Below are 72,089 nucleotides of genomic sequence, written 5' to 3' on the forward strand. Positions count from 1 at the left end.
ACTTCTGCAATTGTGAAAGGATTTGCTTTGCAATAGGTGAATTTATCACTTGTTGATTTAACGACTAATAGACTTAATCACTTGCTGGTAATTATTGAACTCCACTTGGTTCAAGAAATCTTTCTTTATTCCACTGACAGGAATATACTAAAATGGAATACTATAAATGTTAGAAATGCTTTTGAAATTCACTGATCCTCTGTGTTTCTAAATTTTGCAGGGTTATTAAACTATACTTATTTTATTCCATATGAATACAAAAGGGAGAAATGGTATTCCTAAGTTTTAAAAAGATCAGGAAAGAATTCATTCATGACATATTGTAAAATATAATAAATTGGGACAAGCCCAGGAGTGGGATTAGGACTGCTAGCTTTGGTCCTAGTATACTCAGTAACTAGCTGGACAATCTGAAGAAGACACCTAGTCTCAGGGTCTTCCATAAGGCATTGTACCTTCCCCTCCTGTAGTCCAGCATTCCAGCAAAGGTAACATGAATGAATGTTTAAAAGTAGCCTAGAGCTCACATAGATATAAGTTCCTTTTGTGATAGTTACTTGAATGGCTGAGACAGTCTTCCTGAGTTCACCAATATATCCTAATTCTCACATCCAAAGCACAACTTTGTTCTTAAATTACTTTTTTGATAACTGACATTATAGATCATTAATTCCTCTTGAAAAGTTTTTCTTCATTCTCTATTTCACCTTTTCCTGGTTTGTTTTGTATTTGTCTGATTCCTCCTATTAATGGTTTTCCTTTCACTGCCCATTTCTTAAACACAGTCTGCGACATTCCATACTGAGTTAGCGAACTCATTTCTTCCCAGAGCTCTAGGCAGGACTCTATCCTGAACTCCAGATCACATTTTCAAGTGCCAGGAAGAAAATTACATTGATATTTAACATATCTGGTTTCTTAACAATATGTCAAAAGCTAAGTTTATTTTCACTATGTTCTCTCACCTTATCACTATTATACTCATACACAATTGTTGTATTAGCAACTTTAGATCTCAGAGAGCCAGCTACATCATGTTCAGTTCAGTTCCATAAGTCATAAGATTAGGAAATATCTCTTTCATTCTCATATCTAGTAGATTTCCAAGTCTTCTTAACGATTTCTCAAGTCAATCTCTACCTTTTCTTCTACATTGTTTACCTTAGTTCAGTCCATCAAAATCTCTGATGTCTTTTTTTTTAATTGAGAAATGCTATCATTTCAGTGACTTCCTAAGTAGTCTTTCTGCCTTTATCCTCATTTTTCCCTTTAATTTTCCCAAACTCCCCACAGTTTTCTTCATGGTATAGAATTATGAGTACCTTGTACCTTTGCTTAAAATTCTTTAATAGTTCGACTTCTGTAAGACAGTCATTGAACATGAATAGAGGTTTTTAATTTTAAGAACCCCATTTGCCTTTCCAGTCTCCCGTGTCTCTAATCCATACACTATGCTTTATTTAAATAACTTACATAGGAATCTCTAAAAGTTTACACTTGCCTATTTCATTACAACATTTTACATATTGTTTTTTGCCTGAAATATCCTTTTCCATCTTGTAATCAAGTGAAATCTTATACATGTTTAAAAATCCTGTCATACTTCCTCTTTGAAATTGGCCCTGCCCCAAAATAAGGCATACCCATCTCTAGGTTTCTACTGTGCTTTATCCAAATCTCTATTAGCACATATTACAGTGCCCTGGGAAAGCATCCTTGAGATCCTTGATGGAAAATACTACAGCCCATTTGTCTTGAAATCTCTGTGCAATGGCAAAGAACCTAGAACATGGAAGGATCCTATTGAGCATTTCCTGAATGAATAATATGGAAGGAAATACTCTAGATTCTGAATTAGCATATTTGTACCTGTGCTATTCATAATGATCTGTGTGACCTTGATGTGCTTTGAGGTTTCAGTTTCTTTAATATGTGAAATTAAGAAGTAAACCTAGATTTTCCATTAGGGACTCTCCACCTTTAATTCCTATTATAGAGGTTCAAATATATATAGTGTCTAATCACAGAATTTTTTAAAAATACAAGAATGTAAAAAAAGAAACTTCACACAAAAATCTGACTTCTTGTATGTCTTGAAAAAGCAGTAAATTTAACTGTATTGGGCCAATATTTCTATTAAGTCACCAACAGGGACTGGGATATAGCTCAACTATACAGCACTTACCCATCAGGCCCTAGGTTTGGTCCCCAGCACTGGAAACAAAAAAAAAAAAAACAAACAAACTAAAACAAAAACAAAAATCCACAATGTTTTTAGTTGAATCAACTGCCTTTAAGGGTGTATGAGCTCTGAATAACCCACATGCCCACTTCTCTCTAGAAGAGGAGCATTTACAAGAGCCAGAGAGTAATTTAGAAGAGCCAGAGAGTAACCCTGACCTTATTAATTTAATTATATGTGTATGCTTAAAAGCAAACAATCTATAATTTGCTCATGTAGTACTAAAATATTCTGGTTTTGTTTTTTGTCTGAGTGCATCCGGACTTTTGATATCACATATCATGGTGTTCTTTCAGAAAATGTTACCTTAATATAGGCAAAGGCTAAGCCAATACATCTTCTAATTGATTTGTTGGAGTATTTTGTTTCCTTGAAGCAATTGATGCTTTTCAATTAACAATTACATTATGTTTGAATAATTATCAGTGGAACATTTCTGATGGCTTTCAAACTCCGTGAAAACTATACCCTGCGTTTCAAAGATGACTTGTAATGTACTGCGATGACTTGCATGCACTACGAAAATCTGTCTACCAAGTGAGCACTCGGAGGGGACTCCTCATTCATTCCTTCATAGTTCTTGCTTGGATTCCATATTTGTGTTAGCATTTTAAAATGGAGCTGTGAATACAGCCTACTGAGAGTTAAAGGTTAGCAAACAGGATAGGAATGAACTTAAGGGGAGGGGGGTGAAGACACGAGTCCAGGGGTTAGCTTCACCGAATAAAGAACGCCACCGCCCTCCATTTCCTCCGCTTCCGTTCTGCACGCAGGCCTTCATCATCTGTACTTCAGGCTTCAAAGAACAGCTCTCTTGGAATTTTGCTGGTACCTCCATTCCTTAGCTTGAAAAGAAGGGGTGGGAAGGGCCGCTGTCACTCAGCCCCACAGGCCAATGGGAGAGAAGTGAGCCCCGCCTCCTTTCCTGGGCTGGACTCGGAGCCTGCGCGCAGGGCGCTGTCTCGCCACCGCCCATCAGCTGAGAATTGCTGCTGGGGGCTCTGGGACTCGGCGGATGACAGTCGCCGCAGGTGGAGGAGGAAGCGGAGGAGGTCGGGGTAAGCCTGGAGAGCGGGCAGAGGTTTTTCATGGCTAGGTTTCCGGGGCATGCAGTGTTCCTGCAGCTGTCGCGCGTTTGTGAGCGTTGCCTGGTGGCCGCCGCCCTGCGGCAGGCTCCCGAGAGGCGAAGGGCCGCGCTGCGGGGGCCCTGGGAGCGCCCGCAGCTGTCCACGCCCCCCACTCGGCGCGGCTGCGCGGCGCGTTCTGTTTTCCCCCACACGCTCCGTGGGGCTAAGCAGGGCCAGGCTGGGCGGGTCAGCACGACTGACCGGGTCAGCTCCTCCAGCCCCACAGGCTTCCCCAGTCTGGTCCGCCCCGCCTTCCTCATCGGTCCAGCCGTCACCTTCCCGCCGACACCCTGGTCGCGCAGCAGAGGCCTCTAGATCCAACCAGTTGCCCTGTTCCTCATTTTAACTCAGGAATTGAAAAAAAAAAAAACCACTTATGTTACAGAGGAACTGAAACTCTTATGTAGCAAACGAGCTATTTGCATTTTTTCCGAGGCTCATGTGTGTTTGATTTTGTTTGGCTTGATGAATGACAAGCTAACTTTTATTATTATTATTACCTTCTCAGTACATGTCTTTAATAGGTATATAGGTAAAAATCTTTAAAACAAATTCTTTCAAGGATTCCCACCTTCCCACCTTGTTTTCAAGATTACATAAATTCAGACAAAAAGGAAACAAAAAGAATACCCTTCTGGTCAAATGCTGTCATTTTTTATTTCCTCTCAAATTTCTTATATTTGTTTGGAGACATTTTATGTGTGTGTGTGTGTGTGTGTGTGTGTAAATATGTATATATGTAAATATATACATATATGAAAATATATACATGTATGTAAATATATGTATCATTTTGATCACTTCAGATCCTTGTATTCTGATTATGATTTACAACTTGTCCAGAATTTGAAGGAAAGGAAGTAATCATGAAATGCTGTGCTGTTTGGTAATGTTGGAGGTGGATGTTTCTTTTGCTCATGTGTGCTCAGTGCCAAATCTGGCAAAGATAGATGCGAATGTTAAATTGTGTCTTGTGATGTGAATGAGCCTTTGGTTTGCAGGCACCTTTGAGAAGTTGGGCTCAGACTTGTGACCAGTTAAGAATTAGGCTGTAGTTCAAAATTTCTGTGGAAATTAATGTGACACTATATTAGTTCATTAAAGTCTGCCTCATTTTTCTTTAGATATTTTATTTGTGCTGCTCTTAATTTTGGTTATGATCCCTTACTTAATCTTAGTGCTGGTGACTGAGAAATGAATTATATAAGGATCTGCAGTAAATATGGGTAAAATTGGCTGTAGTCCCATATAATTTGAAACTTTAATATGTAAAAGAGTGGAAAAAAAATTCTTGGTGCAGTGAACTAAAATCAAATACTGTAGTATGATAGTTCAACCAATTAAAGAACTGAGCTAAAGAATGTACTTCATGTAGTTTGTGTAGAGAATACTCAGTTTGGAGACTGAGCACCCTCATATTCACTGAGCATCTACTATTTACTGGGCTATGGGCCATCTCTCCCCTGTTTGTATTCTAAAGGTAAGAATAGATAATGAACAACATATTAATTGGATCATTTCAAATAGCAATGAGTGTTTTGAGGCAGTAAGTTAGATTGGTGGAGAGTGTGAGGAGTGGTGACTTCTTATTTCATATCAGGCATCTCTAGCATGTGATTCCACCTTGCTGGGAAAAGGAGCCAGTCACATGGAGATCATGGGATTCGAGCCTTCTAGAGAGAGAATGGTACTCAGAAAGGTCCAGGGCTGCAATAAACCTTTATCATTCAGGTCTAAAAGAAAGCAGTTGATTTCATTGTTTTAGAAATGATATTATTTACCATCAGACTGGGTGTGTGCTTTGAGGAAGTAAGTACATTTGTTTATTCATTCTACAAACATTTATTCAGCATGTACTATGTAGCTAAATACTGAGAATAGAGCAGGTCCACAAACATAAAAACAAAACAAAACAACAACAAAAAAAACCCTACTTACAAACACACACACACACACACACACACACACACACATTTGGGGGCACTGGTGGAGGAAAGTACAGTATTTTATGTCAGTGCTCTTATTGACAAAGTGAAACTGACCACTTCTTTGCCTAGGCCAGATTTAAAAAAAAACATGAAGCTTGTGCTTAATGGAAATCTTAAGGATGTTGCAATATGTCCAGTACTAACTGAGGATAGTGTTTGACATTCAAGATTCTGTATTAAAGTTCCCTTTGTTCATTATTGTTCCTTAGAAGCAGTCTTGAGAAACCTCTCTTTATGAGTATTGTACTTTGATCTTCCCTTCCCCTTTTTCTCTTTATAGTGCTTTTATATCTTTATAGAAAGATAATTATTGAGATGATGAGTTGACCACTGTCCAGCAAAATTTTCTGCAGAAATGGAAATGAAGAATAAATGAGCTATCCAAGCTGCTGGTCACTAGCCACATGAAATTTTTGAACATTTGGAAGGTGGCTGATATGACTTGCATTTGTCTCTTAATTTTCATTTTAACAGTCCACTGACACCAGGAATTCTTAATGGGCTTTCAAAGAGTGCTGTAGTGCATAGCATCTTGGACTGGGACTGGAGATAGTAATGACATTTGAAAACTAGCATTGATTTAGCCTACATGCAAAGATCGTAAACTTTTACAGTTATTTCTATATCCATTTGTGTGTATTTTTTCACAGTAAAGTTAGTTATTTGGTCTTTTTTATTTCTCTTGTCTCATATCTCACATCTCAACAGAGGAGCCTTTTAGGTATCACTTATTAGTAGAAAAGGAATGTGTTGTTCAATTGTTACCTTGATCAACTCATGTTGTCCTAATTTTAGGAGTGAAGATAGCAAAAGTTCATATGGGGCCTACAGAAAGGTGGTAAATTGGCTAATTCGAATTTAATGGGTGCAACTGTCCTTAATTTTGTTATACAGAAAAGTTTATTGTTTTAAGAAAATGAGCTCTAAGATTTAGTTCAAATTTTAGCTTTCTTGTTTATCCTCAACAAGTTACTTCCTCTCATTATGCTTCAGTTTCTTCATGTGAAAAACCACAATAATTATATATCCTTCATAGACTTGCTGTAGGAATTAATGGAAAATGTTAAAAGTACAATGGGTAAGAAATAGGCCTCTTGCAAATTGCTTTTTATTCTTCATTCAAGACTTATCTGGGGTGGTCACGTCTGTGTTCTTTGTCTAAGAAGTTCTGGACAATGTAAGAGTAGCAGCTCTCTTTCAAGAATTTTAAATGTCTATATGTGGTATGTTATTGCATGAGTTGTCTCCAATTTCTAGGAAACACAAGCAACTTTGCAATGAATATCCTTGGAAATGTCACATGGTGGACTTTGAGAGATTTTTCTCTAGATTCACACCCACAAGCAGGACTGATGGGTCCTGGGCTTTATTATGCAGTGAGTTTCTTTAGGTACGGTAGTACTGTGAGACTGTTCTTCAGATTGTTCTCCAATCTTTTCCTTTCATCAGTAGTTCATGAGGCTTCCAGTTTAATCACATTCTCATCAGTGTAGGGCAATATTCAGCTTTTAAAAAATTTAATTAATGGTATCTTTCTGACATTCTGTTGTCTCTTTGTTAACTTTGTATATAATAGTATTTGTAAAAGAGAAATCTCTAGGGCTGGGGTTGTGGCTCAGCTGTAGAGTGCTCACCTTGCACATGTGAGGCCCTGGGTATGATCCTCAGCACCACATAAACATAAATAAATAAAATAAAAAGATGTTGTGTTCAACTACAACTAAAAAATAAATATTTTTTAAAAAGAGAAATCTCTAATTCTGATATAATCACATCTGTCCCTTTGTCTGTCTTGTTTAAATACTTCTTTTTTTCCACTACAAGGTTATAAAGATATTCCCCCACACTTACCATATTGACTTCAGGATTTTAAATTTATATCTTTAATTTGGTGTTCATCTTGTCATATAAAGCAAGGATCCCATTTTCTTTTTTTGCTCCACCTTCTGGAAGAGATTTTCCAATAAAATTTACTAAATGTCAAAAAAAAAAAAAAAAAAGAGTAGCAGCTCTTTGGATAAATGAGCCCAGCTTGCTCACTAACAGGAACTTTTTAAAATTTAGTTGCAAATTTATTTAGCATTTCAGTTGGGATGATGACAACTGGTTGTTTTGTGTCTAATTGATTCTTTGGAAAGAAGATAGCTACTCTTGAAACACTGAGAAGACTTAGGCTAGATGTGCATGAGTTTTGACGGTTGAGGAAAATACTACATGAATTAACAGGACTCTGATAATACTCTGTCTGTGGAGAGAGGTAGGTCACAGTTGACTGTGTGGTTGAAGAGTTAAGAGGCAGGCCCTGCACATACATAAGCACATCACACCTTTCCTCTGTGTAGGCTTTAAGGGCATTTCGTTCCTGGACATGCATTATCTCATTTTGGTCCTGGCAGAAGACCCAGATGATAAGTATCTTGCCCAAGGTCAAATTTCCCATTGCCAATTGCATTGGCAGCGGTACAGGCAATAGGTGAGTTCACTTAGTTTCAAAGACATGTCAACTCTAAACTAAGACAAAGTTAAGAGTATGACTTGGAGATGTGGATGTGATACTCATTCTGTCCATGGTTAAAGTGGGTGGAGGACCTCCCCAAAAGAACACATTAATAACAAATAGAACATTTTCTTATTCACAATGTATTTGTGTTAGCTATAAGCCAGTTTTTCTAGAGATTTAGTTGATAAAAGGCAAGGAAGAAAGATGTAATTGAGCGAAAAGAAAATTGTCTTTATCCATATAGTAGAATATTATTTGTCAATTAAAAAAATGAAGTATTGAAACATTTCTGCAACATAAATAGCCCTTGAAAACATTGAGAGAAAAAATCCAGTCACAAGGAACACATATTGTACTATTCCATTTATATGAAATCTCCAGTATAAGCAAAAGACAGAAAATAAATTAGCAATTGCCACTGGTGGGGGCTGTTGGGTAAAATGAGAATAACTACTAGTGGGTGTGAGCTTTCTTTTTAGATTAATGGAAATATTTGAAAAGTAATATGGTGATGGTTATACAACTTTATATTTTTAAAAAATTAGGTTGTATACTTTAAATGAGTGAATTGTGTGTGAATTATATCTTAATAAAGCTCTTATTTTTAAAAAAATGCAGAATCGAGATCCATTTGGTAGGATGCTCAGAATAATGTTGGTCTGATTGAATCTGCACATCTGGTCTGTTCTGTAATGGCCCCCACTCCCCAGGAGGCTACAGGCACAAGTCCTGGAAGGAAGTTTAATTCTTCTCACCCTGCTGCAGTGGCTCAGGTGTCTGAGTTGAGATTTGAATTCGCCCTTTAATGAAATTGGTTTCAGTTCTGCATGTAGGACTTGGTTCAGAAGAGACAAACTGAACCTGTGTACCAAGGAGAATATAAAGCATCTAGAAGCCCCCAGAACCTCAGGTGGCCCAGCACATTCCACAATGCAACAGAAATGCAGGCATGTTCTGCCATGCCATGGGTTGGGCAGATCCCTGCTGTTCTACCAGCTTATTCAGTGTTCAGCGCTGTCCCTCAAGACAAAGGCACATGCAGTGGGTCCTCTGTACCCTTGAGCTCCACATCTGTAGATTGAACCAACTGTGTGTAAAAATTATATTGTTTGAATCACATCTGTATAGAACATTTACAGACCTTTCCCCCACCCCATTATTCCTTACACAATGCAGTATAGCAACTATCTACAGTGCATTTACATTGCATTGGGCATTATAAGTAATCTAGAGATGATTTAAAGTCCAAGAGAAGGTATATGTGAGTAATTGCAAATAAACTTTTTTCATAGAAGGGACTTCAGCATCCTCAAAATTTGGCTATCTTTGTAACCTCTTCTCCTTTATTCAAAATCTCCAGTGGTCTTTTTATTGCAATGTATTTTGACCAAGCCTGGCATCCAGGGCCCTTCCTATTCTGTGGCATTTGTTCTGTGTCGTAACTTTTAATATGAATCCTGGATTGAATTCCCTCTCCACGAGTGGAAGGGTTTTGTTACCTTGGACCAACTGGTGAATCTTTAAAAGCCACAGATTGCTTACCAATCATTAGACAATCTCTGTGAAAGTCTTCTCATTTTAGATATGTGGTAGATGTTAGGTGGTTCTTCTCTTTTCCTTTCTATCCTGCCTCCCTTTTGTCCAGCCATGAATCATCAGATCCGGGACTGGGCAAGAGCCTCCCCTTCCTTTGGCAAATACTTGAGTCCTTTTCACATGTTGTGGGTCTATCAGCCCTGGTCTTCATGTTCTCACCTTTGTTCTCCATACTAGTAATACCCAAGTCTCCGGATCTCATGTTTCTCTTTCATGGATGCTTTCGGAACAAGGGCAATAGTAATTTTTCCTTTCTGTGACCTTTGTCACTTTTGCCGAGCACATGACTTTTTATTGAATTGCATTGTTTTTTGTTGGTTTACCTTATTAATTTTATCCTTTCTCCTAATTGACAAGCTCGATTTGAGTTTTGTATCTGCTAAGTGCTTCATTTAGTGGTAGACTTGGAGCAGGCTCTTTTTTTTTTTTTTTTTTTTTTTTAGTTTAACTCTTCCTTTGAGAGGAAGGCCTAAAAGGCTTGTATACTTTAATGATTTTAAGTACTCAAATACAGCTGATTTGGATTTAGTATATTATGGTGAAAATATATTCCTAAAGTAGTAATTTCTTGCAACATCAATTAGAAATTCAAATATAATTTACATTTTAAGTATATACAACACATAAACATATGGGTATTAATTTTGGGGGAGTACACAAAGCTTAAATAAAAATAGATAATACATTGGCCTACTAGTATCTGATGACTTTGCAGTGTTCTGAGGCACACGTAGTGGGGAGATGGATGTAGTAGTTGAAATTCTTTGTTTTCACAGTGCTGTGCTCTGTGAATACCCCTTTGCCACTTCCTTTCTAAACCCAGAATGGCATGGTGTGGATTGAAGACAAAAAAGAAGTTCATCTTCCTTTCCTGCTGTAGCAACCTCTTGCTTTGCCTCATATTTTGAGATGCTGGCTGCTGGAAGAGAAGAGGAATTCATTCTCCTTGCTGTCAAGAACATGATGAGAAAATTATAGGATATCTTTTCTCTTCTCAGTTGTGTCTCTGCCCTTTCAAAATTTAATCTTTCCCATGAAAATTAGAAACCCATTAATTATGTGTCCCTGAGCTGCCCCTGTGTATGTTACATTAGATACAATGAAGTTTCTGGGAATAGCCCAAAGTCTTGTTTTCTGTTAATAATTACATGCCTAATCCATGCTGAGAGTTGTTTTGAATGTTGGAGAAAGATTAATAGCATGTGGGTCCTGCTTTAGAGTTGCTTGCATTTTCTTTAAGAAGGAATTATACCCAGAAAATACACTTAATCTTTCTTAGAGCAAAGAAATTTTCAAAGAGTATGTCCAGTTAGAACCTATTTTAATTGTTAAGCATGTTGAATACAACTTTGTCCCTAAAAGTCCAGCCTTGTTTTTTGTTTGTTTGTTCTATAGGCATGAGAGTTTTGCTAATGATGTATCGTGTTGCCAGATTTCAACCCTAAAATCTCCCAGATTGATGACTTGGAAAATGTAAACAAATCACTTTTAAAATACAATTATGTGACTGTGTCTTTCTAGATGACCGCTTAGAAAACTGAACAACCAATCAACATCTGATGAATTTAGTTGAGTCAACAAATCAGCCATGTCTTACACTCCAGGAATTGGTGGAGACCCTGCCCAGCTGGCTCAGCGAATCTCTTCCAACATCCAGAAGATCACACAGTGTTGTGAGTTGAGCTTCAAATTGACTTCACTATTTGTTTTCAATTCTTAACTTAGTGGAGGTTCTTAAAAGGATAATTTCAGCAGTTGTTGGAAGGTGGAGCATTCTTCTAAGGACAGAGTTTAAAGTAATAGAACTCTTTAGAATGAATATGAGTTAAGTATAATAGAAGAGATGATACTGCATTTTTCTGAAGAATGCCAGAGCATTCATGATACATTATTTCATTAATGAAATAAAGACTTAAAAGAATGAGAGATACTTGTATTTGTTCTAAAACCATTGGTTCTGTATTAGATTTGAGACTTGCTGACTCAGTTCCATAGATTTGGAATTGAAGAACACTACCAAGAACTCAAGGGACACATATTTCTTAAGAATAAGATCTGACTAGCTATTGATTAGGTTAGTTTTATAAAGGCAAATACATGGTGTATGATTAAGAAACAAGGAAGAACTAAGCAGAGTAATCCTTTTTGTGTTGCTATAACAAAATACTGGGAGTGGTAGGTTATTAAGCAAAAATTTTTTTTTTGTCTTTTGGTACTGGGTATTGAACCTAGGAATGCTTGACCGCTGAGCCACATCCCTAGCCCCCCCCCCTTTTTTTTTTGTCTTTTTTGTATCTTGAACAGTGTCTCACTATGTTACTTAGGGCTTCACTAAACGGCTGAGGCTGGCCTTGAACTTGCAATCCTCTTGTTCTCAATACCCTGGAGCTGCTGCGCCTAGCACACATTAATTATTTAACTCACAGTTTTGTACTTCTAAGAGCATAATATCCACATCTGCTCAGCTTCTGATGAGATCCATATGGCAGAAGGCATCACATGGCAAGAGAGCAAGCTGAGGAAGCCAGTCTTGCTTTAGGAAAGCCGACTGTCATGATGACTACTTTAGTTCCAAGAGAGAAAATAATTAATTCCTCCTAGCAACATAATCACTTCTCAAAGGCACCTCCCAACATTTTGGGGACCAAGCCTCAGCATGCATTTTAGTAGGGACGGACCATGTTCAATCCATAGTACAATGGACGTTTTAATCTGTTGAGACAGATATTATAGAAGATTCCCCCCAAATTATCCCTTGCTACACTGCTCAGACACTGATTCAGTGTGATGTTTTATTAGAAATTATTACTTCTCAGAGTATATGTACAAATTAAAGGAAATCATCTAGTTTGATCCAACAAGATTTTATTTTGTTTTTTCTTTTTCCTAAATCACAGCTAAATCATACATTGTGAGTTATTCTAGTCATCTTGCTATCATTGATTTTCCATCAGGGCATTGCCAGAATTCTTTGAGAGTAGGTATTCTTCAGCCTACATCCTTAAGACTACTTCTTATTATCAGAATTTTAACACACTGCTGAAAATAAATGTTTGTAAGTGACTGCATTGTTACTTTATCTAATCATTAACTTCCCAACAGTTAACACTTTACCTGTATGGTTTAAATGAGATGCCAGTATTTTGGAGGCAAAAGGTGTAATTAGATTATGGATGGTTCTACAAAAGTGCCACTGTGTACAGCCATGTAAAATAACCCTTATTCTGACTGGGATTTTTCTTTGCTCTTCTTAGAGGAACAAGGAAGTGAATATCCCTGAGTATCCAGAACAGAACAGAACAGGCAGTGTAGAAAGGGTCCATTGAGGACTGTTCAGTTTTTCCCAGGGCGCCATCACTGATTCTGCCTTCCTCTTCCAGCCTCAGATCTGTTCTGATGGTGGCTACGGAGCCACTCCTTTTTGTGACTCCTCCTGCTGGTTAGAAATGTTGCTGATCTACATCCAGTGAATCTAGGTACCTGTGTGAAAATTAAGAAAGTTCATAATTTTAATTTATACATGTGGAAAATCAAGACATTTGTGAAGAAAGGAGACCAAAGGCCTCCTTCCAAAAAAATAGGGTATGTCTCCTCTGCTGGCAACCCTAAATGTTGTGAGGAATTTGAGGAAGATAATGAGGAGTGACTACAGTGTTCTCAGATTGTAGAAGTAATAAGCACTAGGTGGTGTGAAAGTACATGGATTGGAGACTGTGTGTGAACTGGAACTGGAAGGAGATAAGGGAATCAGGCCACAGTCACTAAGAGCTCAGTTAATCTAGTCAGAAGTGATAAATTGGGCTAGAGTTGAACATTCATGGCCGGGTTGCTAGCTCTGTGTAGGGTTTTACTGTGACCCCCCTCCCCCACCAACTATCCCATGTTTAGAACTGTTAAGAAGACTGGGACCATTAAGTCAAGAGAAAGTACAGTCACCATCCTCGATAAGCAAAGCAATGTCCTGTGTGGAAGCTGCGTGTTCTGTAGGAACATGGGCCTCCACACCTGTTCAGAAGCTGCAGGTAGCCAGGATTCAACTGAGAAGGGCTTTCATATAATACATGTTGTTAAGGGATGGGATCACCTCCCTCAGGAAGAGTGAAAGCACTGTTGCTAAGTGAACAGAAACGGTGACCAGATGCTTCTCAGGTCTGTTAATCAGAGTTTTAAATGCTGGAATAATGGTTCAAACTACATGATTTTTAATTTTGATATTGTCCCCATTTGTTCAGCAAATAATTCTTTTGACACCTCATACTTGCTAGAAAACTATTTCATACCATTGCAATTTAACAATAAGTAAAATCTATAAGGTCCGATTCTCATGTCGTTTACAGTGGAGTAGATAGGAACAGGTGATATAAAAAAAATAATGAACAGTTCAATTTCCTATGAAGAAAATATAGTAAAGTAAAAGTGATGTGAGAGCAAGTACCTGGCAGAAACTGCCTTCACTTAGGTAGTCCCTAAATAAGGACAAGGAAGGGCTTGCAGAGAAATGATATAGGGAAAGAACATTGCAGATGGAGGGAATGGCTAGTATTAAAAACAATAGTGTATTACTCAAATGTTAAGAGTGACTTTATGATGCTTTCCAGTAAATGGATGGATCATGCCAAATTAAATAAGCCAGCCCCCCCAAAACCAAAGGTTGAATGTTTTCACTGATATGTGGAAATTAACTCTCAATAAGTGGGGAGAGGAGAGGAATAGATAAGAAATGGGGATGTAGCTCCATGGTAGGATCAAGAGAAGGAAGGGGGAATAGGAAAAGGAAAGACAGTGAAATGAATCTGAAATAATTTCCCTGTATACTATATGAATACACCATAGTGAATCCCACCATTGTGGACATCCACAAGAATGGAGACCTAATCAGAATAAAATACATTCCGTGCTTATATAATTATATCAAAATGAATCCTACTGTCATGTATAACTAAAAATAACCAATTTTTTTAAAAAAGAAAATGACCTTTTAATGCTTTTAAAAAAATTCTAAAGCAGTCCAGAGCCTGAGATAGTCAGAACAATGGAGCAAGGGGCAGGGGTAAGAGGAAGAACCAAGCCATTATGTCTAAAGCACAGCACCGGAAGCAAGAGTGGCTGGCTTAGTGGCATACAGCTGAAAATTCTAGTGACTTAGGAGGCCAAGGCAGGAGGATCACAAGTTGGGCAAGTCAGCAAGGTCCTGTCTCAAAATAAAAAGGACTGGGGATGTAGCTCCATGGTAAAGTGCCCTTGGGTTCAATCCCCAGTACCACAGAAACAGAGTAGCTGGAGAGGAATCAGAGAGGAGGCTATGTGACTCATGTAGGGCTTTGTAGGCTGTGTGGGGAGTTTAGATTTCATTCTACGAGGGAGTAGAAATTAATTGAAAACTTTTTTTGTTTCAAAACAATCTGTGTTTTGAAACTATTACTTTGACTGCTACTTAGGGAGAATAGCCAGGGGATATAGTGGTCATTGTAGAGGTCTGTAGAGAGAGAGATGCTGGCTTGTACCAGGGTGATAAAAAGGATGGAAAGAAGCAATGGGTGTATTTTGGAAGCAGAGCCAGTAGGACTTGCTTATGAAAGTGAGTGGTGCTGAGAGAGAGGAGTCAGAGGTGACTCGGTAAGTTCTGCATTGAGCAACTGAGTGAATGGTAGTAAGAATATGTGAAATGGAATGGACTCGTCAAGGAGAGTTCTATTCTGACCTAGCAAATTTTGAGATGTCTTATGGATATCTAAGTGATTTATTAGATGTAGCTGAGTGGTAGAGTGCTTGCCTAACATGTGAAAAAAAAAAGTCAGTAGGGGAGATAACAAATGGTTTAGGTATATGCCTTTGGAAATCAGAGTGTCATCAGGCATAAGTGGTTATTAAAACCATGAATCTGAAATAATCCTTAAAGTATGAGTTAAGAGTAAAGGGCTAGAGAACTAACAACTAACAACTGTTAAAGAAGGAGGACAGGGAAAAGCAACATGGGGAATCTGAGAAGACATAACCAGGGAATTAAGAACAAAAAAGAGCATACGGTAGATTACTAGAAATTAAGGAATGTTCAAGAGTGAAGCATCATCTGTGGCTAATGCTACTGAGAAACTAAGATAAAAGCAGAGAATTGGATTCAGCAAACTGCTAACTTTGAAAAGAGTATTCTCATGTCTATTTTCTAAGTGTAGATTTGCAGAGTTCTGCACACCTCAGCTTTATTGATCTCAAGGTTACACATAGCCACTAGGGAGGCTACAAACCTCTTTGAGCTGTTGTTCACCAAAATTGGGGATTGCTTTCATTAAAGAGAAAAGGGATGGCTCAGTATTTAGTAGCTAGCAGACTCTGCCATGGGAGTAGAATGAGGGTCAGGGAAGGTGTTACATTTTTCCACCAGAAAAGGAAGATTCTAATGAGAATATAAGTGTAAAACAAATGTATTTGAAGGCCAGAGGGGATTGGGAATGTACTGCTAGTGAGAATTTGTTTTTATCCACTGTACAAGGCATGGCTGATCTGGATGGAAACGGTTGAGCAAAGATGGGAGAACTCTCCGGCTGGCCTGTTTTTAAGTGAAATATGAGGGAAAGTCATCAGAAAATTAGAAGGAAAATAGAATTTTATGCAATGGAATGAAAGTTTATAAAATGGAATGTTTTGGAAAAAAAAGAGAGTGCACTGCTTATGGTTGGGAAAGTTGAGACATTGAACATACCAGAGGGAGTGGGAGAGGAGGATTTGACAGATTGAGTACACGTTTGAGATTTTGGGGTCATGAATTTAGTGAAACCAGTCACCACTGTGTAATTGTTCTAATTTCTGAGATTCAAAAATATCTAAATGAAGAGAGGTTTAGATTTAGACAGAGCAAACCACTGTTAAAAATCTAGCCCATCATCCAGTACACCTTCCTGGTGAGGACTATGCAAAAACCATGTGGAAGTGAGAAGCAGAAGTGAGAAACTTTAGTTCATTCCCCCCACCCCCCCCAATCTGGTGATGCTAATAATACTGGATGGATGTGATGAATAAAAAGTACTCAGCACCCTGTTTAGGCTCTTTTCTTCAGGCTAGCATTTGCATCTTCTGAATTCATGTTAGTGCAAATTATTTATTTTGTAGGAGAATCTAAAGATAGGGCATTGTAAGTACAGTAGTTAGTGTGTCAGCATCTGCTCAGCCAAAGCTAAAGGTTTCCTGAGGGCTATAATGAGGAAGTTCACTTTCATCTTGGACTAAATCAGATATATGACAGCTTGTAAAACATCTGAGTTGTATCGTTTAGTTCATACCAGAAAACAAAACAGCAGTCAAAAGATTTTTGGTTCTTAGAGAAACCCCCCAAAAACAGTAAGATTGGAATTTTGTTTTCTTTTACCAGTATTGTAATCTGGCAATTCTGTTTGTTCAAGAACAGGATAGAAGAAACAAAGTGTTTTAAAACATAAAAGGTTTTTTGTTGTTGTTGTTGTTGTTTTTTGCTATACCAGTCTTTGTTAAAGATATTCTAAAGTGCTATGTTTGCATCATTAGTACAGCAATTAAACCATATTACAGTGATATAACTGAATATATTTAAATTTTATAATTGTTTACATACATATGTAATAGGTGTATTTTACATATTGTAGATATATGATTGTATTAAAATTATGTAATTACAGAAATTAAAATCATAATTATTATAGACATACACTTATTAAGATAATGCCAGTTTTAAAGAATAAGTTAAAGAACTGTAATGAGCTAGAAGTTTATTGTAGAATTTCTCTGTGGAACATTAAAATGGTTAAGCAAATTCTTTTATCCTATGGAAGCACTGACTCTACAGCAGAGTCAGTCAGTTGTTTTTGACGTTGTCCTCTCACTGCATAGACATTTTTCTTTATTGCAGGCCTCCCTGGCATGTAGTCATTTTTTAAAAAAAAATTATTTTTAGTTGTAGATGGACACAATACCTTTGCTTTATTTATTTATTTTTATGTGGTGCTGAGTTTCGGACCCAGTGCCTTAAGTGTGATAGGCAAGCACTCTACCCCAGCCTGCATCTCATCACCCTTCACCCAGTATTCCAGGCAGTCATTCCCAGTAGACTGAAACTGACATGTAAATAAAACTGTTATTCTGGATTTAGAAGATCATCATGCATGTAAGGAATACTTACATTTCATTCCCAAACTCCAGATTGAGATTTTCAAAAGTAACATTTTTGTTAGCAATCTGGAAATAGAATATATGGCTTTCTCTGTCATCTCTCTGAATTTTCTTTGAGACAAACTCCTACCTGTGATATGTAGCATAAAAGTAAGCAAGCGTTTCTGGGTTGAAATGTCTGAGCCTATCATGTGAGTAAACCTCAGAAGAATGTTTTCCCCTGGACCATTCATCCTTGCTCAAACACCAGCAATATAGAAAAATGTCTCTAGAACACACAGAGAGAACTCACATTTTTAAAAGAAGCAGAAGATATGTATTGAAATATGTAACATGTATAAAGTTGGGATTTAAAAAAAAACTTTTAAAAATAGAAGCATGCTCATATTATGTGGTACACGGATTATTAATGTATAGTTCAATGAATTATCCATCATAACACCACATGTCAAGAAATAGAATATTATGCACCCCAGAAGTTCATTTCATGCTTATATGCCATCCATGCCTTCCAGAATATCCCGACTTTTAACATCATTGATTAATTTCCCTGGTTTTTGAACGTTAATCGTTCAAAAGTGGTATGTTTTATTTTGTATTGGGCTTCATTCTCTCATCGTGTTTGTGGAAATCATCCATTTAGCTGTAGGCCATTAGTTCTCATTTATAGTATTCCACATTCAAATGTACCACAAGCTGTTCTTTCCAATATTTGTGGACATTTGTTGTATTTCTGCTCTTTGATTTATTTTGGTTTTGTTTTTTGCTATTATAAACAGTGCTTCTCTGAACATTCTGTATTTTTCTGTTGCATGTGTGCACTTCAGATTTGCATTGTTGGGGCATAGGATATATGTTTGATCAGCTTCAGTAGATACAGCAAAAATAGTTTCCTAAAATAGTTGTACCAGGTTGTACTCCCACCAGTCAGTGTATTAGAGTTAAATTGCTCAAAATCCTTGCCAGCTTTTACAGACTAAAATTTTACCCATTTTAGCTATATTTTTATCGCATTGTGGCTTATATTGTAATTCCTGATTAATCAGAGTTTTGAGAAAGTAAACAAGTTGGGAAATTCAGTGGATAATAGGAAAATTTCTATGTGTGTGTGTGCACGTTCATTTCCTTAATTGGATCCAAGTAGAATGAGCTTGAATAAGTTGTTCAACTCTCTAGGATATGGTTTTCTTACATATTTTTTCTGTGGGCTGAATTTTGGTCTCTCCAACTTTAACAGAATAGAATTCTAAACAAAATTTTAGAGTCCTGAAAACTCAATTTTAACATATGCAGGATTATTACTAAAAGGCCAGATGTCATATCTGGGTCCATGATACATATTTATAAAATTCCACAGTGAAAACAGCCATTTACTAGACCAACTAGAGTTTTCCACCAAGATTTGTGAACTTTTTCTAAGCATTAGGAGATGGGATTGTTGTGAGTACAAAAGTTTCTGGTGCAAATCCTATCAGAGTTAATAAAACTATGAATTATAGAAATTGATGAATAAAAATGAGAATAACTGACTCTAAAATGCAGTCCTTGAGATAAAATTTTCACATACTTACATGTTATAGTAAGTCTTACTGCTAATGCTCATGAGAATTCCTGCATTTGAGAATTTTTTAAACAAATAATTTGAAAAAGGAGTGACTAAAAGTTAACAGCTAAAAAAAAAATTAAGCAGATCCATCGGTGACATAAAATCTATGCTTCATTCAGAATTTATGACCATAGAAGTTTCTGCTTAAATATGTATAATGTATCACATGTTCATCTCTGCATGTTTTCCCTAAAATTTGGGATGTCAGAACTTTCTAGGGAGGCATGAAGTGTAAACTTCAGCCCATGTTATGAATGTTAAGAGAGGTGATTGAAAAACATTTTTGTTAAATGATTTATTTCACTTTTTATTATTTGCCTCCTTCAGAATACAATTACTACTTCAACGCAGTCGTGTTTAGAACTAAAAAAAAAAAACACTGTGTTGTTAAGTAGCTTTTCACACTGTGAAAATGCTTTCCTTGTTTTAAGAAAGATCACTTCATGACTTTTGTCTGCTCAAGGTTCTTAGGACTTTGAGATAAAATTAAAAGTCTGTATAAATGTATACGGAGTTCTTCACTTCAGGGTCTGGTGAAGCAGACACTTGTTTTTGCATGTTAACACATGACTGTGCCAAAGGGAAGCTAGCATCATTGACTTCTCTTTTTGGTGAGCTTTTCATTAGTAAGAGTTCCAGTCCTGAGAAGTTAGTGAGCTTACTCATATTTTTAAAACATATGAGTGAACATAAGTGCTGTGTCTGACGGAACTGTGTATTTATTCTGGAATAGGGGAGGGGATGTATATCAACGTTTCTTTTTCTTTTTCCTTTCTGTGTTAGTAAAATAAGTAAAATAAGAATGCAGCTTATACAGGAAATGTCGGGGGAGAGTAAAAATTGCCCCTCCCCTCCTGCAGAATGCTGTCTGTCTACTTCTAATGTCGTATATCTGAAAATATTTGGTTGAGTTTATTTTCCCTTTAGGAGAAAAACTCAGTAGCTTTGATTTCATTATTGAAATTTTCCCAAGCTTAAGGTATGAAAATTAAGAAATGATCCAAGGCAGTTTGTTTGCTTGGTACTGGGGATAGAACTCAGGGGCACTCAAACACTGAGCCACATCCCCAGCTCTAATCTGTACTATTATATATTTTATTTAGAGACAAGGTCTCACTGAGATGCTTAGTGCCTTGCTGTTGCTGAGGCTGGCTTTGAACTCAGGATCTTCCTGCCTCAGCCTCCTGTGCCACTGGGATTATAGGCATGCAACAACGAGGAGCCCAACTCCCAGGGGAGCTGAAGAGTGAAAGTCGTCTTCTTTCCAGTGACTTTTTTTAAAAAAAAAAATATGAGTGAACATAAATGTTGTGTCTGACTGAACTTGAGCAAAACTCTTTGTTTTTTGAATTAAATCTTTTACAATGTGACTCATTGGTGCTGCAGGGAACCTTTTCTGACTGCTCCTGTCCGTGAACCATCTTCGTGCCTCTGCCCAGAGCATGAACTTTCATATCCTTGGTCCTAACCCCGAACTCTGACAGTGAGAGTCTTCCCTCCCTACATTTAATGTAAATGTAGATCTCATTTGTCTATGACCCATTTGCCCATCTCTCCATCTCTGCTGTCACCACCCAGAAGGAAGCTGCTGTTATTTCTCTGGAAGCCTACAGCCTCCAAACTGTTCTCCCTCCTTCCATTCTTGCCTGTCTGTAGTCTTTTCTACTTAGTAGCCAAGACATACTTTTAAACCTATCAATCAGATCATGTCATTCCACAACTTAAAACTCAGCAACAGTGCTTGAAATTTACTATCACCTGTGAATCCCAATGTGCCCCAGCGCGCCGGAGCATCCTCCATATCTAATCCCTTCCTCACTCATCATCTCCTACCTCTATCTTCCTTGCCACTGCCACAGTCTAGCACGTAGGCCTTCTTCTTGCTTCTTGAACAAGTGGACGCATTGCACCCCAGGTCCTTTGCACTTACTGTTCCTCTGCTTCACACTTCTCAGATTGTTATGTAACTGGCTCCTTCTTGGCATTCAGGCCTCTGAGCAAAAGTCACTTCTTTAGAGATGTCTTCCCTGACCATTATTTTGTTTCCTCCAGTCATTCCTTTTCTCACTAACTTGTTTTGTTTTTATCAGTAAATTAAAATACTATTATTGTTTGGTTTTTTTCTGTGGTCCTTACTAAAATGTCAGTGCTTAAAAGAAAGGTTTTAACATGTCTTGCCTACAGAAGTATTTACATATTTTTTAGTGAAAAGGAGGTCATACTGTACTTATTTTTGGCTGTTTTTCCCCCCTCCATGTCGACTGCATGTTTTTCATTATGTAGATACATCAGATATCATGCAACCAGTCCTTCGTTAATGGACATTTTATGCTAAGACTGCGTGTTTAAAAGTTGAGCTTTCCCCACAAATGAACCTCTTAGTTCTACATAGATAAAGTGTAATGCTCATTGTATGACAGAAATCTTTGTATGTATATTTTTCGTTACATTTATTTTTAAGTTATTACAATAATTATTAGTTTTTATCACCTTAAATATAATCTATACTCAGTATTTGTATTATGGGACTGCTTTTTGTTTATTAAAATACATTTTGTGGTCAGTTGTGTAATGGCAATTCAGCTGCCCTGTGAGCTTACCCCCTTGTATTTGTGGTTGGCTTGGCACTGTTGCAAGAGTCGGACTGCAGAAGTTAGGCATAGCTAGTTAGTTTTGATTTCCTGAAATGACAATTTTTGTCCTCATTTCCTTAATTCTCTTATGTTTTTACTAATCCCTAAGCAATATTTTTATTAAGGAATAATTAATTGCCTTTTATACTATTGCAAACAGGGTTTTTCTTAAGGCAATTGGTTAATTGTTCTGCTTATGAATTGCTTTGGAAGAACCCAGATGTGCTACAAAATACTGTCCTGTGAGTCCAGGTGCATTTATTTCCCGAGTCTTCCTTCTTGTTCTGGTGACATACCATTATCATTATTTGAAGGAATCATCAGTGGAATAACATATTAATCATACTGAGTATTGGTCATCGGCACATATGAAGTCAAAGATAATGTGCACAGTCATTGCTGAGATCCACTTCTAGTTCACAGTCTAGAAGCCTTTAGCAAAGTCGAGTTTATACCTGTTTAATGTAAGCGCTTGGAGCACTGCCCTCCTGCAGGTGTGGGTAGAAAGTCAGACAGGAGGTCCAGATACATTGGTGAACTTAGTTGTATTGTAATACCTGTACTCCCTGCTTTATTTAAGTCTCTTTCTAGAAGGCATCTAAACTAGTATTTTTTAATGCTTATTTATTTGTGTCCCAGGGATTGAACCCAGGGGCACTTAACTACTGAGCCACATCCCCAGCCCTTTTATATTTTATTTACAGACACCATCTCACTAGGTTGCCTAGGGCCTCGATAAGTTACTGAGGCTGGCTTTGAGCTACCAATCCTCCTGCCTCAGCCTCCTGAGCCTCTGGGATTATAGGTGTGTGCCACTACACCCAGCCTGCTCTTTTATTAACTATTCACTCTATTCCTTATATCAGGTATTATGTGTTTTTTTTTTTTTGGTACATTGTTATCTTCCAGTATCTGGTAAGATTTAAAAAAACAATATATTAGGTTTGGAGCAGTTAAGTCAGTGGCTCAAGTTCATACAATTGTGGGAATGCTAATACTTGAACTCAGGACAGTCTGATTGACATAGCATTATGATTTTAAGTTATATCTTATTATGCCCCAGGGCTTATTTATGCATTTGTGTTCATTCATTCATTTCATGAGTATTTATGAAGTACCTATGATGTGCCAAGCAGTCTGAATACTAGCAATATCAGTGAATAGGATAAGCAGAAATACCTGTCTTCATGGAGTGAGACTTTAGTGAAGGAAGACAGACATAAAATAAGCAAGTCAGTTATATAATATACTAGGGGATATTAAGTATTATGAAACACCACAAAGACCAAAAGGTACTTCTCTGCTAGAGAGGGGACTGTGTTTATTAAGAGGATATTTGGGGAGTCAGGCTTTACTGAGGAGTTGAAAGTGGAACAGATATTGGAAGGAAATAGGGAATGGGTCCTGCAGAATTTGAGGGAAGAACGTTTTACACAGGAAGAACATGTACAAGGGCCCCTAGTGGAAGTTCACCAGCTGCACTAGAGGAATGGTGGGGTGGGAGAGTAGGAGCCTGGGTCCAGTTGGGTAGGGCCTTGCAGGACTTACACTTTTAACTTGGATGGAATAAAAATTGGAGCTGATGATGATGGTGTATGAGAAGAGAGGCGTAGTTTTAGATTTGTCAGTAGCCAGGACAGAGGGAGAGGGGCCAGAACAGATATGGTGGCAGACTGCAGAATTTTAGTTTAGTCAGAAAGCCCGTGAAGACATGGGAGGTGAGGACAAGAGGCAGGACCAATGTATGGTAGCTGGGTGGTCCATGTGTCCCTGTTAATGATCTGGACATGCATGGGATAATAATTTGTAAGTGACCCACATGAAATCAGGATTGTGGATTGAGGTGTAGCTGTTGGTGATGAGAAAGTATCCTGGGAGCGTGTGACTGAGGGAGACAGAGACTTCTGGGGAGAAGTGAGCAAAGAACTAGACCAGGACAGTTGAAGGATTCAGCACTAAGAATTAAGACAGGCAGTGGAACCAATGACAGTGGGCCAGAGCTGTGGTCTCCAGGGTGAGGGCCAAGGCCAGGAAACCAAAATGACCACAGCTGCCCTGGAAGGTGTAGAGGGCCTGGTGCTTTCAGTGTGTCCATCTGTCTTGTGCTCCTCGTCATTTGGTCTTCATGTCTGAATTCACTTTTCTTTTTCTTTCCTGAGCTCTTCTAATTTCTGCTTCACCCGTGCCTATTATCTGTCCATGTCTTCTAGGAGCTCTTTTGTGATCATCCTTTAAAACTTCAATTGTGTCAATTTTTTTGTGTTTATTTTTAAAGGAAAAAATTTTGTGGGTGTATTGGGTTATATTTTTTAGTTTATCCACTTTGTGGCAGCCTTGTTCCTGCTGTGTATCCCGTAGGAGTTTTACCACTTCTTCCACACTTTAAAGTGATCTTTTGTGAGGTTGTTATTCCTCCTTTTTATTCAAATGGAATGAGTTTGATTTTCCAGGCAGGAGATTCCTGTGACTCTGTTCTGGCCTCTTTCTGTACTGTCCTCAGGGACTTGATTCTCTCCTCCTCTGCTTCTCAGAACCTCACCTGGTGCAGGAGGCTTCCCCCTCCAGTCCTAAAGTCACTCCATCACCTCATGAGTCCCAGAATGCACAGCCACTTCTTTGCAAGGCCTTGCCCTCTTTTAGAGAAAGATCACATCAGCGGTCTGTTGACCTCTTTTCACCTGCCTTGGCAGACTGCCCACTCCTCCTTAGCCCTGCTTCCGTCAGTTCCCCCTCAGGGTGAGATCTTCTCTCTGCTATAGGTTGAGTGTTCCTTATCCAAAATGCTTGGGACCAGCAAGTGTTTCAGATGTCAGACTTTGCATTTTAGTATATCTGTTTACTCTTAAAGAAATACCTTGGGGATGAGGCCCAAGTCAAACATAAACATCATTTATGTTTCATAGACCCCCTTGTACAGTAGCCTTCATGTAACTTTATATAATATTTTTAATAATTTTGTGCATGGGCTGGGGATGTAGCTTAGTGGTAGAGTGCCGGCCTAGCACCCAAAAGGCCCTGGGTTTGATCCCCAGCACTCCACTTGTAGCGTCTTGTTGCCACTCAAAAAGTTTTAGATTTTGAAACATTTCAGATTTTGGATTTTCAGATGAGGGAGGCTCAAGCTATAGTGAATGCTGGTGACCGTTTATAGTTCTGTCTCTCACCTCCTTCCCTCTGCAACTCCATTACTCCCTGCCTAACCACCAGGCTTACTGCTTAAGATCTGCTCTTTTCTTTTCCTTTTGGCCATATTTATATCCCCACATTGGTGATATTTTTCTAATTTCTATAAAAATGTAGTTTTCATGACTGTTCTCCAGCCAGCTCCCTCTGTTCTGTATTGTTTGCAGAGGGAAGATGGGGATAGCGTCAAACCACAAGCTTCTGCCCTGTTCCCATGGAAGCAGATTATTCAGTGTTTTAGATACATTTAGATAGTAATATCTTGGCAGTGAGAACTGATCAGAAATTGGGAATGAGGTAAGGGTTTGAGAATCACTGCCACATATATCGAGGCACTTGTGACATGGCTAATCTTCAGCTGCTTTGATAGCAGAATTTTGGGGCCATATAAGGGGTGATGAGAAGGAAGCTCCTGGATGTCCTGGGCCATAGGTGGCACCAGGAGGGCTGCAGAACTGCAAGGTACTTCACCATCACCATGTCCCTGCCTGTTTTCTCCTACACAGTTACATTCTGCAGAGGCTGCTCCAGTCTACCTCAGAACAGGTAAACTGAGCAGGTCTGTGTGATAAAATGTGAGCAATGAATATCTTTGCTAAGAGAGACAGGTTGTAATGTCCAGGCCACCTAAAATCCCAGATTATTATTTACACACAGTTTTCAGATAACTTGTTTTGTACTTTATTGTAAAGAATCATATCTTCAGAATTAACTATTTAATCTACAATAGGTGTTAAGCTGCCCAAGTTTACATTTTGTTAACGTGTATACTTTTCTGCCTTAGAAGTATCTGGGAAGAAAACCAATGAAAAACTTAAAATAAAGCACATTCTAAATTCAGTATTGCTTTACAGAAGTTGAATTTACCTGTAGGGATTCTGAGTTGGGAGTGAAAGCACAATAAACTGGGACTTGGGTCCCTGGAGGCAGAGGCTCCCCAATGAGCTTCTCCACCCTAGAGTCACACTGTAGAGGATCTGTCTTCACAGTTTGCATCATTGCTTTTACCCACTAGCAAGATAAGCTTCTTCCTGTTCTGGTCACAAGACAGAGCAGGAGATAGCTCATTAAAAAAAGGCACAATTATTTTAGTAGCTGCCTTTCAGATCTTCTATAAAGTGTTTTCACTTGTGAACTGCTTTTGAGAACTTTACTTTTCTTAGTTTTTCTTGATACATGAAATAAGTGCATAAAGTTCATTTGTTTTGTTGTTGTTAATAATTGACTTTTTTTGTGTTAATAATTGATTTATTTTCAACTCATTGATATTTTGAAATAATGTATTTTCCTCTACACCTTTTGCTTTTTAATGAACCTGAATTCTAACTCTAAATTTACCAGTAATAACCTGTTTCATTCTTATAGAGATCTATACTGTTTCCAGAATGTATATATTCACACATATATCACTTTGTTTAATACTCAAACTCTGAAACGGAGAATTTTTGGTAAATGAAGGAAGATTTGAACCTAAACAAAGATATGAGTTTGTTTCTTATGACATTCACTATATGTAACTGCATTATAATAATTATATATGTGTAAATATATGTGTGTGTTTGTAAAACCTGCGCGCGCGCACACACACACATATACACATGCATTCTTTGCTAGAAAGCTTTATTTTTTTAACCAGTGATTGAGCTCAGGGTGCTTAACCACTCAGCCACAGTCCTTTTTATTTTTATTTCATTTTTTTTTTGAATTTTGAGACAGGGTCTCACTAAATTGCTTAGGGCCTTGCTAAATTGCTAAGGCTAGCTTTGAATTTGTGATCCTCTTGCCTCAGCCTCCCACACCACTGGGATTACAGGAGTGTTGTTATACCTGACAGCTAGAAATCACTACTCCACTAGATGGCAGCAGACCCACGTGGAACTGAATGGATTTTCCCTGCTGCTGCTGAAGAGCCAGAAATGGAACTGTTTCATTTTGGAGGAAGCAGTAATACTTTTTTAGCATGCCTCAAAAGTAGTGTTTTTTAAAATCCTTCTGTTTTGAAAAATGTAATATATTCTTTAAATTTCCTCTCGAAAGTGAGTAATGGTGAGAATGGGTTCAAAATTGTAGAAAGTGCAAAAATAATTTGTTCATTGTAGTCTCATAAAGGTATATCTTGATTTGATCTTATTTCTGTGAATTAGATAATTTTTTCTTCAAGAATCTGATTACTTCATAGAGATAAAATTAATAGTTCCTTTTATAATTTTAGATTTATTCCTTTATTTTCCTATTTAGTGAATTTTTCTCTTTAACTGAATTTATGTCTGCACATTAGTAGAATATAACTATCCTAAAACTCATATGTAACACCCCAGATAAGATAATGCAACAGAACCATAAAGACCAGACTTTGAGAGAAACTAGGAGGATTATTAGTTTTCTAGATCACTATCCTGCTTGTCGTCTGCCTAGAAACCTCTTGTCTTCCTTTTTCTCGGCTCATTTTTCTCAGATATTTTTACCTTTGTCAACTGGGATATGAGAAAATAGCCTTTGAAACATTTATCTTACTATTCTTACTCTTCCAGATCCTGGAGAATAATGAAATAATGGAGTGGTAATACAGCAACTCGACATAATGAAAAAGTAACTGATTCTGTATCTAAGTTGAAAATTACGGAGATTCAACTCAGTATATGTGCATGTTCAGTGAAAATTTTGCAGCTTGATAAATATTTTAGCAGATAGTGCTAATAATACAATGAGTACTTAGTACATTTAACATATTGAGTCTAGTTCATAAATATAAAGTTTAGTGATTTTTAATAATTCAGGACAGGGAGCAGCCAGTTTTTTCTGTGAAGGGTTAATTACTAAATATTTTATATTTTCAGACATATGGTCTCTTGCATAGTCTTCATTTTGTTAGTGGTATTGATTTGGGTTTTTGTTAAATCCGTAAATATAATACCCATTCTTAGCTTGGAGGACTGTACAAAACTAGGTTGCTGGCTCGTCAGGGTCCGTAATTTGCTGACCCTCATATAGGAAGGCAATGTTAGTCCTGTGTAGAATGATGTCTCTGGTATCTTTAAGTTTTATAAAGCCTGAAGAAAGGGAAGACATTTATCTATTGTTTTGTTTCAGCTGGACAGAAGGATGCTATGCGCCACTGCTTGGCATGAAATTTACTTGTACACTGTTAATACCCTGAAGATCTAAGATCTAAGCCCAGTTTCTTTAGATGACTAATTCTTAAAGTGAGACACACTTAGTTTTTTCTTTGCTTTGGCAACTATCACATATCTGGATTATAAATAATCTTTTAAAAGACTTTTATTCTCTTTCCTTCAGCACATTGAAAAATATTGTTTTGAAAACCAAAAGGTCTACATTCTAATCCCAGTTCTTCTACAAAGTAGCTACAGTTTCTTGAATATATCAAGAAATTGGAGTATGCTTCCAATTTATTTGTAAAATAGGATTAAACTAATGCCATGTGATATTTTTTCTCAAATTTGATTTGGTGATTTCACCTTTATGTTTCCATAGGGCCTTTATCAGCTGATCAAACAAAGCCTTTAGTTGTTCCTTAAGTGTAGCCCTACTCAAGTAAAGAACACTGCCGAATTAATATTCTTGTTAAAAAACCTCCCACTGTTCCTGCCACTTAGCAGACACCCAGTAAACCTTGAGTGAATAACAAGTCCACATAGTTATTTTTTGGAATTCATCTCTTATTTATGCTTTGTGTTTTAGAAATATATGCCATTTCCTTTTTTAATGTATTCTTATTGTTATACATGATAGTAGAATGCATTTTGACACGTCATACATAAATGGAGTATAACTGCTCCTTTTTTTGGTTGTACATGGTGTAGATTCACACCAGTCATCATCATATATGTACATAGGATAATAGTGTTCAGTTCATTCTACTATCCTTTTTACCCCCATACCCTCTCCCCTTCCTTCACTCCCTTCTGCCTAATCCAAAGTACCTTTATTCTTTCCTAATGCCCCACCCCTTATTGTAAGTTAGCATCTGCATATCAGAGAAAACATTTGACCTTTGGCTTCTAGGGATTGGCTTACTTCACTTAGCAAGATGTTCTCTAACTCCATTCATTACTGGCAAATGCCACAATTTCATTCTTCTTTAAGGGTGAGTCATATTCTGTTTGTGTGTGTGTGTGTGTGTGTGTGTGTGTGTGTGTGTGTAAAAAGATGTCTCTGGAATATTTCTGTTTTATAATATCTAAAGAAATGGAAGACATTTATTCTGCTTGGCCACACACATACACACATGCATACACACACACACACACACACACACACACCACATTTTTTCTATCTGCTCATCTGTTCATAGTATAGCTATTGTGATTTGAGCTGCTATAAACATTGATGTGGCTGTGTCACTGTAGTATGCTGATTTTAAGTCCTTTGGGTATAGACCAATACATGCCATTTCTTACATTAGGTTTAATCTTTCCAATGTTCTACTATGGTTCTATTATAAAAATAATCATTGAGAATCAACAGTATGGTAAATTCAGAAGACATAAAAATAAATAAAATATAGTCCTTGCCTTTAAGGAGTTTACCTGTTAGTTGTGGAGACTACTAGGTAGTCTTATATCTTATATCTCAGTATGGTAAAAATGTTTGAATTTCCAAACTGAAGTATTCTGTTTCTAAACTCAATGCAAGTACAACCTCCATTTAAGCTTTGCAAATTATACTCTTTTAGGACACCTATATTAGAGGTTCTTTTGTGTTTGGAGCATTTTTATAACATTAATTTTATTTATTGTTACTACCTTCTCTTTGGATATGATTTTGTGACTTTTTTTCTTTCCTTTTACAGATGAGATACTACATGAATGTAGGGTCTTGTCTTCTGTTCGCATTCATGAGAAGTACCTAGCACTCATTCAATAGATGCATTGTTTTAGGCAATAATGTAATGGTTGCATTCCTAAGAGTCTTTATTTTATGAGGCATCATGTTATTTAAACAAATGTTTGAGTGAAAAATGAGGTTGTTAGCCAAAGCGTTTGATTTGTAAGAAATTTCAATATCTATGCAACCTAAATAATACTGAGTAAATCCAGCTTTTGCTCACTAACTAGTTTGTATATGAGTCTAGTATTTTGTTTTTGTGGTAGTTACTACTATTGTCTTTATTAATCACCTGAATTACTTGCACTGAAGGCATACAAAGCTCAGAGACTCTCTTAAAACAGGTTTGTTACTTTAACAACCGTTTTTTTCCCTTCCAAAGACTGGTCTGTGATGCTACATTTTATTGGTCATAATAACCAACAAGATCCCAATTTTATAGAAATTTGGGGTATTAATGTGACCGTTATAGTTTATCTCTTTTGTGTCCTACAGTGAACATGTTTCTTCTTTTTCATTCTTAAGCTTAAAAAAAAAAAACAAAACCTTGCTAACATGCTAATACTCTGTCATACAACCAGAATTCCTCTCCTCTTTCAAAAAAAAAAAAAAAGAGGGGGGGCAAACTAAAGAATATTCAGTTTGTCTAGTACAAAGCCTAATGGGTGTTTTTTTAATCCATCTATTATCTTCTTTCAGATTGAACTGCAGTATTCCTTAGCCTGTGGGCTAAACCCCAAGTCAGTGCAGCCACTAACAACACAACCCATATGAAACAGTAGAGGAAATGGATAGGGAAGTCAACACAGTTAAGATATCTAAATATATACATTGTGAGGCAAGAAAGAAAACAGTCACAGGCTGCAGTGCAGTATTTATTACTAGTTTCTCCTATAGTAGTTATAGTAATAACTCCGTGCTCCTTTTGTCTTTATTCAGCACTTCAGCCGATTGGGATAAATCACACATTCAGTCTTGGTTTCCTATTTATTGCTCCTGTTCACATGCTCTGTGGTTCTGATGGTTATGATTGAAAATGGCAGTATTATCGGGTTCCCCCCTTTCCATCTCCTGAGGTTTACATCCCCCGCTCTTATTTTTGTATGGGCATACCCTTATTTCCTCTTAATAATGACTTCAGTTGACATTATACTACCTTGACCTTAAGTGGCCAGATGGGGTCTTAGCTTCTGCTTCACTGGGGACATAACTACATTCCCATGAGTGTTGTCTCTAAGTCACCTTGAGGTATGGAAGAAAATTACAAATGGGGAATTAGGAGGAATTGTGAAGCATTTTGCTCTACTTTCACCCTTTAGTTCTCAAGTCTAAGCTTTTTTATGGTTATTTGTGAAGTCGCACCTTAGAATGGTTCTTTGAGAATATAAAGATCCTGTAGTGTAGCACATTAGCATCATAAGATTTTTGTTCCCTGGGAGGCATTATAATTGAATCTTCATGGACTATCAAACACTTCTAGAAGTCCAGCAGCTTCTAGATAATGGAGATCAGTGAATCCCTTTGTCCTTAAAACATCCATTATTTTTTTCTCTGTAATTTCTTGATCTGAAACACTCATGTGTGGGATGTCATTATTGAGATTAATTTGTGGAATTAGGAATGGTAGAAGTGTGGGGGAAGGGTAGAATAAGCATTACAAAAACCCAGAGAAGGTCTGGGTTGTGGCTCAGTAGTAAAGTACTTGCCCAGCATGTGTGAGAATTCGATCCTTAACATGTCATAAAAATAATAATAATGACTAAATAAAACAAAGTTATTTTTAAAAAACAGAGTAGCACTATTTCAGTGAGTAAAAAATTCTGCCTCCTCTAAAGTGGAAGGGACATATCATCTTGCCCCTCAAGAATGGCAGGCATCCTAATCGCCAGTATACTTTTGATTGTGATTGCTAAATATTAGTATACAGTAGTGTCAGTAGTCATGTTTGTCTGAGTAAGGAAAGTTGGTGTTCATGAATCTATAGGTGGCTTTTATTCCTACAACATAGGTAGTTTATTATGAACAGATACTGTAGGAGCTGGTTAGAGGTGGACTGTCTGATATACTGAGAATGAAATATAGAAAGAAATGCCAACATAGACCATAACACTTAATTCATGGTGGGCAGTTCAGGTCACTTGGTTATCTGGTATATTTTCCTTTATTCCAGGGTTCAATAGCAAGGTACTGAACTAATCCTTATAAAGAAAACATGGGCTTGCCAAAGGGAGCATGGTTTGGTAACCAGATTTTAAGGGATTCCTATGGTCTTCCCATTAGAACTTGGCCCTAGTAGTTCAGTGTTCTGATAACTACACAGTCTACCATTGGTCTATCTAGGTCTTTAATGATAGAGCTGCCAAGTGATAGAGCTGCTTTTTCCACTGCTTCAATTTGTTTCGTAGCCTTTTCTTTTTGGAGAGGTTAAAGTCAAAACTGGTAACTTTAGGGACATTCAGAAAAGGACTGAGGCTTCGTTAGGTTTTCATTGCTATGACCAAAACACCTTGGATTAGTTTATTTTGGGCTCTTGGTTTTAAAGGTGCCATTCCCATAGTCAGCCTGCTACATTGTTCTGGGCCTGAAGTAAGGCAGAACATCACAGAAGAAAGGTGGTGGAGGAAGCTGCTCAGCTCATGATAGACTGGAAGCAGAAAGGTTGAGATTCCAGAGACAAAATATAAACCCCAAAGACATGCCCCCAGTGGCCCCCCCTTCCTCCAGTCACACCCCACCTGCTTCTGTTTAGTACCCAGCACAGTATTTCTTTCAAATTAGTAATCTGTCCGATACATTGATCCACTAATGAGGTTACACCTCGCATAATCTAATCATTTTACCTTTGAACATTTCTGAATTTTTTATCACATGAGCTTTTAGGGGATATCTCACATCCAAACCATAACAGGAATAGTGTGAAATATTCTCCCTTTGTACTTGAGAATGCATAGAAAATACTTTGCAGGAGAATGGCAATGCTAATACAGATTAGTCGACCAAGATTCCTCACTACTGAAACCAGAGTCTGTGTTTTCATAGGATTTATCTTTTTCTTGCTGGCCTGTTTACATCCTTGCACTAATGGCTCATATTGTTTTCTGCTTTTTAGGTCCTAAAAGCAGATGTCAGCAGTATATTGGGCTAGTATAAGGTCCCATAGGAGGAGATGTGGTTAATATCCTTGAAAACTAAATTATATTACAGAGAGTGGGTAGGTCTATAACATTGAGATAAGACTGGGAAGGCTCACAGCAGTTTCATTCAAGTCTAGCATATTCCTTTCACATTCTCTTATTTTTTTAGGGTACAGCATTTTTAGGGTACTCCAATGTGTATAAATGCCACATTTTTTTTATCCACTCAGCAGTTGTATACAAGGTTCCAGAGATGGCAATGATCTGTTCTAGTAAACAGATCACATTTTGCACTTGGAGTCACCATCTGAATTAGCTTTGGCTGTTAGCCATCTGCATCCTCCAGACAGTCCACTTAGATGGGAACTGCAGAGACATCACCACTCCTTGCTCCTTGGCTCCTTTGCAGTGGCATTTCTGAGCAATTGCCTAGGATTAGGTATTGCTCTTAATTTACTGTTTTGTCCAAGTGAGTGTATTTGCTTTGCATCAGTGTGACAAAATACCTGAAATAAAGGACTTCAAAGGAAAAAACACTTAGTTGGGTTGGCAGTTTTAGAGCTTTCAGTCCATGGTTGCCTAGCCCAGTTGGTTTTAAGCCTATGGTGAGGTGGGGTGGTACAACATGGCAGAAGAACATGGAAGAGAAGAGCTGCTCACCTCATGGTGGTCAGCAAGTAGAGGGGTTGGGGGAAGAGAGCAGGGAACAAAATGTATCCTTTGAAGGCATGTTCTCCTTCCTTCCATGAGGCCCCACCTTCTGAGGTTTCTGCCATCTCGCAATAGCCCATAAGGTTATTTATAAATCCGTAGTGGATTAATCCATTGAGGAGGTCAGAGCCCTCCTGATCTAATGACCTCCCAAAGGCCCCCCTCTGATTAGGTACCAAACCTTCAACACATGAACTTTTGAAGACATTTCAAGTCCAAATCATAACAGAATCCCTAAGGACCCCAGTGGTCTCTTCCTTCCTTTAAGTGCTGTTTCTCAGGGAGTATGGAAGAGAACTGGGGACGGGTGAGTATCTGTTGAGAAACTGGGGAAATTACCTTGTAATGGATTTAGGATCCCACTGCGCCTACCAGAAGCAGTTCTTTCTCCTTACTTCTTAAAGCCTGAATAATTGTATACCATACATTATAGTTATTTTTGTCTTTCCATTTATCTTTTTTCTTTCCAAGACTGATACGATTTTTTAAATCTTTTTTTTTTGCTATTGAATTTATTCATAAATATGGAAGTTCCTTTGCTTGGTCGGTTTCTACTAGATTGTTAGTCTCTAACTTTTGTTTTTAAGTCTTTTGATTTTGTAGTAACAGCCATACTCATTTCTTTTCCTAATTTTTTACCAATCTGGTAGGTGAAAAGTTGATTATCAGTGGAATTTATGTTTATTTGCCTTTTATAAACTATAAGATTATAACTTTTGTCCATTTTATAATGGAGTTGTTTTTCTATTACCAGTTGTAGGAGTTTTTTCTGTATTAGATTTTCATCACAGTCTACAGTTATTTTTCTCCCATGTATACACAGACAGGTTATACAATATATATATTTGTAATGTATGTGCATATTTTTCACATAACATTTTAAAATTTTATGTGGTCAAATTTGTCAGAACCTTGATAGTTTTTATTTTATATCTTGTTCAGTTAATATTGTATTCCCAACTCCAAGATCATACATCAGATCACATGAGAAGTACATATTTATATTTACATGTAGTAATTTATTTTCAGTTTTTAATATTTAAATTCATAATTCATTATAAATTTATTTTGCTAGATGATGTGAAATAGGGTTACATAATGTGACTTTCTTATAGAAGAAAAACCCTCTAGAATGGAGATAAATATGCCTCTGTTGTATAGAGAGCCATATCACACTTTGTATTATCAACATCTTTTTGTTTTTTAAATAAAAGCTGTAAGTCCCATAAGGTATTCCAGGAAAATCTGTTAAGGTTGAGAGGGAAATATGTAACTGATTATAAGCAGCCACACATTAAACACAACACACAAAATTTCTCATCCCACAAAAACAAACTTGATCCCCCCGAAAGCAAGAAGAAATTCCTCAGAATCTAGCAGAATGTTGAATAACTGTAGCTATATACAGTACCTTTTAAATATTTGTATTTTCCACTTTAACTTGAAAGCAGTGTTTATTGTCTCATACTCAGTGAACAAAAGTTATCCTGCATTTTAGAATAGTTTATCATTGCCTTGATGCTATAAATAAATAATGACTGTTTAAAGCATTCGGCTTTATAAATAAACTACTCATTTTAAATAAAAACAGTGGGTGGTTTGGATTGTTCTTCTCTAGTTCTTTTGGAAATGAGAAAGTTCTTTAAGATGAATTTTCAACTTATTTCTTCTTGGCATTTTTTATGTATAATATTCATAAAAATATGAATTTGTAAAGAACCTTTTTTTAATTGCAGTGATCATAAACTTATGAAGTATGGGCCTAACGAAAATATGAATCTTCTAATTTTCATCTTAAATTATGTACATAATCTAAACCTAGAGAAAGGGAAAATTATAGTACAATGAACGGTTCACCTGGGTTCAACAAAAATTGTTGATGTTTTTCAACTTTTGTTTAATATCTCTCTCTATATATATATCCAGATTTTTCCAGTTTCTATACTGTTTTTTAATGCTTTTTTAAAAATTTAGAATCTAGTAAAAAAATTATAGTTCCTTTTGGGTGTTTCAGTCTTTTAGTTATTTAATTTTAAAAAGCTCCTCTGGAAGTGGGGATGTAGCTCAATGACAAAGCACCTGCTTAGCCTGTGTGAGACCCTGGGTTCAATGACCAGCAACACAGTAAAAATAAAACACTTCACTGCCTTCTTTGTCTTTTTCTTCTTCTTTTGTGATATTGACATTTTTGAAAGTCAAGCCAGTTTTCTTGTACATTATCTCACAGTCTAGATTGATCTGATCTCTTCTTCATTATTAGATTCAGGATCAAACTTTTGGCAAGCAAAATACTGAGGTCATATTGTGACTTCTCTCCTGCGTCAGGCCAGAAGGTTGACCATGTCTGTGCATCCTGTTCTTGGTGCTAAATTTGATCATGTTTTAAACAACAGATTTATCTATGATGAGGTTATCTTCTAAATGTCATCTGTGTCTTTGATAATTTGAAGTTGAATGAATATCTTCTGATTTTAGTGTCCTTTAATGATCCTTGCCTGAATTGGTTAATATGTAATAATTGAAAAGTGATTTTTTTTCTAATTTTGTCATTCCTTCCTCATTTACAAACTATAATCCATTCACTTTATATTATAATGAAATATGCAGTTGTCATAGTTACTTGCTTCATGAGTTTTAAGCCTCACAAGTCTATGCCAGTAAAGTTAAGTTAAAGTCTGTGTGGTATTTTATTTATTTGCTGTCCTGATAGAGTAGGGAAAATATTATTTTTTTTATAATAAATGCAGTTTCACATGTTTACATTCCCACTCAATTTTCTTTCAAAATTAATCCATTTTTGTTACTAATTAGATTTGAATAAACCACTGATCTTTTCTTTCTCTTCTCAGTGTTGTATATCATTATCTCTTTCCTTTTCTTTTTAAACTGCCAGATTACCTAATTGCTTCTAACTTGATTATTTCTGTAGCCCTAACATTTGTAAATAATAAGAAATAAATAATTTGTAAAAATTACACTTTTATTTTTCATTATAATAGCTGTGGAAATACAGAGGAGCCTAAATCAACTTGGAACACCTCAAGATTCACCTGAATTGAGACAACAGCTGTAAGTATTTAATTAAACAAGAAAAGAAATGAAAAGAAAAGCTATTTCTATTATTATATGGCTCTTGTAGAATGTGTTTACTGGGAAAAAATAGAAAACTAAAAAGGTGTCTTTGCAGCCTTATCCAGACCAAGCTATCATGTATTCTTTTTCCCTGTCCAGAAAGGCATATGTTTTTTATTTTAGAGATCTGGCTTATTCTATCAAATCAAAACTTCTTTGGTTAGTTTTTCTTACATTTTTAAAATAGGTTGGTTTCATAGCTTTTGAAAAATTACCCTCCAAGCTCCTCAATTGATGTGATTATTTCCCACAGTCAACAGTCCATGCAGTGACGAGATTTTTACTTGGTTCTGGTACATATCCAGTTATTTGAACTGTCTCCCCAAAAGTTTATACCTATATCCTTGAATTTCAGAGTGTTAGCATCTATTAAATGAAAGTTATAATTAAGTTGTGTAATACATGTTCCAGTAAATTAATATGCTCTATGGAAATAATAATATTTGTCTGTGACATATTATAGAGTTGACAGTGTTTATGCATACCATCTTTCTGAACTGTACAAACTTAGAATGAGATAGATTAAAATAAATACTTCTAGTTTGCTTTGGGGTATTTGATGATTTGCCCAACATTATTCAGAACCTGACTCTAAGTCCTTAATGTTGTTATAGCTACAGATTTCATGTAGCATATATGTAATAAATGATATCTCCAAATAATAGTACCCACAGAAGGAAAATTACAAATAAGGAGAAATTCAAAGGTAGGTAATAGCAATTAATATTTTTTAAGAAGTGCAACCTGAAAAATTTATACTTGTCTATAATTGATATTTTATTTTTCTGTAATGGATAGCTGTCAGCATGGTAAAAATGCTCCAAATCTAATATTAAAGTAAAGTGGAATGGAATTGCACAATTCTTAACAGTTATAGTATTAAGATTAGAATTAATTGTTGAAATTATGAGTATATAGATATGATTATTATTATGTCCTTTTGGAACTTTGACCATAATACCATTCCCAAGATTCAAAATTTGGTAGAGATAAAAATAGGTTATAATTCTTGTTGATCCCTACAGATATCTATACTTAGACATATTCTCAGTCTCTCTTTAATGTGGCCAGTCCATGTTTAAAATACATGGCATTATATATGAGAGCACTGATGTTTATAAAGCATCAACTTAATACAGCTTATTTTTTTCAGTGTCAAAGTTCTTAACAATTGTACCTTATAAGCTAGCTAGGAAGATACAGACACAAGTATAATTTACTTCTTTTCTTGTGTTTCATTCCCTTTACAAGAAAATGCTATTACTTTTTCCATATCAAGTTAAATAATAGTAAATTTGTACTATTATTATGTATTTTTCCCTTTTTAAGGCATTTAGAGGATATAAATGTCCATATAAAGAATTAGGAAAGACCACCATGTATGTAAGATATGGGAAATAAGTCAAAGGCAACAGCCAACTTCCCAGGTGTAGGACTCAGAGTAAAGTCTCCTACACTGGGGCTGGGGATTTGGCTCAAGTGGTAGCATACTTGCCTGGCATGCGAGCGGCCCGGTTTCAATCCTCAGCACCACATACAAACAAAGATGTTGTGTCCGCCGAAAACTAAAAAATAAAACATTAAAAAACTCAAAAAAAAAAAAAAAGTCTTCTACACTTTCAGTACCTCAAACATAGAGGACCAGACAACCAGAAATCTCTCTGTCAAATTCCCTCCCCACTGGAGTCATTTGTGTTCCTAAAAGGCTACTGATATTATTTTGCAAGCTTGATTGTCACCTGTAAATGAAGAACTTTTGCTGAATGTTTACCAAAAAGTAGGATCAGAAAATTCTTTTTTGATAGAGGAAATTTAGAACCAGTTTATAAAACTACTTCAAATAGTTTAAATACTTGGTAAAAAGAGATATTTTCTAAATCTGTTCATCTGCATTGATTCAAGTGGCAAAATTGTAGCTTTAAAAAAAAATATGAGTTCTTTGGCTGTAAAGCATGTTTTCTTTCTCACTTCAGGCAACAGAAGCAGCAGTATACTAATCAACTTGCCAAGGAAACAGACAAGTACATTAAAGAGTTTGGAGCTCTACCCACCACCCCCAGTGAACAGGTATCAAGCTTTGAGACACATCGTTGATGTGTTGAATGTGAAAGAAGTCAAAATGATTGTAGGGTCTTTGAACTGTGATGCTAGAAAGGAAATGAGGGGACAAAAAATAACTTACTAGGGATTAGTTCATGGAACAGAAAACTGTATTTAATTTCTCAGGTAGTATCTTGTGGTTTAATAAAGCAAAAATTATTGCAATGTAGGAGCCCTGACCCATAATTAAGTAAGTGCCCAGAAAGTGCTTCCTGAGTAATTGCTTCCAGGCCTTCAGACTGACTCTGTGCATCTCCCACACTTGTTCAAGATGTGAGGTCACCTAGGGGCACATTTTTATGTCCTTTAATGGAAGTTAAGCTATTACTTAGGTAAGAATAAAAGATTTTATTTAAAAAAAAAAACACTACTTGAAAATAACCTCAAAGTCATGACCCAGGTTTTAGCAGCTGTGAAAATCTGAGGTGAGAAATCCAACAGAATGGGCATTTTGCCTTACGGTAAATGCCATTAAAGAGTTTGAATCTCTACCCACCATCCTCCAGTAAACAGGTATCAAGATACATGGTTTGTGTATTAATGTGAAAGTACTCAAATGCATTGTAGGATCTTTGAACTGTGATTTGAATATTCTGTCAAAATGTTATTTGAACATACTGTCAAAGTGTTATTGAGAGTTAATCAGTAAGTCCCTGTAATTGCAGAGAGTGCACATTTCATGATGAAGTAAAGAGCCAGCCAGTGGTAAAACAACTATTGCAAAATCTGTTGAACTTCACAGCTTGATTCTAGTACACATTTTCCTCCCTTTCTTCCAGCGTCAAAGGAAAATACAAAAGGATCGATTAGTGGCTGAATTTACAACATCACTAACAAACTTTCAGAAGGTCCAGAGACAAGCTGCTGAAAGAGAGAAAGAGTTTGTGGCTCGAGTAAGAGCCAGCTCCAGAGTATCTGTAAGTATTTTTCCTTACGGGTAGAAATATTCTGAAAGGGTCCCATAAAAGTCTGCATTAGCATGATTTTATATATCATAAAGATCTGTGAATATCTTGGAAATCTACATTTGAATGTTTATTTTCAGGCTTTTCTGCTCTATTTTTAAGAAGATTGTGGGTTATGTATTTTTGTGGTTGTTTTGCTCATGCCGTGGAACAACAGATTACAGATCATATAAAATTATAGAAACATATTTTGTCAAAAAAGATTAGGAGTTGAATCCTGGTAGTGTTTTCATAGTGACTTGATCTGAAGCTTCCCATTGTGTACATGCTAATGTAGGTAGTACTTTACTCCTGCATTATTTAAAAATAATATTGGAGGTGAACAGAACGAATGTACTATAGAAATACTGAAAATCAGTATGATCCTGGAGAAAATAAATGAAAATATGATTTAAGGTGGAATATTGAGTTAGTCTAATTTTAAAATCTAATTTTAATTGAAACCATCACAAGTTGTTTTGTTATTCTTTAATATAGAGGTTCCACAATTATATTAAATTTTAACTAAGTAATATTTATTATTTTGCCTTTGAGAATATTTAATGAATTCCTTCCTTACCAACTTTCATTACTACTTGAAGCAGTTGGCCTAGAAAATTGGAACAAGAACTTTTCTTTCTCTCCTTCCTTACAAACACACACACACATACACACACACACACACACACAGAGAGAGAAAACCCATATACATAAATAAATTTAGATTATTTTAAGGGAAAACGTTGAGTTTTTTTCTTTGTCTGTGATTTCTTTGATCTTTCTTAATCCAGTCTATTACTAAATTATGCAGGGCACATTTCCTGAGGACGGCTCAAAAGAAAGGAATCTTGTATCCTGGGAAAGGTAAAAAAAAAAAAATACAAAACAGTTTATAGATCAAAATATAATTTTTAAAATTTTATACATTATAGTTCCTAGTAGAATGCTTTCAATAAATGATAACACAAATATCCTACATTATTTATAAATTGAAAACAGTAAATTGAAAAAATTTCCAAATAAGTATTTATAAAGCATTTATTATAAAATATGTAAAATAATTATCCAAATAAATATTTATTGATGTAATTCTTAGTATACATTTTTCTTTTATATGAGGTTTAAGTTGGCTAAAAAGAAACCCAGTTGCCAAATACAGCTTTCAAAAATAAAATAATAAATCTAAAATCATATAACATAAAATAATGAGTAGAATGAAAAATGACTATAATTTGAGTTAATATGGCTATTGTTTTTTTAACACTTTTAAAAATGAGCAATGCTGTGACTTTGAAGAATGAGGTATCCTATTTAGTGTTTCTTAAATAGAAAATAAGCCCCATTATTTTGAATGTCAGTTCATATATATATTCTTTTCTTTTTAATAGCCAAACACAGCCTCCAGTGCAAGTGCAAGATGAAGAAATCACAGAGGATGACCTCCGCCTTATTCATGAGAGAGAGTCTTCTATCAGGCAGCTTGAAGTAAGCTTCACATCACAGAGTTGGGCTGCTGCATTATTGTCTTAGTTGATGCTCAGAGTGCTTAGATAATGCTGGGGAAAGGTCAAGATTGAAACATTTACTGAAGTTTTCCTTCATCAAGACAACTACAGTCTGTTGAGGGCCTCCTATGTGGTAGTCCCTGTATTATAATTTCTTCATGTTCATTATCTTATTTAGAAGTCCTCATTAAGCTCCCTGAACTAGTTAGTTAATTATATCATTATCCTTGCCATTTTACAGATGGGAAAATTAAGACCCATAATGAATATGCAAATTGCCCCACCTGCTTAAATAAAATATTTAAACTTTACTCCTAAATTGAGCAAACTGATAGTTATATATTGAAGATAAGTAAATTTATAACTTTATTTTCTAATAAATTTACTTCTTTATCCAGTAAATGAAATTTATAACTTGACTAATCCATTGCATATTTAAATTTATTAATGTGAGGCTTTAAATTTATATTAAATTTAAAGTTTTATTCTTTTAAATTATCCAATTGATATATATTTTTGCTAAAAATATGTCATAAGAATATTTACTCTTCAAAGCAGGTACTGCTTTGATAATAAAAATATCAGATTGCATAAAATGTATCTTGAAATCTACAACCCTTCTTTTATTATAGATCTTTCATTTCCATACTGCCTCACTTCATATTTTTAATGTTGCAACCTTATTTTAGAGACATAGTAGCTTTTGTTCAGTCTTTTTAGATGTGATTGCTTGTAATAAAATATTTCCTGATGTTAAATCTAAGTGCATTATTGCCTATGTTTGAATATTGATTTGGATATTTTAAAAAAATTCTTCCCTTTATAGATTGGTTGCTAAATTTTATATATTACATAATTCTATATGTCTTTTTGTCTTAGGCTGATATTATGGATATTAATGAAATATTTAAAGATTTGGGAATGATGATTCATGAACAGGGAGACGTGATAGGTAAGCCCTACTCTTGCAGACATAATGGGGTGGGTGTAAGTTAGTTACATGTAATTTACCTGTAGTAACTTTCTCTACAAAAGAAATCTGCTTACATTTTTTTTTCTCCGTGGGTTCCCTGGAATCAAAAGCATAACCTCTACAACAAAGTGTCACCCTTGATCTCATCCAAAACAGACCTCTTGTTGTGATCGTAGTTGAAATGATCAGCTTCATTTATTTCAGAAGCCCCAAATTAATCAGGGCTTACTGCTTCTGAGACATAGAAGGCACCATGTAACATCATTCCAATTTATTTCCAAGGTCTCTCTTTTCAGACTTATCTCAAGTTAATTCTTATCATGCCTTGAAACTTTAGGGCTACTTAGGGCATTTGTAATTGTGCATGCTGTCTTGTCTTCTGGCCTATAGAGAATAGGCAGCCATTTGCCTGATCATTCATGCTAATAGCTTTTGGTATATTCATTTCAGTAGATTATTTAGATACTAGGATTTTTTTTAAGAATCATTCTTAAGTTACCAAAATTCCTTGTAAGTTTAGATATAATACTTCTTCACTTAAGTTGTAATTATCAGCTTTGATCCAGGATCCTGATAATTTTTACATTTTGAAATATGGTGCCTATGTATAAAGATATATTTAGTGTTTTCCTGGATTTGGTTCAATTGAAATACTGCACCATTAGTTTAATATAAATATTATTTGTTCATTCTTACTCTCCTCTGTAATCACAGGATAACATTAAAAAAAAAAACAATTTAGTCATTCATCCAGTGAATGTTTATTGAGCCCTATGTCCAGGCACAAATTTAGGCATTTAGTATTCAACTGAAAGTAAACAGCAGATAAAAAGCCCTGCCATTATGGATCTTATGTTTGGGGGAAAAAGACAGTTTTAAAAACATAAAAGCAAAGTAAGTAAATGGTGATAAGTAGTATGGGGAAAGTAAGGGTAGGATAGGGAAATGGGACTGCTGGGATCAGCACAGAGGTGGGCTGATTATGGCTACAGAGCAAATGACAGTTTTCAGTCTCTGAAAGTAGATTTCAAATTTTAAAGTAGATTGGGTTTACAAAGATAAGGGAATAAGAAACTGAAAAACATTAAGGACTAACATGATAATTTGATAACAAAATATATGTATATTAGGGACCAGACTTTAGCATTTGGGTCGTTTTTGTTGTTGTTGTTGCCCTATAAGGAAATGATATTCTTTGGAAAGTCAAGGTACTATCTTTTTCCCCAAGTGATGAAAATCTTTGGTAGTAAGAAGAAGAGGTTTGATCTCCCGCTTTGCATACTGGTCTTGAGATAGAACAGGCATTGGAGCTTGAGATTAAGACAAGCCCTTTTTACTGACACTGATTTGATAAGGTCAGGGTGATAGTTCTTTTGGGGGCCTTCCAGTTAGAACTGGAGTTGTATTAAAATGAGGACAATCAGGGTTCTTTTGTTCAAAATTTTTTTGTATTGCTTGGACTAACTGAGAAATAATATAGGAAGAATTATAACCAACTTAAAAAGTTCAACTTTGTGATAAACTACTATTCACCTTTGAAGAATAAGCATATGTATTCATACTTTGAATGAAAATGGAGCATCAGTATGTTTTTAACAGTTTTATGTGTGTGTGTGTGTGTTTGTGTTTTATTTTAAAGATAGCATAGAAGCCAACGTAGAAACTGCAGAGGTACACGTTCAGCAGGCGAACCAGCAGCTGTCAAGGGCAGCAAATTATCAGGTAATGTTAACTGTGATAGATTTTCTAAAATCTTGAAATGGAGAGTGAGCGAGAGAGAGAGCGATCGAGAGAGAGAAAAAGAGAGAGAAAGAGAGAGAATGAATGAATGAGAATCACACACACAGAGATCAGTCATGTTTAGAGTGACTATAGATGTTAATTTTTAAATCTCATGGATTTAAAATTTTAAATCTCATGAAGCTGGAAATATGCTAGGCAGTTTAAAATTGGTTTTCACCTGGATATTGTCAGGGTTGAACCAGAGGTACTGTGATCCGCAAGGGTAGTATTAAAAGTTTAGTGTTAAGAGTTCTGAGTGTGGCAGTATACAGCTCCAAGCTTTCTAGTGGTCATCTCTAAGATCATTGTGACATTCCAACCCAGAACCCTCCATTTCTCACTCTTCCCTTTTATCTTTTCTTTCTTGTTGTCAGTGGCAATTTGGGTTAATGGTGGAGATGCCTGTCCTAGAAAGATTGCTTCTGATCCTAATAATAATTTTATTAGCTTGGAGTGTTATTATTCATTAGATATTAGATATTATCCACATTCTGCCCTTCTCCAGGAATGAATGTATTTCTTTATTGAATCAGAATCCATATTTATGTGTCAAATATAAGTTGTGTCATCTATACAAATATTAGGACCATGAACTAATAATGTATCATATTATACTTAAGCTTTTTATATTTAACAAGTATAATGCCAGGCTTGGGGCAACCCCTAAATAGCACAATAGCATTTGATTTCTCTTTTAGAGCCCAGTTTTTTTTCTTGTCATGATAATTATCATTTTTCTCAGATCTTGTTACTTTCTTATAAAATACCTAAGATACTTTCAACTTCTTAGACATTTTCCATTGTTTTAAACCTTTCTCACTTAGCAGTTGCCTTTCATGTCACTGCCATTTTTACACAGGACAAATCACTGTATAAATGACATGGAAAGAACAGCGAAGCTGTATGTAGATTGCTGAGGAAAGTAGTGATAGCCAGTCATATTTGCTGTCAGTGTCTCCGATTTACCATTGTGTGTATAATTCAGATCTGCAGCTCAGCAGCATCTCCTGATGTGGACTTTAGATGTCCCTCATGAATAGTTGAATCACATACACACAGGGTAATCTGTAAATACCAGGGGTCTTTTGAAGCTGTTAGCGCATAACTGCTGAAACAGTGTATAACAGGATTCATCAGTGACTTGATTTATGTTGTTTTGTTTTGCTTTTGGATTTTTCCTCCTTACTTTCCCTCTTCCTTGTGGAAGGTCAAGCCTACATGCACCCTGGGGGAAAGGCACATGTCTTCCCAGGCTGTACTCCAACTCTGAGAGCTGCCTCCAGGCTTTATTCCCACAGGTCTCAAAGGGGTAACACTTGGCTAGACTGCCCAGGTGTTGAGAAAGGAGCTAGCTTTCCTATCATTCCACTTGGAAGCCTGGTATTAAACTTATGCCCTGAAAACCTTGGTGCTTCTAAATGGTTGGCTAGAAGCATGAACATAGAACTTTGAGCATAAAGAAAGTTGATAAATGCTCTTTATCACCCAAGGACTTCATTCCCCAACATTAGGGGAAGTACCTCTGGGCACCAAATGAACCATGGTGGAAAGCCCAGGTGACTGAGACGAGGTGATACATGGGTCTGTAACCAAGTAGAGTCTGGGAGAAATATTTATGCCTGATTGATGTCAAAACTTCAGAAAATTGTGTTTAACATATAAAGAAGGCACAATTGAATATTTAATATGTGAAATACTAAAAGAATTTATATTTGTCAGGGTAATTTCAGAGTCTGACATGTATTGTTTTGTAAATGTTATAGTACTGCTAATTGACACAAAGTACATTTACAAATTTTCCTACTTTGTAAGAAAAAGGATTCCTGCATGTTGGTGTGAGATGCACAGCCATTAAAGAAATACAGAAATCTACAGCAGAGCCAGGAACGAAGAGTGGAACAAAATTCTTAACTTCTGTATTTTGAATGACAACTTATAATTTTGTTAGATTTTTGGTGTTTTATTTGTGTGTTGAGATTTGGAATATAATTTCCATTAATATTAAAGAATGGGAACAATTTTGCAAACTAATAAATTTACTATAGGAAAAATTGCCAAACATTTATGCTTGCTGATTGATATTTTCAGAGAACTCATATTTTAGAGCAGCTATTTGATATAAATTTTTTTAAAATTTATAAGCTTTTAAGCTGTTCTTTGTTTTCATTTATAGGTAAGCTGTTATCTCTTAACTCTGTATCTTTTTTAAGCCCAATCACGTGCTCAGAAAAAATGACTGACATTTAAAAATTTCTCCCTGACTTATAGCATTAATTCAATAATATTTTTTGAAATAATAGTGCCATATGTGTTGTAGAGATTTTTGAGAAACAAAACACAGCCAGAAATTTGAGGTCAATAAACTGTCATTGATTTTACTCTTGAAATGAACCAAATTATCTTCAGTTGCCATAGAGACACCCCACTGAATCTGTAAACATGTTTTTTGTTTTTGCACCTGCAGCGCAAATCCAGAAAAACCCTGTGCATCATCATTTTTATCTTTGTCATTGGAGCTTTGATTATCGGTGTCATCATATGGAGATTGACAAGCTAAAACTAAAAAGGAACACACCATTGCACTACATTGTCTAAATTATGTAGGAAGATCCTGTAATCATGTTTTTATTATTATTTTAAAGTTCTTGCATTAAGGATGGTTCTCATACTTATTTTTATTGGCAGGGGGCTCCTTTAGATTAAATCTGATATTTTCTAATACTGAAACTTTTTCTAAATATTGCTGGTGAAACTTCCATACTTTTTGATTTAGTAATTGTTAGTTTTCTGCCCACATTGTATATGCCTTGCATTTATAATTTATTTACTCTATTTGACTCAGTTTTAGAATTAGTACATTTAAAGGTATATGTGCTCTGTTCATACCTGTCACTGTATAAAATGCACTTGATTTATGATATTTTGATTAAAAAATCTCAAATTTAATTTTGATTTGGGCCAGCAGAGGAAATAATTCTGGAGAATTTACATAATTAACCTATCATTTTATGGGGTTGTTTTTCTAGTTCACAACAGCACAATTTCTCGATTTCATTGTTATTGTTGGATTTCTTTTAAGACCCTTGGTTTCTGTGAATAAAATCAATGAATAATGTCCTTGAATCTCTCATGTATCTGATGTGTATATATTAAGCATTTGCTGTAGATTGCATAGTGAAAATACTGAGGATAGATTGTTTTCGCATCCCGTCTATTTAAGTCTGATGTCTACTAGGGAAAGTGTAATTACTCTAAATGTCGGACATAATTTGGAGGAAAGGTATGGAAAATCCTTACTAATATCTATTCTGATTTGTTTTAAAGATTTCTACTTGTTATTCCACTCAGCTTTCTTAATGCTGTCTGGTTTTGTGGGTAATTATCTCCTTTCCTTGTATCCTATAGAATAAGGGTTATATATGTATTTTAGGATCAAAATTACTTTTAGGAAGTAACTTTTCACCGTTGTTGTTTTTGATCACCTAAAACTTAAAATTTATTGTTTATGTTGAATTCCATTTTATACCATTATTCATCAGAAAAGGAATTGGATGTTTGCCAGTTAACTCACTTGCCTTTTCTAATCAATGTTGTTTTAATGCACTAATCTGAATACTGTAAAGAGGATTCTCTTAGTTTATAGTATTTTATAATGTTCTTATTATAGCAGTTTGGTAGTGAAGACAGTGTTTACTATGACAGCTCTGAGACTTCAAATGAGAACAAACAAAATATTATGTAACTAAGTAGATTGTATCCTTGCAAACAAATAAAGCTGATTTCAAAGGTCTTTGGGGTAGGTTTATTTTATGGGGATTCTGTGTCCAAGAGACTTACACTTCCCTTACACTTTTGGTGCTGTCCTCACTGAACTGTCAACACTGGAGATGTAAAACCACATACCCTGTAGCCATTCCATTCTGCATCTTTTGGGATTACCAGTTGACTTGAAGTTTTTTTTGGGGGGAATCATGAACAGTTTCATCACTAATAAGTAGAAGCAACTTTGCCCTCAGCAAAACTCAGTTCTTTCCATAAAAAGACTCTACAGAGAACTTGTTGGTGAGTGATTGGAACTTTTAGACTTTGTGTTGCTTTAGTCAACAGGGTGGGTGATGTCAGGAAAATTTATACAAATACCATCTATTCCGGTGGTCAGCACAGTCCCATGAGGCCTGCTGAACATGGTCTTTCTTTACTAATGAATAGAAGCACACGCGCTGTTGCATGCATTACCCTACAGTCTTATAACTATATGAAAGTCTCAGTGGCATCCACATATCAGTTTTTACCAGTTATACTTGAAAAATGCTTATTCTCATACAGGCCAACCACCTTTATTTCCCTTTACTTCATGGTAAGTTCTCAATAACACAAAAGCACTTATAATATTTTAGCCGGGCATGGTGGTATATGTTTATAATCCCAACAGCTTGGGAAACTGAGGCAGGAAGATTACAGATTCAAAGCCAGCCTCAGCCACTTAGCAAGGCCCTAAGCAATTTGGCAAGAACCTGTCTGAAAATTCAAAAAATGGGGCAATGACTCTGTGGTTAAGTGCCCCTAGTACCAAAATAAATTAATTAAAAAATTAAAATGAATATTTTAGCATAATTTTGGTATATTTAAGATATAATTATTTATAAATAATTTTAATTTTAACTGAACACTTATTAGTGATTTAAAACAGGAACTTTAGTAACTTTTTTATAAATTTATTCTGATTATGTGTATATAACAGCAGAATGCATTTTGATTCATTGTACACAATTGCAGCACAACTTTTCATTTCTCTGATTGTACACCATGTAGCATCATACCATATGTGCAGTCATACATGTTCCTGTTCCTAGGATAATAATGTCCATCACATTCTACCATCTTTCCTGCCCTCACACCCGCTCTCCTTCTCTCCCTCTACTTTGCCCAAAGTTCCTCCTTTTGTCCCATGCCCCCCCCCATCCCCTCCATTATGGATCAGCATCCACTTACCAGAGAGAACATTCAGCTTTTGGTTTGGGGAGATTGGCTTATTCACTCAGCATGATATTCCCCAACTCCGTCTATTTCCTGCAAATACCATAATTTTATTCTCTTTTAATGCTATGTAATATTCCATTGTATATATATACACCACAGTTTCTTTATCCATTCATCTGTTGAGGGACATCTAGGTTGCTTCCACAATTTAGCTACTGTGAATTGAGCTGCTATAAAATTGATGTGACTATGTTACTATAGAATGCTGATTTTAAGTCCTTTGGGTGTGAACTGAGGGGTGGGAGAGCTAGGTCAAAGAGTGATTCCATTCCAAGTTTTCTAAGGAATTTCCATACTCCTTTCCAGATTGGTTGCACCAATTTGCAGTCCCACCAGCAATGTATGAGTGTGCCTTCTCCCCCACGTCCTCACTAACATTTATTTTTGCTTGTATTCTTGATAACTCCCATTCTGACTAGCATGAGATGAAATATTTGAACATTTTTTCATTTATTTGTTGATCAATTGTATATCTTCCGAAAAGTTTCTGTTCAGCTCCTTAGCCTATTTATTGATGGAAATGTTTGTTTTTGTGGTGTTAAGTTTTTTGAGTTCTTTATACTGGAGTGCTCTATCTGATGTGCCTGTGGCAAAAATTTGCACCTAAAATATAGACTCTCTGTTTACCTCATTGATTGTTTCTTTTGCTGAGAAGAAGCTTTTTAATTTGAATCCATACCATTTATTGATTCTTATTTTTTTCTTACACTTAAGGAGTCTTGTTAAGGAAGTCAGAGTCTAATCTGACATGATGAAGATTTAGATCTACTTTTTCCTCTATTAGGCACAGGGTTTCTGATCTAATTCTTAGGTCCTTGATCCACTTTTAGTTGAGTTTTGTGCATGGTGAGAGAGATAGGGGTTTAGTTTAATTTTGCTGCATATGGATTTCCAGTTCTCCCAGCACCATTTGTTGAAGAAGCTTTCTTTTCTCCACTGTATGTTTTCAGCTCCTTTGTCTAGTGTGAGATAACTTTGCTTATGTGGTTTTGTCTGTGTCTTCTATTCTGTACCATTGGTCTACTTGTCTATTTTGGTGCCACTACCATGCCATTTTTATTAATGTAGCTTTGTAGTATGGTATTGTAATGCCTCCTGCTTCCCTCTTCTTGTTAAGGATTTCTTTGGCTATCTCTTTGGCTATTCTGGGTCTCTTATTTTTCCAAGTGAATTTCAAGATTACTTTTTCTATTTCTATAAGGAATGATGTTGGGATTTTAATTGGAATCACATTGAATCTGTATAGCACTTTGGGTAGTATGGCCATTTTGACAAAATTAATTTTGCCTATCCAAGAGCATAGGAGATATTTCCATCTTCTAAGGTCTTGTTTAATTTCTTTCTATAATGTTCTGTAGTTTTCATTGTAGAGATCTTTCACCTCTTCTTTTGATTCCCACATTTTTGTTGTTGTTGTTTTTTAAGGCTATTGTGAATAGAGTAGTTTTTCTAATTTATCTTTCAGAGGATTCATCACTGATATATATAAATGCAATTGATTTGTGGGTATTGATTTTATACCCTGCTACTTTGCTGAATTCATTTATTAATTCAGGAAGTTTTCTGGTGGAGTTTTTTGGATACTCTAAGTATAGAATCATGTCATCATTAAATAATGATAGTTTGAGTTCTTCTTTTCCTGATTGTATCCCTTTAATTTCTTTTCTCTAATTGCTGTAGACAGGCTAGAGTTTCAAGTACTATGTTGAATAGAAATGGTGAAAGAAGGCATCCCTGTCTTGTTCCAGTTTTTAGAGGGAATGCTTCCAATTGTTGTCCACTTAGAATGATGTTGGCCTTGGGTTTAGCATAGATAGTTTTACAATGTTGAGGTATGTTACTACTATCCCTAGTTATTATAGTGTTTTGAACATGCTGTATTTTGTCAAATGATTTGTCTCATATTTTGTCATATGATTATATCAACTGATATAATGACATGATTCTTTAAGTTTATTGATGTGATAAATTATGTTTATTGATTTCCATATGTTGAACCAATCTTAAATCCCTGGAATGAACCCCGTTTAATCATGGTGCACTATTTTTTTAAATATGTTTTTGTGATTTGCCAGATTTTTAATGAGAATTTTTGCATCAATATTCACCAGGGATATTGGTCCGAAATTTTCATTCCTTGATATGTCTCTGCCTGGTTTTGGTATCAGGATGATTGATATTAGCTTCATAGAATGGGTTTGGAAGGGTTCCCTCCTTTCCTATTTCATAGAATAATTCGAGAAGTACTGGTATTAGTTCTTCTTTGTAGGTCTTATAGAGCTCAGCTGTAAATTGTCTGGTCCTGGGCTTTTCTTGGTTGGTAGACTTGTGATTGCATCTCCTATTTCCTTGCTTGAGATTGATGTGTTTAAATTGTGTATGTCCTCTTGATTCAGTTTGGGTTGATCATATGCCTCTAGAAATTTGTCACTGTCTTCAAGGTTTTTTATTTTGCTGGATTATATGTTTTCAAAATAGTTTCTAATTGTCTTTTATATTTCAGTAGTGTCTGTTTTTCCTTTTTTATCCTGAATTTTAGTGATTTGAGTTTTCTTTCCCCTTCTTTTCATTGGGGTAGCTAAGTGTTTGTCAATTTTATTTATTTTTTTCAAAGAACCAGCTTTTTGTTTTGTCAATTTTTTTTTTGAATTGTTTCTTCAGTTTCAGTTTCAATTCCATTGATTTCTCCCTGATTTTAATTATTTCCTGTAGCTTCTATTTTTTTTTTATTATTTTAGCATTGATTTCTAATTTCATTCCATTATGGTCAAATACAGTGCAGGGTAGTATCTCTATTTATTTATTTATTTATTTTAAATCTTTTTTTTTTTTTTTTTTATTTGCTAAGACTTGCCTTGTAGCATAACATATGGTCTGTTTGGAGAAGGGATCCATGTGCTGTTGAGAAGAAAGTGTATTTGCTCATTGCTGGAGGGAACATTCTATATATATCTGTTAAGTCTAGCTTATTAATTATCTTATTGTGTTCTATAGTTTCTCTAATTAGTTTTTGTTTGGAAGATCTATCCAGTGGTGAGAGAGGTATATTAAAGTCACACAGTATTATTGTGTTGTGGTCAATTTGGTTCTTGTAGTTGAGAAGGGTTTGTTTGATATACATTGTTTGGGGTATAGGTATTTATGATTGTTATGTCTTGTTGATGCATGAATCCCTTAAGCAGTATGAAATGGACTTCTTTATCCCTTTTCACTAGCTTTTGTTTGAAGTTCCACTTAATCTGATTTGAAGATGAAAACCCCTGCTTATTTACATGGTCCATGTGAGTGATATGTTTTTCCCACCCTTTCACCTTCAGTCTGTGGTTGTCTTTTTCTGTGAGATGAGTCTCTTGAAGGCTGAATATTGTTGGGTCTTTTTCTAAATTCAGCCTATCAATCAATCTATGTCTTTTAATTGATGAGTTTAGGCCATTCACATTCAGGGTTATAATTGAAATATGATTTGTATTCCAGGTCACTTTGGTTTATTTTTGGTTTTTAACTTAACTTGGTTTCTCCTTTGATCGGCCTTTCCTTTAGTGTAGTTCCTTCCTTTGCTGATTTTCATTGTTGTTTTTCATTTCCTCCTGGAATATTTTGCTGAGAGTTCTCTGTAGTGCAGGCTTTCTCGCTGGAAATTCTTTTAACTTTTGTTTATCATGAAAAGTTTTTATTTTGTCATCAAATCTAAAGCTTAATTTACTCCACTCACATGGACCATCTAAATAAGCAGGGGTTCCCATCCTCAGATAAAGTGAGTTCAAACCAAAGCTAGTGAAAAAGGATAAAGAAGGACATTTTCACATCCATTTTCTTTCAGAGCTTGGTATATGTTGTTCCAGGGTCTCCTAGCTTTGAGGGTCTGGGTTGAAAAAATCTCCTAAGATACTAATTGGTCTCCCCCTATATGTGATCTGATTCCTCTCTCATGGCCTTTAAGATTCTATCCTTATTCTGTATGCTAGGCATTTTCATTATAATGTACCTTGGTATAGATCTGTTGTAATTTTGTATATTTGGTGTTCTGTAAGCCTCTTACATTTGATTTTTCAATTAATTCTTCATTTTTGAGAAATTTTCTGATAGTATTTCATTGAAGAGATTGTACATTCCTTTGGTTTGAATCTCTATGCCTTCCTCTATTGCAATAAATCTTAGATTTGGTCTTTTGATACTGTCCCATAATTTTTGGATGTTCTGTTCATAGTTTCTTGCCATCTTCACTGTGTGATCAACTTTGTTTTCAAGATCATATATTTCGTCTTCATTATCTGATGTTCTGTCTTCCAAGTGATCTAATCTGTTGGTGATGTTTTCTATTGAGTTTTTTATTTGGTTTATTATTTCCTTCATTTCAAGGATTTCTGATTTTTTTTTCCAGAATCTCTCTTTCTTTCTTGAAGTAATCTTTTGCTACCTGTATTTGCTCCCTGTATTTGCTCTCTTTGGTGGAGAAGTTTTGCCTTAATTCACTTAACTCAGTATTTAATTCATAGATCATTTTAATTATGTATGTTCTGAACTCCTTCTCTGACATTTCATCAACTGCATTGTCCATGGGTTCTATTATTGTAGTATCTTGATTTGTTGGGGCACTTTTCTCCCTTGTTTTTTCATGATTTCTATGTGTTTCCCTTTCTTGCAGTGTGGATTTGAGGTATTACAGTTTCTACCCTATAATCTTGTAGTGTCCCTACAGATTACCCGTACCTCACCTTGGTGTTGGACTTCTGGTCCCCGGCCATTGTTCCACGATAAATGCTACTGCATCTAAAGGTGGTGGTAGCAATAGTGGAGATAACTCAGGATAGCAGTGAGGGTGTCCCAAGATGGCTGCAACCACTTTCAGAGTTGAGGCTGAAAGGGTGGGCTGGCTTATTCAGAGATGCAGCTGCCTCCAGACTCTATCTATTGTCCCAAGTTGGAGGCTGCTGCATGGAGAGGGCTATGGCAGTGGCTGCAGTGTCCCAGGATGGAGGCGGGCTAGACCTGGGCTCCAGTGTCCCAAGATGGAGGTGAGTTAGGCCTGGGCTCCAGCATGGGTCTTGTCTTGCTTTCTATGGAAAACAATTTTGAGGGAAAATTTCACACAAAAATCTTTGGAACACAAAAAGACTACTCTTGATTAGCAAAAAAAAAAAAAAAAAAAAAAAAAATGAAAACAAAATAGCCAAATAAAAGGATTCTTGAAGTTTTTAAGTCAATTTTAGAATTTGTGTGAAAGGTGTAGGTTGCACTATGGAAAACAGAGATGTTTTTGTGACTGGACAACATGGCTGAGTCTGATTCAAACTGAAGAAGTTTCCTCATCAAGTGACGTGTTCATTTCAGTATGCTTGCAAGGCATCCTTGAAAAACACAGATCAAGATTATCCTGCCTCTTAAATCAGATGGAAGTATAGCATTCTTTGACTGTTGTATGGGTTATTAAATACTATGATAATGTTTCAATTTTGCAAAGTGATTTATGGTAAAAGAATAACTAGTGCCATTTAAACAGAGTACAGTATTTTTTCAGTAGGAATGGGCTTATCTTAAAAAAAAGTATAGATACAGATGCAGATGGAGTCCAGCCTAAAAGAGCAAACCATGGATGCAGTGTCTGGAGTGGGGTCCACTCAGCACGCTAGGTGCCCCAGCAGTACCTGCATCAGAGACCAATAAAACTATTCCTTGAAGAGGGTGTCATGGGCTATTCATTGTCTTCCCTGCTTTTGTTCAAGATGGCTAAATCATATGTAAAAAGTTGTGTTTTGGATATTAATCTTTTTAAACAAATCTATTATGAAAATAAAAATGACTTTGGAGACATCCTAGTGCATGAAACAGGTCTTTGTAGTTAGTGTAATTTTTATTTGTTAATGTAGAAAAATTAATGTCATAGTAAAAAAGTAAAACCTATATAAAGAGAATAGTTACTGTCCCCTTTAATAGCTAAGAGTGATTTACAAGACTAGCTTTTTTCACTTTTATTATTTGAAAGTCAAAATAGAATGTATTTTTTTTAGATGCAATCAGATTGCTGCAATATAAAGTTTCAGAATAGGATATAGGAAGTTCATTGGGTAAGTTGAATGACATTTCAGTTCACTTAAATGTGATGAAAATTCCTCGGTAGTCGTAAGTGAAGAACATCTTTCTTTCTTTCCTATAAAAATATATTTCACAATTCAGTTAATAAAAACAAATTAACTTATAAATCCAAGACTTCTGTAATCTACCATAAGATTTAAAGCAGCTTAACCTTTTAGCAAGGAAATGCATTTAATCAAAATTTACACCTCCAGATGTCTGAAAATGTTACAGCTTGCCACCTTGGCAAAATTCACAACGTCTCTACTTAGGTGCCCTCACATAGTTCATAGATCAATGAAGAGAAAATCATTTCTCCACATACTTAGGAATCTGTATCCTCAGAATACTGTGACACTGGAAATAGGAAAGAAATTGTCTGGATGCTAAACATGGAGTTGTTTTCCTTCAGCTGGATTTTCCAGTTAGTAGATTCCATGAAGCACACAACTCATACATCACGTTAACAAGATAGGACATTTTTTGCCTCAGTGCTGATTTAAATGCTTTCAATATTTCAGTCAGGAAAACAGAATTCACTTTATTTGCAAGCATAAAGCATTTTAATGTAGGAAATTAGAGGTTTCTTGTTATCAAATGAGGCAGAAGATGTCTGCTGCACTGAGAGTGAATCTCAGGAGCCCCTGCTCTGAGTCTTCAGAACATATGGAAGTTCTTGCAGTCTTGGCATGCGGCCCAGATGTGTCCAGGAGCCCTGACCAGCCAGCCTGCTGTTAATAGCACCAATGCAGGTGAAACCCAAGAGATTTGGAAGCTGCTGTGAAGACCCTCTCCTCTACCTGCCCACACTTTTGCCTGTTGTGGCACCTGAGGGTGGAGGCCCTGTCCTTTTCTCTGCCTTCCAAATCTCATGGAAACTCCTCCTCTCACTGCCAACCCTAACTTAGAAACAGACAGAGAAGAAGATTCTGGGAAATGTAGTTTCTGTTTTCCCTGCAACGCAGAGGATACTACAGCCTGCCATGGTAAAGAAGCAAACACTGTGATGTACAGAGAGGACAAACCAAGAAATGAACTCTCTTCCATTAGGGATTCTGTGATGAAAATTAGGACTGCATCTAGATGGTAAGTGGGTCAATTTTTCTGACCACGCTAAGATGAATATAGTTAAGACTGGAGCCCCCCGTACCCACCAGTTTCCTTTCTATCTCCCTTCCTTTGTACCTACTCTCCTTCCTATAGTAATTGCTCAATAAATACTGAACTTAATTTAGCACTTATTTGGGGCCAGCTTTTTTCCAGGCTGCTACATGCTTGGGTACAGAGAGTTTAAGAGTGAACTGGAAGAATATGGTCCTTGCCCTCAGGGAGCTTACATTTGGCAGTTGTCATATGAAAAGCTCTAATTAGAAGAAAAATGACCATTGGGAAAGCAAGAAAAGGGATGTGTGAGGATGGAGTCCTCCTGTTTATCTTGTTATACACTCACCAAGTAACTGAATCTAATTTTCTTTTCTCAATTAACAGACTAATAGAAAATCAATAGTTTTCTAAAAAGAAGCTACTCATTTGAGTGATGATGATCTCTGTGTAATGTGTCCAAAAGAAACTGTTCTCCTTGGGGCTGTAGTTAGATAAGAGCTGGGGTGCCTTGAGAGTCAGGTCTGACATTTATGAGACATTCACAGTTATTGCTGCCAATAGAGAGCAGAGAATTAGAAATAAGGGAGAGAAAGGAGTTTGAAATCTAAGCTAGGCATGGTGGTGCAAGTCTATTATCCCAATGACTTAGGAGCCTGAGGCAGGAGAATCAAGTTCAGTGCCAGCCTGTACAATTTAGCAAGGCTCTATCTCACAAATAAAATAATTTGTGGATATAGTTTAGTTGGTAGAGTGCTTGCCTAGCATGCATGAGGCCCTGGATTCAATCTCTAGTACTAGGGATGGGGGTGGGGAGCATTTCATCAGAATGCATTTGAATAAATGCATTACTTATTCACCTTATAAAATGTACTTTAAAATGTTTGTGATTTAATCTTATCCTGTCCCTTAGCAATTTTTAATGAAAATGGAATATAGAGAAAATCCTCTTAATGTTTCATACTAACACTTTTTTTCCCCATAATTCAAATACTGTATCAACCTGCCCGTTCTTCATTTGGTTAACATGAAAATGAAGCAATATCATACTTTTCTCTAAACTATCCTAACTTTAAATGCATAAATTGAACTAAATAACTAACACACTAAATAAGATTTTATATACACTATTGCTCCTGGCAAATTTTTAAGAGGTTAGTCACCTAATTACTCAGAGTGGGATTCTGCAGGTTTTGTGTAGATGGCGTTTCTGCTTAAAATGGAAGTGGTGGGAGGCAAAACCAGATTTCCTGCATGGTCATTACATGCATAACACCCCTCCTTGTTTCAGAGGGAGTCTTCTAGAACTGAACTGAGTTTTTAAATAAATGTGAAAAGGCATTAATTCCCACATTGGCCAACCCCAAGTACAAAATTTTAAGCGTTTACTGTAAGTACTGTTGGACAGTAGTTGCTAACTCTAATACCTATTAGCCTTGGCAGATAATTTAGAAATGTAATTACTTAGCCTCAACTAGGATTGATTTGTACCTAGTTTCACTTTCTAATGCCCAGTGAAAGTTTTTAATCAGCGGTTTAGTGGTATGCCTGAAATACTGCACTAAGACCAGGAAAGAAAGAATTATTTTTCTAGAAACCAGGGAGTTAAGGTACCCAAGAGTTAAGGTACAGTCTTTTGCCTTTTTAATAATTTTTCTAGATAAAGATTTGACAGTGAAAAGTTTTCAGATCAAAGCTGATCTTTCTGTCAGTAAGGAGTCCAGAAACATGCCAAATTTTAGTGGGGAATAAGTCATATTTTATAGCATTCTTTTTCCAAACCTAGATGCTATGTTCATTTTTACTTCATTTCAAGGTGTTTCCAAGTGAGCCTGACCAGTCTGACCTCTTTCCTGCCAAATTGAATGTTTCAAGCTCCCTAAAGATTACCTTGGTTTTAATATTTATTACTAGTTCGAAGTGGGGAGTATACCAAGATTTAACAAGATAACCTTTGTCATATTCATTTTAGTTCTACCCTGGATGATTAGGGCATTTCTTACTCAAAATTAGGGCCTTTCCTGTTTTTTTCATTTCTTTTCCTGATCTGTGGTCAAACCTTTTTTTTAGTACTTCAGAAAGTTTTTAATGATGTATTAAGCTTTCTTAGGTCTGGAACTGAGGCAAGTGACCATTACTTTCCTTTGGAGTGGCATGGATGTTTGTAATAAAGAGCCCATTCTCTATAATGTGTAAAATATATTTAATGCTGATATTTAATGCTAACTTGGATTTCAGATAACTAGATTCTTGTAAGTTGTAAGAAACAATACAGATGTCTTATATACCCTCCATGCTTTTTCTCCCAAAGTATCTTAGAAAAGTATAGTCCAGTATCACAATAAAGATATTGACATAGATCCAGTCAAGAGAAATTTTTCACATAGAACCTTTTCCAGCACAGGGATCCCTCATGTTGCTTTTGTAACCATAACCACTTTGCTCCCATCCCTATCCACGCCTTGATCTTTGGCAACCATGATCTGTTCACTTTTTTTTTCCATTTCAACAATGTCATATACCTGGAGTCATGGTAGTACGTAGCCTTTTGGGATTGATTTCTCATTCAGCATAATTCTCTGGAGATTTCTCCGAATTGCTGTGTATACTGAGTCCATCTGTATTCCCTGGGAGTACTGATCCATGGTATGGACATACAATACTTCATTGAACTATTTACCTGCTGAGAGGTATCTGGTCAATTCTTTGCTATTATTAAAAAAAAATTGCTATAAACATTTGTGCAGAGGTTTTTGTGGAGCATGGTCTCCATTTCTTTAGGATAAATGTCTAGCAGTGCAGTTGTTGGATCATATGGTTGTTGAATGTTTAGTTTTTAAGAAATTGCCAAAATTACTGGTTTCCAAAGTAACTGTACTGTTTTGCATTCCCTTATGAGTGATTTAGTTTCTTCCTTGTACAACAGCGTTTGGTGGTATCATTATTGTTTATTTTAGTCATTCTGATAGGTATATAGTGATAATTGTGATTTTGATTTCATTAATGGTTAATAATGTTGAACATATTGTCTATTGCTTATTTGCCAACCATATTTCTTCTCTAGTTACATATTTCTTCATATCTTTTCCCCTTTTTCTAATTGAACTTTGTTTAGTTGTTTTGAGATGTCAGTTTAAAAAAAAAAAAAAACATGTATTCTACTTGCCAGTCCTTTATTGCATATGTGCTTTGCCAGCCGGTAGCATGTCTTTTCATCCTCTCAACTGAGTGTTCTGCAGAGCAAAAATATTTACTTTTGATGAAGTCCAATTTATCAATTTTTCTTTTTGAGTCATGCTTCTGGTATCAAAAACTCTTTGCCTGACTCTGATTCCCCCAAATTTTCTCTTTTATGTTCTTTTTAAAAGTATTATAGTTTTCCATTACTTTTAAGTGCAGGTGCACTTTGAGTTAAATATGTATGAAATGTGATATTTAGGTTGAAGATCTTTTTTTTTTTTTTTTTTGCTTAAGGATGTCCTGTTGCTCCAGCACCACTTTTTTCCCTGGTACTAGAGATGAACCAGGGACACTGTACCAGAGAGCTACATTTCCAGTTCTTTTTGTATTTTACTTTGAGACAGATCTCACAAAGTTGCCCAGATTGGCCATAAACTTGCAATCTTCCTGCCTCAGCATCCCCAGTCATTGGGATTTCAGGTACGTGCCCATGGTACTGGCTGCCCCGGCACTGTATTTTCTTCATTGAATAGTTTTTGTTCCTCTGTCAAAATCATTTGGGCAAAAATGAGATAATGATAAAAGGTGAGTTGGACATTTTTGTGGGTGTGTAGCTATGTGCTCCCTTGTGCTCCATTGATCTATACATCTACCTCCACCAATACCAGTCTTGATTACTATAACTAATAAGTTTTGAAATCAAACAAACTGTTTGCTTCTACTTTGTTATGATTTGCGTCTTTAATGTCCCCTGAACAGCTTACATTTTGAAAGCATGGTCCCCAGTAGAGCAGAGTTTGAGAAGTGGGACTTTTAGGATGATTAGGTCACACAGACAGTTACTTTATCAAGAGATTAGCTCATTTGATAGTAATAATGTGAAGGGGTGGTAACTGTGGGCATTGTGAGCTGGGAATAGAGGAAAAAAGTCACTGGGGGCATGTCCTTGGACTTGTCAATGTTTTGTTGATTTTCTCTCTTTTTTAATGTTTCCAATTTTATTGACTTCTGCTTATTATGTCTGCATTTGCTTTCCCATGGGTTACCTGAACATTTTTTTAGAATTACATTTTAATGGATCTTGATGTCTTCTATGTAGCCATTTCAGTGGTTGCTGTAGGTGTCTGTAGGTATTGACATCATACATATACATTGATCATATACACCTTAAGACACCTGTTGCATCATCACTTCATCTGTTCTAGCCAAGTAGAAAAATCTTTCCTTCTTTTATGTCTCTTAACACTCCCCTATTTATAACTATTTCAGGTATTTCCTCTAAGTAATTTTAGAACCTCATGAATGTCATAATTTTTGCTTCAACCATTTAACAACTTAGATGTCTTGAAAGGAGAAGGTAAGTCTATATTGTATTTACTCAGAGTTTTGCTCACTGGATTTATTTCTTCCTGCAATTCCAAGCTCATCCATTTATCATTTTTTTTCATGCTTAAAGAACTTCCTTTAGACTATTATTACTATTATCACTATTATTGTTGTCATTCTTTTGACAACAAATTCTCTTTAGTTTTCCTTAATCTGAAAAATGTCTGAATAGTTCTACATTTCCATAGGATGTTTTCAAAGGACATAAGATTCTAGATTGATAGTTCTTTTATTTCATCACTTGAAAAGCATTATGTTACTTTTTTCTGGCTTCCATGATTCCTCATGAGAAATCCAGTTTTTCAAATGCCTCCACCATAGGTAAGGTATCATTTGTCTTCTTTTTTTCTTTCTCTCTTTGTTCTTATTTTCATGGTGTGTTGCAGGGTAGATTATTTTTAACTTATCATATTTTAAGATTGATCATCTTGTTGAACCTGTGTGTTTATGACTTTTGCCAAATTTAGAGATTTTTCAGCCATTATTTTTCCAAGTATTTTTTCAGCCTAACCACCTTCTTTCCTTTGCAAATCTGATGCTACAAACATTAGATCTTTTTTTATAGTCCCAAAACTCCTTGAAAAGTCTTTTATAATTATTTTGCCTGTTGTTTAGACTGGATAATTTCTAATGTTTTATCTTCAAGTCTATTGATTTTTTCCCCCAGTATCTTTTATTCTTTTATTAAATCCTTCAATCCAGTATTTTACTTTGGTTGTTGTAGTTTTCAGTTCCAAAATTTCTGACCCTTTACAGAAAATGCTGAATTTTGCTATGGTGGAGAGGACTAACTTAGACAAAAGCTGATTTCCTTTAAACCAGATAGATAGATAGATAGATAGATAGATAGATAGATAGATAATACAATATCAGCAAAATGTCATATAAGCCAGGAAATACCTAAGTGGGGAATAACCAAGCTGATTCAGTTAAGATCATTTATTTCAAAATTAGAGAACATACATGTTCCTCAAGCAGGCCTGTGATTTAGAAGGAAAATGGTGGAAGAATGTTTTATGATCTCTAATTAAATAAAGAGTTCTTAGAAAATACACAGAATATTAACCATCTACATAAAATCAGGCACTTTTTATTTAAAACTCTTCTAGAAATAGTGTTTGTTGATGAAGAAGCACGGAAGAGGCCAGTCAGCTAATTAGTGTCTACTATTCTAAAACTCTTTCCATCGCACAATGGGTACCATCCATCTGAGGGTCTCTTGTGCAAGAGCAAGGGCATGGTGTCAAATATCACAAAAAAGCTTTCAGTGTTTTTTTCTTACCAATGTAAAGGCGATTTTCTTTAATATTAAGATATGGAATTGTTTCTAATGCCCAAGTTATAGCCATTGTCACTACTTGTTAGTACTTCTTGGTTGTCTACCCAGCATCCATAACACCTTTGTCAGTTCTTCATGGCCCTCAGTTTCCTTTTGGAATAGTTGCTCTCCTCTCTTGGTTAGTAGACGTTATGTCTGCATGGATTGACTCCATCCTAACTCCAAAGGTGATAGGCATTACTTTACACAAATCAGTCAGCTGACTCATATTCCTTTACCTCCATGATTGGTTCAGATATGGGCAGAAAGCAATCACTTTGTGACTTTCCTCCCACCTATGATCCGGTTAGGGCAACATGTAGAAGGTAGTACTCTGGGAGTGAAGCCAGATACTAATGAAATATTGTAATAATGATGAGAGAAGATACAGCAGGGCAAAGACATGAGGGTGGGTAGAGTCATTCATTTATTCATTCAATAAGCATTTGCTGAGTGCTTCACAAATGCTGGACCCTGAGAAAAAGCAAAATTTGTATTCATCAAAATCTGACACTGGTTACAATAAGATAGTTGATAGTTTCCACACTTAATGAGAAACATATATCTCATCCTTGTATTTAGGAAGACTTTTGTTTTCCCAATCAGGAATTTTAGTTCCAGAAGAAGAATAAAACAATGAAAACATTGTATAAAAGTTCTCTTTCAAACTTTTTTTCAGCCCATGGTTTTTTCACCCTCATCATCATGGTGCTGAGAGGCCTCAGGAACACAAATGGCTCTGTGTTCAGACCAAGTACTTGGCCTCCAGAAGATGAATGATCAGACCTACTCACCATATGATTATAAGGGTCAGGTAGTTTAAAAAGAAATTACAATCTGAATTGAACCAAGGATGAACAGTGTTGCTATTGAGCTACAAATCCCAGCTAATAAGCATAACCTTGTAAAGAGAGGTTAGTGTTTGGGAAACTGCATGTTCTTGCAGAAGGGCAAAGCTTTTGCAATATAAATAGTCGTAAGGGTACTAGCTTTCATCTTTGATGCCTTAAACCTCTGTATTTAGAGTTTTTTTGTCCAGGCTAGATTGAGTATTTTAGAAATTGTGAACACTGGAAAGATTGTGATGACAACCCTTCTGTAACTCAAAAGAAAATTTATTTTTCCAAAATGTTGCAAAACTCACATGAATACTAAAATTAAAATGGCTTTTTTCTCTGTATTTCCTTATTTCAAAGTGCTGAATAAATTCATCTGTTTAGTTTTCTTAGTCATTTCTGATTCCTCTGTTTTGTGGGTGCCCTCAATGCTTGCTTAACCTAATTCAGCATTGATTGCATTACAAGTATCTACCAGTCTTTCTGTAATTTTCCAAAATAAAGATGGAAAGGAAAAATGTTATTTAGAGAGGAATTTGATCACTTATGGCAAAGAATGTGCTTTGATTTAGGTTCCTCTGAGCTTATTAGGAGCGTACTTAAATCCTAAATGTGTCCTTTTCTTACACAATGACAAAGTAATATGAGTTTTAGAAAAAAAGTGCAGGTCCAAATCTTCACACTGTAGAGTGTTTTGTTTAGACTAAACCTGATTGGAGTAGACACTTAGATGGGTAAGGATCACTGTGATTCACTTTGGTTCCAAAGGCAGGCCAGCCTCTGGCTTTACTAAGGTTTTAATTTCTAAGACTTGGTTGAAGTGTGCCTCAGAAGAGGGTGAGATTGAGCCAGTCATTTTTTAAATATTTTTTAGTTGTCAATTGACTTTTATTTTATTTATTTTTATGTGGTGCTGAGAATCAAACCCAGTGCCTCATACAGGCTAGGCAAGTGCTCTCCCCCTGAGCCACTACCCCACCTCGAGCCAGTCATTTTTGACTAAATAAAGAAGAATGCATGAAAATCTACTGTCTCCTCTTCTTCAAAGCTTAAGAATACTTGAAAATCTACTCTTTCCTCTTCTTCAAAGCTGTTTATGTTTTAAAAGATTTTTTGTTTGTTCTTTTAAAATTAATTTATTTATTGATTGATTTGTTTGTTCCATGGTATGGAGAACAAATTAAAAGACTTGACAGCTGCTGCTTAATGATTGCATATGATATTTCATTATTACTATTATTTATGTTTTTAGAATCTCAAAACCTTAAATTCTCTGAAACAAAGCAAGAAGAAATTGAATTTTTCCTTTTTTTTTTTTTTCCTGATCGTTTTGGATGAATAGTTAACTAGAAAAACTTTTGTCATATCAAGATCTTAAAACAATGGCTGGGGCTGTAGCTCAGTGGCAGAGCACTTGCCTAGCATGTATGAGACACTGGTTCAATCCTCAACACCATATAACAATAAACAAATAAAATAAAGGCATGCTGTCCATCTAGAACTAAAAAAAAAAAATTTTAAATCTTAAAACAAATGTAAATATTCCCTGAGGGAACAAAAAACTAATTTTCCTTATTTTATATTTCAGTGTTTTTTATCTAATTTTGTTTCTCTTCTTATGACTGTTTCCAGATATCTAAACTTAGTAGTTTAGTTGTCTTTTCTGTAATGATAATATTTGTAAAGCATTATCGTTTCTCATTGGAACATAATTTGTCATTGAGAGATGAAGGCACAATCAGACACACCAGCACATCCACAGGCATGGTGGCTTCACTCTCCAAACTGAATTGCATTCCAGCCATTTTTAATATTTGCTGTCTTTCTTTGGATCATGAATTATATTAAATTCTCTACAATTATTAGCTTCTTTGCCCTTATAATTTCTTTAAAACTATTGATGACTATTTGCTGGAAAAGCTGTTAAGAGGGAAAGGACAAATAGTTTTTCAAAAGCAAATTGTCTCTATTTAAATTATCATACTAACTAGAGGAGTTAAGAAGGAATGAGAAGACCACATTTGCAACCGCAATACCTCTTGATGGGCATCCACATTCCTACCCTTCTCTACTCTTTCCCTTTTAACCAATGATATGATAGTTTCCAAAAGGAAACTTGGATTCCTAGGCTGAAACAAGCAGAGGTGGAGCTCATGCTTCTGAAAACAACCATCATAACAGAAGAAAAAAATGCATTGGACAAGTTACATAGATCAGGAAGTCTTTATTCTAGACTATGTCAATAAGGGAGAGATTGAACTCAACTGAGCTTGAACAAAAGGTCACACAACAAAAGGCCGAGTGTTTATGAACATTGTGGTAAGCTGGTAGAAAAGGCCAGGAGGACACTGGCAGGGAGGACATGAATGTGATGAAGCCATCTTCATTTGCTAATTGGAGCTCACTGGAGTTAGGCTTCTCCCTTCCCACCGAGCCTGCTATTTTTCTTGATGATTGTATTTCAAAGGGATGGCTCCCAGATCCTTAAGAAAGACATTTTTGGATTGTAGAAGATAGATTTACCTTTCAGATGGGTAGAGAAATAATTTATAATTGCAAGTTTTCTAAAGCAAATGATCTAAAAAAGGGACGGTTAGTCAAGAAGAGGCTGTTTAAAGTTTAGTCAATCTGGGATGAACGTCAGCGCTCTCTTAGTGATTGCTACTGTTTGTTGAGCTCTAGAAGTCAGATACTGGCATTGATCTTACATTTATTGGCAATCATCCCAACAACTCTATGTGTGTTTCTATGTGTGTGTGTGTGTGTCTTCCCAACAACTTTTCAAAAAAGTTGTAGTTTTGCCCCATTCTACAGAGGGACATTTCAGATGAGAAATCTAAGATTCGATGGATTTAAATAACTTACCCAAAGTCACACATCAAGTAAGTGCTACAACCAGAATTTGAACCTAGAGAGCTTGCCCATAGGCAGAGACAATACATTTTATGACCAGAGCATCCACTTCATGGATGAATATTCAGAGCAGCAGCAGAATCATTGCCAAATACTTCTAGAGAATGTGTACATAATAGATTTGCTGTTGTCACATCATCTTGAGAAGAATGCTCTTTTCTCTATGACCTAGCTGCACTCTGGGGTATACCTACAAATACAATAGCATATGCTTCTTTGTCTCAATTTTGGAAGAACCCCAGTTAATCAAGCTCTATACTTGCTCATAAAGAGGAATTCTTTTTTTTAAGAGAGAGAGAGAGAGAATTTTTTAATATTTATTTTTTAGTTTTCAGTGGACACAAAATCTTTATTTTATTTTTATGTGTTGCTGAGGATCGAACCCAGTGCCCTGTGCATGCCAGGTGAGCAACATCCCCAGCCCCATAAAGAGGAATTCTAATAGAAAAAAAATAATGAAAGACTAAGTATAGCCCTTAAAAATGTAATATTAGAATGCAAGCTTGATTTAATATCTAAATTAATATATTAATATAATGTATCATTTTAATAGAACAAGCAAAACCTCCCATGATCCTGAAATGCATTTGCCAAATTCAATATTCATTCATGATAAAACTTCCCATAAAATAGGAAGAAAAGGAAATTTATTTATCCTGATAAAGGGAATCTTCAAAAAACTCAAAACACCATTCATAAGAGTGGGAGACTAAATTTTCTGCCTCCTAGTTTGAGAATGATAATGAGATAAGGATGTTCACTCTCACCACTTCTATGTAACATCACATTGAGGATTTTAACCATTGCAAAAGGCAAGGGGGAAAAAAGCACCCAGATAGTGAATGAAGAAGTAACTGCAAATAATTGTTGTTATTTGCAGGTAATATAACTTTATGAAGAAAATCAGATGGAAACCACCAAACAAAGATATAAGAATTAAAAAATGAGTTTTGCATTGTAGAGTATAAAATTGGCATCCAAAAATCAATTGCATTTCCTTTATATTAGCAATGAATATTCTACAAGTGAAATTAAGAAAATAATTTAATTCTCAATAGCATTAAAGAGTATACTTAGGAATAAATTTAACAAAGGAAGTATAAGTCTTAGACACTGAAAAACTATAAAATATTACTGAGAGCAACTTAAAGATAGCTAATAAATTAATATGTATTTTTATTTGATTGAAGGCTCAACATAGTGAATATGGCAAATATTACCTTATGAATCTATAAGTTAAATGCAAACTCTATTATAATCCCCGTATAAATTTTTGTAAAAATTGATAAACCGATTCTAAAATGTATGTGGAAATCCACAAGCCATAAAATGGCCAAAACAATTTCCAAAAACAGCATTGGCTGAATTTAATAAAACCAGAGTAATCAAGACAGTATGGTATTGGTACAGGAGTAGGAATATAGATCAAAGAAAGAGACTTGAAATTCCAGATATATTTCTGGCCAATTGATTTAGTTACTCTGGACTTATTAAAAACTAAAAATTTTGTGTCTTCTGCATCTGTCTTTGCAGGGTTAGATTTAAGTAAATGATAACCCAAGTAAAAACTAGGCAATAACTTGTGTTAGAGCCAGGTACGTTGGGCCTGGATTGAGACAGAAGGAATTAGAAATAGGTAGAAAGGAAACATAAAGAAAAGACAGGAAATAAAATTTTAAAGATCCACATGCTTTTCCAAGTCCATCAGTCCCTAAACCAGTCTCTTTCCAAAGCCTGTTTCTCCCAAATTCCTGTGAAATCTATAAACCTACCTGAGCATTGTTATTGACCCCCACCCCACCTCAATAAATAGATTCAGTAAATAAAGATACAGTATTTTGAGAAATCTATAATTTAGGGGACTTTCCAGTGCTGTATACTAATAATGAAGAACATATCAGCCTAGGGATTCTGCATTTGACCCCCTCAAATCATCTTGAGATCACCAGAGTGATATCATTCTGACACTTCCCATACCCACTGCTCACCAGATTTCCTTAGAAGAGCTGGAAATTCCCAAAACATGTCCCTCACTCTCGAGATGGCCTGCATTTTCCCTGAATATCTTCCTTTCTTTACAACCAGAGTCATTTCTCTCTGGAGATTGCCCTCATTCTTCCTTGAACATGTACTTACTTTCTCAAACAAATCTGTATATGCCTCTGACTGGTGCGTGCTAAAATTATTTTCTGTCTTTTAAGCAAAGGACCTCACTGGTCATGAGTCAAGTTCCCAACTTCTTAGACTCTACTCCAGAGACAATTTTTCTTCCATAACAGGCCCTCTTTTTAAAAAGAGAATTCACACTTAGCTATGAAAGTGAGTATTTAGAATGAGGCAATACATTACAAAAACTACGCTTTTTTTAAAAAAAAAGGCAGAAAAATAGCACAAACATCACAAATTTCACAAAAAATAGCAGTATTAGTTGTCTCACACTTTTATAACAACTTTTTTCCCTATGTTTTGGGGCTATGTGTGCTTCATATCCCTTTAAGCATGACTGATAGACTTGGAAAGTTCAGAAAACTTTCCTGGAGCTTCACTATTCATTATCAGTCCTGCTGCATCTGAGTTTCCTGCTTATGCAAGAACTCAAAAGTCATGAGAAAACTTCAGCCCCCTGGTATCACTGGTTTGGGTTAAAATGGATGCCTCCGCAGCAGATGGATCACTTTTGTTAGATCTTTGCCACCTCCTGTTAACCACTGGATAGTACCTGAGAAGAGTGTGTGAAGAACAGAAATTTTTTCTTGAATCCTGGGTCACAGTGACTCAAAAGCAAGAAGACATTTCCTTGGTCCTTCCCCTAGGGTCAAAGACTGGATCCAGAAACAGATCACGTCTGGAGGATCCGGCTGATGATGTTGCTGCTGAGAGGCTGCACATCCCACTACAGCCCCAATACCATCCCAAGAATAGAGACTGATTCCCAAGACTGGGCAGTAGTGAGTAGTGCCAAGGTAGAAGACATGAGAACAGGTAGAAAGGAGAGGTAAGGGACAAGAGTGGCCAGATTTCAGGTCCACTTTTACATGCATTTAAAGTCCAAATTTTAAAGTAACTTTCACATACCTTGATCACAAATGGCACTATTCAGTCAACTTTTAGTCCTTATCCTCAGGTACACCAATGTAGTCCTGTGTTCGAAAAGCAAAAACCATCAACAACAAGAATAAAATGACTTGGGGCCAATCCAGATAATGTTCAACATATCAGTAAATGACACTCCCCCATCCCAGTAACATACCCAGTTAACAACACAAAAAAGAACTAAAATGCCCTGTTTGTGCCCTTCAGTAGATGAATGGATAAAGAAACTGTGGTATGGTATATATACACAATGGAATATTACTTAGCATTAAAATAGAATAAATCATGGCATTTGCAGGTAAATGGATGAAGTTGGAGAATTTTATGCTAAGTGAAGTAAGCCAATCCTAAAATACCAAATGCCAACTGTTTTCTCTGATATGAGAATGCTGATCCATAATGGGGATGGGGGGGCATGGGAGGAATGGAGGAATTTTAGAAAGGGCAAAGAGGAGGGAGAGGAAGAGAGAAGGCAGGGGGGTAGTAAAGACGGCAGAATGAAATGGACACCATTACCCCAAGTACATGTATGAAGACACGAATGGTGTGACTCTACTTTGTGTATAACCAGAGACATGAAAAATTGCACTCTATATGTGTATTATAAGTTGAAATGCATTCTGCTGTCATATATAACAAATTAGAATAAATAAATAGTTTTTTTAAAAAAATGCCTTCTTCAAGCATGTCCCTGTACTACTGATAATTGCATGTGTAAATATGACTACCTAAGATGTAGCTAGCTTGTTCCTCTCCAATGCTCACACTCTCTCTCTGTAAATGTTCACTTCTTTCTTTTATTCAATAAATTCAATCTGTGCTCACTCTGACTCATCCTCAAACTCCTTTTTGCGACATCAAGGATCCTTGTTCCGATGACAGTATTTTATGCCTCTGCACACCTCTGGGACCAGTGCTTCTTCCATGGTTATCCAGAAAACACACAGTCTTAGAATAGCTAGTGCAAATGGAAGGCCTTAAAGATTAAGCCTCATTAGCAACCTGATAAATCCATTAATCCACCCCTGACCACAGCCGACACCCGTCTGGAGGGTGACTTGTATACATTACCAAATAATCCTCTGTCATGGAACGTTAAAAGGCAATTATCCACATGTTCTCATTAGCATGACATCCCTACAAAAGACCTTGAAATCAGTTCAGAATTTGGATTTGGCCAAGGGAGACCTGCCAAAGAACAGACTGTATAAGTAAAGAGGAGAGCAGACTGAACTGCCACTAGAGCTACTTATTTGCTGTGAGAATTTCTTTTGAAAGACTGAACACAGGGAAAGGACGATACTTCCCAGCTGGTAGAGAGAGCAGTCAACACGTGAGATTAGCACAAAACATATTGCAGACAAGATCTTGGACAAACCAGAGCAACAGAGCATGAAAGATGTCCAGAAGTTTTCCATCAGCATGACAGTGAGTGCCCCTTTGCTGAGTCAATCGATACCTTGTAAGTCCAGGGACCTAGAGGTGGCTGAGGGGAGAAAGTAGACACTCCAAAGATCACGCTGAAGCTCCTATCACCCATGAGTCTCCTGATGCCTGTGATGTGGGTTTAAGGCACTGGGAATCCTAGTGCAAAGGAACTTCTGGGGCAAGGAACCTGCTGTTATGAAGGGACCCCTAAACTGACTCACTGACTCAAACCATCCTGCTGCCTGGGCGACTCCAGACAGACACAAGAAGGACAGTTCTAAAACTTTGTCACTTGACAAACTGAAGCTATTAATCCATCAAATTTAGGGTTGAAAATACACAAGCCTCTGCTGTTTGTAGGACTTAGGATAACATCAGATGACATGATCTGAATTCCAGGTAAGAGCCACTTCCACTGTGAGTCACCCAGTTCCCTTCATTCCAAGAAATGCCCCCATCATCCTGCCAACAACAATTTCTTGTGGTCATGAGGAGGTGATATTTTATTTTCCTCACCAGAGCCTCCTAGAACATGTAGCAGGCATGAGGATGCTTCCTTGCTGACAGACCAACCAGCAGAGGCAGTGAGAAGGACAAAGTTCATCCCTTTCTAAACACTACCATTGGCTAAATTATCACTGGGATAACATTTAATACCTGTTTGTAAAAATGATGACCTTGAAAATATCTTGATTTTATATTTATAAAGACTGTCCTGCTTATTTTAAACAATTTTGAAACAGAAAATAAAAAACGTAAGGTTTCTAGTTATTCCACTCCCCAATAAACATTGTTCGAGAGTTTGGTTTATATCCTTCCAGAAATTTTTTTTATCTATATAGGCATACATATACACATCTAAAAGTGTAACTCCTAGAATCCCAGGTTCCCCAGGATATTGGGGTCACCTTTTATATTAGTCTATAAATAAAATACCTTGAGTCCCATCCTAAGTGGTTTTGAGAATCTAGCATTTTCTCCAGTTGTTTCAACAATTCTAAGGAGGATGCTAACATAGTGGTTGTTGATTACCTATTGCTTTGGATTCTGTCCCAAGTTTATTTGCTTATTGGTTTGTCTTGCCTCCTCCTTATCCTGCTGACGTGCTAGTTTTTCTAACATCTAGATAACACCTCTTCTTTTTTTTATAGTGACTTCTTAGGTGCTATTAAGTAAAACGGAAATTTACTGAAGGTTTGGGATTTTGAGAATTAACTCTTGCAGGTATTATGCTCCATATTTAACTTCTGCTTGTTTGTTTTTCATGATCCTGAGAAATTATCACACTCACTATTGTGATACATATCATCTTTAATGGCTACATTCACAATATGCTTGGTAGAGGCCAAAAATTGTGCTAAGAATTTTTCACACATGCCTTATTAGATCTTCACAACAACCCTAGGAATTAGATATTATTATAACTGTTACTTTGCAGATAGGAAACTAAGGCTAAGAACAGCTAACTTATCCATGCTCATTCAGCTAACTAAAGGGTAGAGACATTTTAAACCCAAACAACCTGAAGTTCCATATTCCCACTGTTATTCTGCCCCTTGCCTTCATGATTATCATAAAT

General features: G+C 36.0%; 1 protein-coding gene across 1 annotated transcript; it reads left to right on the forward strand.

The window, feature by feature from the left end:
* Positions 1-3,186: 3,186 nt before the first annotated feature.
* On the forward strand, positions 3,187-47,924 carry Stx7 (syntaxin 7). The gene is made up of 10 exons (XM_026380845.2): positions 3,187-3,300; positions 10,975-11,126; positions 36,707-36,776; positions 38,813-38,906; positions 39,719-39,856; positions 40,695-40,747; positions 41,272-41,368; positions 42,268-42,340; positions 44,001-44,083; positions 46,608-47,924. Exons 2-10 carry the CDS (start codon positions 11,042-11,044, stop codon positions 46,698-46,700), a joined length of 786 nt encoding a protein of 261 aa, XP_026236630.2. The 5' UTR covers positions 3,187-3,300; positions 10,975-11,041; the 3' UTR covers positions 46,701-47,924.
* The last annotated feature ends 24,165 nt before the right edge of the window (positions 47,925-72,089 follow it).

Source organism: Urocitellus parryii, chromosome 8, assembly GCF_045843805.1.
Source record: "Urocitellus parryii isolate mUroPar1 chromosome 8, mUroPar1.hap1, whole genome shotgun sequence".
In the NCBI taxonomy this organism is placed as follows: domain Eukaryota; kingdom Metazoa; phylum Chordata; class Mammalia; order Rodentia; family Sciuridae; genus Urocitellus; species Urocitellus parryii.

Coding starts and splice junctions, on each gene's coding strand:
- Stx7 (XM_026380845.2), top strand. CDS start 11,042: ATGTCTTACACTCCAGGAATTGGTGGAGACCCTGCCCAGCTGGCTCAG. Junction 38,907..39,718: donor CCACCACCCCCAGTGAACAG/GTATCAAGCTTT, acceptor CCTTTCTTCCAG/CGTCAAAGGAAAATACAAAA. Junction 41,369..42,267: donor CTTCTATCAGGCAGCTTGAA/GTAAGCTTCACA, acceptor TTTTTGTCTTAG/GCTGATATTATGGATATTAA.